This window comes from Equus przewalskii, chromosome 18 (genome assembly GCF_037783145.1).
Source record: "Equus przewalskii isolate Varuska chromosome 18, EquPr2, whole genome shotgun sequence".
Taxonomy (NCBI): Eukaryota; Metazoa; Chordata; class Mammalia; order Perissodactyla; family Equidae; genus Equus; species Equus przewalskii.
The window spans coordinates 1,299,531-1,371,619 of record NC_091848.1 but is presented as its reverse complement, the minus strand read 5'-3'; the positions used below and the strand labels follow the sequence as shown (position 1 = coordinate 1,371,619).

The following is a 72,089-nucleotide window of genomic DNA, read 5'->3' as shown; positions in this document are numbered from 1 at the left end:
CACAGGAACAGCATATCCCACGTACAATCTTCTCCTTCAGCCTGGCTCTCAGAATGAAAAGACATGTAGGCAAAGTCACAACCACATCGTATAACACAGATGCAAAACAGCTGTTGTGATTGTAAGCCTCCTGAGACTTGGGGGTCGTTACTGCAGGACAACCCAGTGAAGGCTGACGGCTGTGTAATCTCCTTTATTCCTTAGACAGTAAGCCACCCGAGGCCAGGAGCCTGTCTATCTAATCCACCTTGTATCGCCAGTTCCAGGAGCGGCTCTCAGCACTGGCCATTCCTCATTAAGTCTGTTCAATGACTGTGCGGGTGGGCACCTTTTGCTTTCCTGAATACTAGATTGCATACCAACTTTTCCAAAGTCCGCATTGGTTATATCGTTAGAAAACATTATGCTTTTCACGCAAAATTCCCCTTTTCTACTTGATTCGATTTTCACACAAGATTCTGTAAAATAACAAGATATCACCATTTTATAAATGAGAAAACTGATGCCAAAGACATTTTTACTTCTAAGATTACAGAGCTATTTAGAAGCAAAGAAGGAATGAAAGCTTTGACTTTCTGGTGCCAGTTCAGTGTTCCTTTCCAACCTGTCCTTGTCTCTAATCCCAGAGAAGACAGAAAGTAACTATTGCTCTTCACCCAAGCCTCCTTGGTGCCAGCTTTCATCTGCTCACCAGGACCACTCTGCCGGGAGAGGCGTTGAATCCATCCTCCCTTTCTTTGGGATTAAGGGGAGCAGTTAGCTAAAATGTCTTCTCTGTTTTAAAAAGGGACCATTTAAAGAAGAGAAAGGAAGAGAGAATCACCCAAATTTAGTTCCTGTCTGGTCTTTGTAGATTCCAGGAACAAATTCTGAGCTCCCACAGAGTGAATGAGGTCTTTTGTTCTCCACAAAGGTTGCGTTCAAGAGAAGTCTCCAGTCTGCCTCACCAATCCAAATTCTCTTGAAATTTCAATAAAAAGTGACTCATTTTTGGTGGTTTATTTAAGTCAAAGCTGATATTTAAGTGTCACATCTTCTTACAGCAACAAATATTTATTGATTGTCTCTATACACAAGGCATTGTGCTGGTGGGAATTGAGTTAATTTTAAGTGCTTCCTAATTGCCCTCTGGCTGGCTGAAGTTAAAATAATTCTTAATCAAAACCTTTGCATCTGTCTTTGCTGAGGACAATGTCAGGGCAATGCTTCTCTACTTGGCTGCACACTGGAATCACCTGGGGAGCTTTTAAAACCAGTGGTGCCTGAGTCCCACCTCCTGCGTTCTCATTTAATTGGTCTGGGATGTCGCCTGGACGTTGGGAGTTTTAAAAGTTCCCTAAGTGGATCATATGCACAGGCAAGTGTACAAAGCACTGTGTTCAGGAGTCCCGCCACAAAAGGACCAGTGATCAGAGCATCATTGGTTCAAATGATGTTGCATTCCCAAGATCCTCTTGACCCAATTCACCAGCTGGATTTGAGACAGAGTGGTGGGGTGCAAAGAGACCCCACAGAGGGTGGTCAAGAGATCTGGGCTCCAGATCCGGCTCTGCTGCTCACTAAAAACGTGACCTACTTGACTTGAGTGCTCTGGATCTCAGCTTTCTGGGATTTGAGAAAGAAAGAATTAGATAAGATCAGTATTTTCCAAACTTTTATCATTAACTACCATCTTTTAAGCCCCCTCTTCCCAAATGGATATAATGTTTTAAAAAACTTCATCTAGAGCCAGCCCTGATGGCCTAGTGGCTCAAGTTTGGCACACTCTGCTTCAGTGGCCTGGGTTTGGTTCCTGAGCACAGAACCACACCACTCGTCAGTCAGTAGCCATGCTGTGGTGGCGGCTCACACAGAAGAACTAGATGGACCTACAACGAGGATATACAACTATGTGCTGGGGCTCTGGGGAGGGGAAAACAAGACAGGAAGATTGGCAACAGACATTAGCTCAGGGCAGATCTTTGTCGGCAGCAAAAAAAAGAGAGAGAGGACTAGTTCTGCCATTGTGCCACACACCTTAACGTATGTCCTCAGCCTGGAAGTCTTAGTTAAAAAAAGAAAAGGGAAAAAAAATTCATCTCTCTAAGTCCATTTATTAAGTGTTAATTTCCTCTCCCCCAATTAAATAAATTGAAGATATTGGCAGAAGTTTAAAGAAGGGGTCTGGTGTTTAAACTCCATTATACACCGCTGTCCTTCTCCACATTTTGGCTGACCCTGGATAAATGCAAAGTACTGAGTTACGTGGGCATCAAATGGTACCCTTTATTCATCTTAGAAAACATGACTGGGATGCTCACCTCTCGCCTGGGAGCTGGGTGTGACTGGGCTGTCTTCCCTTTCCATCCCCCTCCCCACAGAAGCCTCTGCCAGTGACCATCACGGAAGCCTAAGAACAGCGGGACTGCTCTTACCTCTTGGGATAAGCTCAGGCAGCTCTGGGAGGAAGCACTTGACACTAGGTCTTGCGTCCAACAAGACAACATTCAACGCGCTAACCTGGCCAACAGAGAGAAGAAGCCCCGGGGACTGTCAGGTTCTAGCCAACCTCATCAAGCAGATTCCCCTCACTCTTTCTGTGGAGAAGGCTAAGCAAGAGGACAGAGGAGTGATGGAAGATGCCTCCACAGCCTGCCGCAGGAGAGCCGCCCCTAGCAGAAGGGCTTTCTTTGAAGACTGAGCAAGAATCTGGGAAGGAAAGAACAACTGGACTTCTGTGTTTATAACTACCCATCAGATCCTCTGATTAATGTAAACTTGTCAGTGTTATCATTGGGCAAATAATGTTTAAGCCTAAAGCAAAGAAAACTGGTGTGTTAGCCAGCCCCGAGGTCTTAAGAGGGATGACTGCTGATTTTGTTAGGCTTTTTAAAACAATGTAAATAGCTCATAGATCCCGTGACTAGCTTTGAAATGAGAGGATGGGAACTGATGGCTGGGACTGCTGAATTAGTTCTCAGATTCTTCTAACACAAAAAAAGAAAAATTTTATCACTTTAAAATATAAATAGAATGGAGGCATTTTAAAAAATTCATGTTGGTGAAGAAGTGGGATCAATATTAAAGAAAAATTATAGAATTTGTTTTAACCAATAAATATGCTTTAAAATGCTCAAAACCAACTGCGGTCATGGGAGGGAACATTTCAGGAACCAGAAGTGTGTGCTGTTTTAGACAGGGCACTCAGAGAATCCTTCATATGTGGAAAAAGCATTGTGTTTTCAGCTGAAACCCTTTTGTCTACTCATCTTAAGCCACTGGAGTAGATGTCAAACAAACCAAAAATACGCATTATGTAATATTTTTTGGTCCTATGTTAACTTTTGATTACTCAATGGCTAATTATTTCATTTGATGAACACCAGAGACTCCTGCTTCCCTCAAACCTTATCTGGCTGTTGTCTTTTAAGCACTGTGGGGCTTCACTATTTCACTTCTTTCTGAGAAGTGGTGGCATAAACCTGAAAAGAGACTGACTGCATCCACGTTGATACTCGTGGGCATCTCCATAGCAAGTGTGCCTGGCACACATGTGGTGGCGGCATGGGGTAGACTCTTCAATTTTCCAGCCATGCTTGACTTCTCACCCAAACTACCTTGTTCACACATGCAGGGGATCAGCCTTTCATTATCCGTGGCCAGGCCACCGTTGATTAGACCAAGGGTAGGCAGCTGATTAAAGGGGAGCCAAAACATTGGTCGAGTTAAACCAGATTTTTCTTTATAATTTGAACCAAGAGACACAGAGACAGTAATCAAAGAGTGGCATTTTCTAGATCTCAAAAGTCACATAGAATCAGGGCCAAAGTTGACTCCAGTCTAAGTCACAGCATGAGCTGAAGTCATGGGGAAGCAGAAACTATGAGTCCTGCAGAGGAAAGCAGTCATCAAGAGAATGGAGCAGAAATACAGAGAAAAGCAAAGATGAGAGACGATGTAGCCACATGAGTGAACAAATATTTAACAATCTACTATGTGCAAGAATATCAAAATGAATAAGAAAATACCTCATGCCTGGAGGAGGGTATAGTCTGAGGAGACGCATATATACTATTAGATATTATATTCATCAAATTCATTCCTCGAACTTTTGTTTAATTTCATTACGCATCTGTTAAGCGGTTTGTGGAAAGTTCTGTGAGAATGCAGAGCGCCACGTGGGTCATTCTGGCCGGGCACTGAAAGAAGCCTCACAGAGGCGAGAAGAAGCAGTGGAAATGTGTCTAGTGCATCATGCTTGCCGAGGGAGCCCCGTGGAGCACCAGTTCCACGAGGTGGAATCTTTGTGAGTGTAGATGGATGGATAGATGGATGGAAGGGCAGATGGACAAACCAATCCATGGGCAAATAAGTTTTGGAAATGCTGAATTAACAAAGTCCACAAATTTCTTTACTGTAGGCCGTCTCAGTAACATTCAAACATGAATTCTGAATCTTTAGGAGAAATTTATGTTATATTGCACTGCTCAAAATTATTGGTTTGCAAAATTCTATTTTCTTTTGAGCATTTTATGGGGACCAGTGTTTGGCAGGTATAGATGGAAAAAATGCATTTTGCTCATTTCTGGTTGTTTCTTGTCTTTGTTATCCAGATTAGTTAGAATATGATTATCATTATGCAGACATAACAACATTTTAATATCAAGACTACAGAGGGAAGACTTGCTTACAGAGTCCTACAAGGATCTATCCATAGTTCTTCAAAAACTTTGTTTTATTTTGACAAGAAATTGACCCAATCTCACGGAAATAAGATGTTTTCTCCAGATTTTTGGATCGTCTTCTTTCAGTAAGTTGCTGAAACTTTATCAAAATCACATTTCAAGGACAGCAGGCGGGGTGTGAGGTCCCACCCCCTGGGAGGCTCTGGGCCATGTCAGTGTGAGGGGTGTTGCAGCCTGGACTGCACACGCCGTCCCGCCCACCTTGTGGTCAGGTCGCCCTTAGCATTCTAGCGCTTTCCTGCGACCACATAACTGGCTCCAGGGTGCATCCTCAGTGATATTTGTGCAGTTCAGACGGGGGGAAGTTGTTGCCTCGGAGCCAATAGAAATTCAAAGTGCTGACTGTCTTATGTCTCAGCATGTTTAAATCCAGCTGCTTAATCTGAATCTTTAGTTTTTTGCACTGTTTTCCTTCTTGCTAGATTTGAGATGTGAAATGACCTCCTCAAAGGCCTTCTTTTGAGGGCTCATTCAAATTCTAGGAGGTCTTTCATTTTCTTGTTCCTTCATTAATTTGCTTGGTCCATCATAGTAAGAGGTTAAGGAAAACACGGAACTACTTCACACAGCATTTCACTCCTATCCGTTGCTACTGAATAGGTCGGATCAGCTGGGGGGGCCCATGACACCACTGGCACCATGCTTCTGTCTCTTGCCACATTTTGTGTCAGCTATTAAAGAGAACACTGTACACTTAGGAAAATCACTTGTGGCGGTTTTTTTTTTTTTTGCACATTGGACAGAAGGTTAAAAGGCAGCCCTGCAGAAGCCTCATCAGCTATTTGGTTCTGGTGAAATATTATCATTTTGACTTTACAGTTTGCAGATTTTTCATCAGACTAGCTATAGCTACTAGAGCAGTTTTCTTTTCCATTGTAAAATTACAGAACACTACCCCTTAGCACCTAAACAGCTTTTCTTCCCTATAAATTAGGAGTTCCTTCCCTTGCCGAGATCACTGATTTATTCTTCTTCCTCACATCCTGTTCTTGTTTTACAGCCTCCTCTTCTTGTTTCACAGATGCAAGTCTTGCCCTTATCTCGCTGGGGATATTGAATCTAATTAAAAACCTGTTCAGACTGCTTCAATAACTCTGTTTCCTTGCATGTGGGTTCTTTTGTTTATTTATTCTGGCTATTCTCTTTTTTCAAGACATCGACTCTCCTCAAATGCTGATGATTCTTGGTTGTATACTCATTTTTTTGCAATAGATCACTCCAGTGACCACCAGAATGAAAGCTTTGTATTCACAGCCATGTAACCTTGATATTTTTTCTTAGAGACTTTTCTAGTCTCTGGTCGGCCGACAGCCCCCATTTTGTTTGCGTGTCTAGGGGCATATCGTGTAGTGTGTGCCCAGTCTACCATCTTGTCCTTAAACCAAGAGTTAATTTCATGCATGCTCTTACTTCCCTGGGAAATATTACGTAAGGAATTGTAGAAAAAAAATTTTATTTAAGGCTTGCCGTCGAGGTTGTTAAATACTGTGGTCATCTTTCAGGTTCGGTTTCTGCTATGGCGTTCATTCACAGTTTCAAACAACACCCACTTATTGAAGGCCTGCCATGTGTTTTGGAATCATTCTTGGCTGGCTCCCACACTAACTAGGATGTGTGGCTTTGAGCTCATTAAGTCTAACGTTTCTCTTCAGTGAAACTGGCATGGTAATTCCCACCTTGTAGGTTAATGTAAGGATATGAGTTATGATGTATGCAAAACAACTAGCAGGGCCTGCCACACAGTAAATGCTCAGACAAAAAAAAAAAAAAAGAAAAAGGACTTTATTTATTTCTTGTGAGGAGAATTTGACCTGAGCTAACATCCATTGCCAATCCTCCTCTTTTTTCGCTTGAGGAAGATTAGCTCTGAGCCACCATCTGTGCCAGTCTTCCTCTGCTTTGTGTGTGGGACGCCTCCACAGCATGGCTGATCAGTGGAGCAGGTCCACACCTGGGATCCGAACGTGCAAACCCCGGGCCGCCAAAGTGTAGCACGTGGAACTTTAACCGCTCTGTCACAGGGCTGGCACCAGGATGTTACATTTTTTACTCACGTATTTACCAGTTTCAGTGCTGCTCATCCCATTTTGTGCAACTAGGTTTCCATCTGGTATAATTTTCCTTCTGCCTGAAGGACTTCCTTTAACATTTCTTATAGAGCTGGTATGCTGGTAATGAATTCTTTCAGCTTTTGTATGTTTGAAAAAAATCTTTATTTCACCTTCGTTTATGAAAGACATTGGTGGGTATAAGACTCTAGAATGATTTCTTTTTTCCTGTTAGTACTAATAGACGTCAATCCACTGTCTTCTTGCTTGCATTATATCCAATAAGAAGTTTGCTGTCATTCTTATCTTTGTTCCTTTGTACTGAACATGTCTTTTTTTCCTCTGGTTGCTTGTAACATTCTCTTTATCCTTATTTTAAAGCAATTTGATTATTACATGCCTTGGAGTAGTTTTCTTCAGGTTTTTTGGGTTTGAAGTTCAATTGAGCTTCTTGGATCTGCAGGTTAATAGGTTAAAATTTGGAAAATTTTTGACCATTATTTCTTCAAATATTTTTTATCCCTATCCCTCCTTCAGGGACACCAGTTACCTGTGTATCAGCCTCCTTGAAGCTGCTCCACTGCCCACTGAGGCCCTATTTATTTTGTTTAGTATTTCATTTTGAATAGTTTCTATGGCCATTGTCCCAAGTTGATTAATCCTTGCATTAGCAGGGTCTAGACTGCTGTTAATTCTATCCAGTGGCCTGTCCTATCAGACATTGTTTTAATTTCTAGAAGCTGAAATTGCACCTTTTTTACATCTTCCTGTACTTAACATGCTTATGCTTTCATCTATCTTTTTGAACATATGGACTTTAGTTATAATAATTGTTTTAAAATCTTTGTTTGCTAATTCTATCATCTGTGTCACATCTGAGTTTTTTCTATTGATTGTTTTTGTTCTTTTTTTTTTTTTAGGAAGATTAGCCCTGAGCTGACAGCTGCCAATCCTCCTCTTTTTGCTGAGGAAGACTGGCCCTGAGCTAACATCGTGCCCATCTTCCTCTACTTTATATGTGGGACGCTTGCCACAGCGTGGCATGCCAAGCCGCGCCACGTCCACACCCAGGATCCGAACCGGCGAACCCCGGGCCGCCGAAGCGGAACATGCACGCTTAACCCCTGCACCACTGGGCCAACCCCTGTTTTTGTCCTTATTATGAGTCCTATTTTCCTCTTCTTTGCATGCCTGGTAATGGCTAGTTGGATACCAAACATTGTGAAGTTGACCTTGCAGGGGCAAGATAGCTTATATTCCCCTAAACCTTCTTGCGCTTTTCTTTTCTGAGATGCAGTGGAGTTACTTGGAAGCAGTTTGATCCTTTCAAAGCTTGCCTTTAAGGTCTGTTAGGTGGGTTAGAACGGCCTTCAGTCTAGAGCTAATTTCCCCGCTCCTGAGGCAACACCGCTCTGAATGCCCCATGAATGACAATGTCTTTCCACTCGACCAGTGAGAACGTGAAGGTGTTCCCGGTCTCTTCCTTTCCGGTGGCTCTTTGCCTGCCTTGGGTGGGTTCCTCACTGTGTGCGTGATCGGTCCCCAGCTGAAGATTCTAGGGGAATTGTCCACAGCCTCCAGGGCTCCCTTTCAGTGCAGCTTGCTTCTCTTAGTGACCCTGCCCTGAAAGTTAGAGTTGCTTTGGCCTTCCCTAATTCTCACCCTGTCTCCTCAACTCAGAGAGGGACCCCAGGTTCTCCCTCCCTGCCCTGTGGCCTGGAAACTCTGCAGGCAGTGAGCTGGGGCAGTCATATGGCTCCCCTGGCTTGTTCCCCTTCTCTCAGGGATTGTTGGGCTGTGCAGCCTGTGCCCAATCTCTGAAAATCATTGTTTCACATATTTTGTTTGTTTCATTAGTTGTTTAAGGCAGTAGGGTAAACCTGGTCCCTATTATTCCAGCTTGGAAATCCATGTAAATGCTCAATAAATCACAATATTCATTTTTTGTTTTGAATTTTTGTTGTTTAAGATTTTTTTTTCTTTTTGAGGAAGATTAGCTCTGAGCTAACATCTGCTGCCAATCCTCCTCTTTTTGCTGCGGAAGACTGGCCCTGAGCTAACATCCATGCCCATCTTCCTCTACTTTATATGTGGGATGCCTGTCACAGCATGCTTGACAAGCGGTGTGTAAGTCCACACCTGGGATCCAAACCAGTGGACCCCAGGCTGTAGAAGCAGAACGTGCAAACTTAACCACTGCACTGCACCACCAGGCTGGCCCCTGTGTGTTTAAAATTTTTTTCCAGCATCATTAAAGGATAATTGGCAAATGCAAATTGTATATATTTAGTGTGTACAATGTGAGGTTTTGATATATGTATACATTGTGAAATGTTTACCACAATCAAGCTAATTAGTGTATCCATCACCTCACATAGTTACAATTATTTTTTGTAGTGAGAATGCTTGAGATTTACTCTCTTAGCAAATTTCAAGTATATAATAGCTTGTTAACTATGGTCACGATGCTGTATATTAGGTCTCCAGAACTTGTTCACCTTTGACAAATATATCCCCATTTCTTCCACCCCCTCCCCCCCAGCCCCTGGTAACACCATTCTGTTCTCTGTTTCTGTGTTTTACTTTTTTAGATTCCACATATAAGTGAGCTCACACAGCATCTGTCTTCCCGTGACTGACTCATTTCACACAGCGCAATGTCCTCCAGGTTCATCTGTGTTGTTGCAAATGGCAGGATTTCCTTTCTGTTTCAGGCTGAATAATATTCCATTATGTATGGAATATGGAATATAGATACATATATCACATTTCTTTGTCCATTTATCTGTCAATGAACACTTAGGTTGTTTGTATGTTTCGGCTACCGTGAATAATGCTACAGTGAACATGGGAGTGCAGATGCCTCTTAAAGATGCTGATTTCACTTCCTTTGGCTATAGAATCAGGAGTGGAATAGCTGGATCATATGATATTTTCTATTTTTAAATTTTTGAGGAACGTCTGTACTGTTTTTCATAGCGATGCACCAAATCATGGTTATTCTTATTTTTTACTCTATGTCCAAACACTGTGTTAGGCCCTATGGATCCAGAACAGTACATGATAAAACTGGATACTCTCTTATCTGCGTGTGCTCTTCGTCTTTATCCTTCTGCACCTCCCTACATTTTTGTATTCTGCTTGCTTTTTAAACCAGTAATCCTACCCAACATATTTTCCCACATTTCCTCATAGGCTTTGCAGCAATTATTTTTCATATTTGCATATTCTTCCATTGAGTGCATGGACCTAATTTACTTACTCACGCACTAAATTTTGAGTAATTAGGTTGTTTGCAATTTTCTTTGCTGAGATAAAACCAAAAGGTAATACTATATGCATGTGTGTGTTTGTGTGCATGTATGTGAGCGTGCATGTGTGTGTATATGAGCATGTATGTGTGCATGCATGTGAGCTTGTGTGTGTGTGTACTTGTGTGTTTGTGTATCTGAGTGTGTGTGTGTGTGTTGAGATTAGGTTCCTTTGCAGTTTTGCAACAAGGGTAAAAACCTTAATGATGTTATAAAGTCAGAGCTCCACTTGTTTGCTCTATAATTTTCCTCCTTTATTTCCTCCTTTCATTTTCTCCTTCTGTGTCTCTGTTTTTCATTCTCCTTTGTCTTCCTCCCTCCTCCTTCTTTCCTTCTTCCCAGTAAGCATTTATTGAACACCTTCTGTGTTCCAGCCACCGTGCTCGTGCGTAAGGTGTAATTGTGAACAACAGGCAGGATTCTTGCCTCAGTAGACCCTGTGATCAGGCCGGGGGCAGAGAGAAAATCCGATAAATGATAATATAGAATAAGTGCGGTGACAGGGGAAGTACATTTGAAGAACTCAGATAGCCTCAACCCATACAAGCTTCACACACCTCTCACGGGAGGGTAAGAGACGTGAGGAAGGAAGAGGCACTGGCAGCCTCTCAGAGGCAGCACCCGATGTGGGGCAGAAACAGGCAGGCAGTTTCCTGTCCGACAAGCCGGTCCTCAAGGCCAGGCCCCGCTACCTGCCTGCTGTATCAGCACGGGCAAGGTAACTTTTCTCAGCCTGACTTTTAACATCTAAAGAAGAGTCAGAATACATCCTAGGAGTCCTACGAGAGTTAGAGATACCGTAGGGAAAGTGCAAGGCACAGAGCAGGTGCTTAGAGCAGTAGCTATTATTGTTACTAGCTGTTGGATCTTGGGCAAGAAAACCTCCTGGCCTTCAGTTGACTTATCTGTAATATGGTTATTTGTAAGACCCCTTGCTAAAGTTCTACAAAGGCAATAAACTTGCACAAGTGCCTACCATTAGTCTCTCTGCTCCATTCCGGCGACACACGGAGAAGATATTCTAGAACCTCTTCTGAGCGAAGTGGTTCTCCTTCCTTATCCCTGGTCTGCCCTGAGCTGGGGCAGTACTGGGATAAAATGGAGGTCAAGTTCTTCCTTATCTGCAAACCTGGCAGTCACCCGGAAACCACCCTTTGGCCAGCTATCCCCCCAAAACTGCCTAGAAAACTCGGCATAAGCCTGGGAAAGGAAGTCAGGCTCCGATTTAAAGTGAATAAATCAAAGATTTATGACAAAAGAAAAAATTAAAACACCAAATAAATAAACAAAAAACTTCAGACATCAAGCATTTCTACTAATAGAAGATATAAAGGATATTTCAGATCATCTCCAATAAGAATAAAAAACAACTTAGATTTTTTATTTTCTGCATTCTAGAAGTAGCTATCTTTGAAATTTCATGAAATGAGAACTTCCATGCCCTTCTAAGCATAAGGTTCATCTCCTGTGAGATATTCTGGTGGCCAAGAAAGCAGAGAAACAGATAAGAACATTCCAAATCGTGTCAGGGGCACCTTTGACTTGGAGCCCTCCCTGCCTGGCTGATAAACACTGGGGGAAAGTTCTTCTCTATCGTTTATTTCTTGCAAGCATATTTTTTATTTCCCAAATCCTCTGCTCTATGTTTTGCAAATTCCAGGTGCTTTGCCTGAGTTATTAAAACATAGACCCTGGGAGACCTTTCTGAATCACTGAGTCCAGCCCCATTACCTTAAAGACGAGGAAGCTGAAGCCCAGATTTAATAACAACAGCAATAATAATACTCAGTACATGTTGACAGAAAGATGACTGCTATTCTCTGCTCAGGCTTTCCCTATGCTGAGGAACCATTGGTCACACTCAGTGGTCCGATTTGTGAGTTATTGGATTTGCGCTGCAGTTAGGAGCCAAAGAGGTCACTTTCCAGCACTTTGTGTCAATCTCAAGTGCAGGCCCAACACCACATATTGCTAATTGCTCTTTAACCCTTTTAAAAGGTAGGTTTACAAACTCTTTTAAAAACTTGTCTTAGATAACATTGTAAAAATAAGACAAACCCATGGTGTCTCCTGATTGATGCCCTCAGATGGACGTAATTCTATGCTATGCCATAGAATTCCTGCCCCAAATGCATAACCTGAATCTAATCATGAAGAAACATCAGATAAACCCAAATTGAGGAATAATATATGAAACAACTGACCTGTAGTTTTCAAAAATTCCAATGTCATAAAAGACAAAATATTAAAAGGCTGAGGAATTGTTCCAAATTAAAAGACTAAAGAGACATGGTAACTAAGTAATCCATGATTCATGATTAGATCTTGGGCTGAACAATACTATAAAGGACATTATTGGGACAATTGATGAAATTTTAATGTAAGCTAAGATTACATAATAGTATTGTATCAATGTTAAATGTCTTAAATTTATTAATCATACTATGATGATGGAAAAGAATATTCTTCGGAGGTAATACCTGTTGAAGTATTTAGGGACAAAAGGGCTTGGGGTACACAACTTACTCTCAAATGGTGAAGCAAAGCAATTCTGCGTGTGTGTGCGTGTGCGCGCGCATATATGCATATAGAGGGAAGGAGGGTGGATTGTGTGGGGAGATGAAAAGACACGTGTACACCTGGAAACCACTGACTTGCGTCTTGACACATCAGCAAGAGAAGGCATTACGGGGAGGTAGCACAAGAGTGAAGTTGCTCCTCATGCCTTAGATGGATGACTGGGTAGTGGCTGATTTGCAAATGGACCCTCTCCTCTAATTTTATGTCACTAATATTTCAAATTACCTGCTAGAATATCTATGAACCAAACAGACAAAATGGCCTGTTTGTTGAATTCCCCTTTTTTTTAAAGGGTCAGATCAATTGATGCTCTCAGTACCATGTGTCATGTGCCAGGCACATACCCACCCATAAAAGTGTCCTAAGGCACTAATTATCACAGCAAAGGAGAGTAGCGACAGCAGCTCCTGCTAATTGTCAAATTCCCCTCTCTGCACACTTCCACAGACCCAGCCGGTGCTTAAGAAACACGAATTGGCGATGGAAGTTGCTATTCTTCCTTGCAGGCAACAGCAGTGATTAAGTGGGATGACACCCCTCCGCCTGCCCAGGCACGAACACTCTAGAAGCCCTTGGATTCCCAGCCATCGGCGGCTGCCCCGCAATAGCGATCAGCAATTCTGTTTGATTTAGGAAGTGCTAATCAATAATGAGTTCCACTTCGGGAACTGCACCGGCTTGATCATTTTGCATCTGGCACCCAGGACTGACACAGCCCAGCTGGAAGGGAGGAGACAGGCTGGGAGGGAGGGAGGAGAAATGTGGAGGGGAACAGGAGAAACACGTCCATGAAAAACCCAGTAAACCTCTTTCTTGAGTTAAAAATCGTTTCAACTTTCAAAGACAAAATCTCACCCCCCAGGGAAAGACATGACATAGATGCAAAGGCAAGTGCAGATCAACGAAAGGCCAGCTCGACGTTCTGTGGTTATCCGTCATTGTCAAGAATTCTTTACACATCATAACGATTCTAAGCGCCCTGCCGGGTTGTCTCAGACACTATTTCTATATCTTACAGGATTTTTTTTCTTTTCTCCAATAAATAGCAGTTTACAACACAAGGTTTGACTGTAATTTTCATCAAACTGCAACTCGTGCAGGTTTGTGAGAGAGGCATTATTACTTAAATCCAGCTGTAATGCTCTTTTCTTTCAAGGGCCATTCCTCTTATACATTCTGTCAGCTAAGGGTGGCAGGATAGCAATTAGCCTGCAAGTCTATCCACTTAAATTAAAAATAAAATGCAGGGGGAATGCATGCAGGCTGTGTTCAAACTCCCTTCTGGTGGATTGAGGGTGTGTCCGGCCCCCACCCAACCATTCCCAAACACAGGATCCCAGGAGGCTGGACTTTGGGGTTTGGTGGTGGAGGGGAAGAGGCAGAATGCAGACCCAGCCTATGGGCTGCAGCTATGAGCCATCCACATGGAGGCAGATCTGCAGTTGAATGCCAGGCTGACACACCAGGCGGCTGTCCATGAAGAAACTAAGCGCCGGCCGAGACACCTGGACTGGGTGAGGCAAAGGATGGAAAATTGAGAGCTGGAGACCTGAGCAAGAAGGTTCTGAACAAAAGGCCAAAGGTAGAGCCTGGTCTAGTTTCCTGAGCCTCTGAGACCCCCAGGGCCATAGCCTCATATCACCAATGCCTCTGACCACCACTGAGAGGAAAGAGGCAGAAAGTGAGGGAGGGAGAGCTTTGAAGGGCCCTGGGGAAGCTAGGATTCTGAGGCAGGGAAAATACCGAACTGAGCTTTCTTGGCTGCTTCAATGCTGATATTTGGGAGCTAGCTCATTTCTTGTCGTGAAAATGAAAATGGACCCATTTATATAGTGAGGACTCTTGGCAATTTTCTTAGGTTTTGGTCAAAATGGCTTTGTTTTCTTGTTTTTTTGCTCAAAAGTGATCACTTTTCTGAATGAAAAGAAGACACGAACACATAGAAACAACACAGCTCTCACTGAAGACCCATCAGATTGGCAGTGGAGCTCTCACCCCTGCTCAGGGAACAGAATGAGCTCCTCACGGGGAGGGCACGTTGGCAGTTCCCATTACCGCTAGTTCGTGGACTTTCACCAGTTTATTCAGCAGTCTAGTCTCACTGGGTTATAAACATGATGAGACTGCACTCCACCCAACCAACGCCCCCTGTTGAGCCTGCCTGCCAGCTGAGGAACAGACTCCCTTAATAGCCTGTGGCCCAGTTTCTACAGCTTTTGGCCACTTTTACTTATTAAGACAGTCTCATTGATGTGTTAAAAACTCAGTTCTGCTGTTTTAAAGTTTCGATCTCTTATCTGAGCCAAAGCTCTTTTCCTCCTCTGTTTCAGCAGAAGCTCCTGTTAGGGAGGTGGGGTCACGGAGACTCAGACACCACCTTCCCCCTCTCTTCTTCCTCCTCTTGAGGTGGGTGGGAAGAGGAAAAGGAAGACAGTGACGTTCTTTCCCATGTCATTGGGCGAGGGTGCAGTCTTCTCTCTGCAGACTTCTCCCTGTGGTTTCCGCTCCTTCTCTGGCCCGCACTGATGGGCTGTTGATCTCCTCTTTCACAGAGCAAGATCCAAACTCTGGGCTCTCATAGGGCACACGTGTGGATTCCCTGAAGGGCTCCATGGGGCCCCGTGTCCTGAGTAGTTGCCTGAGGTGAGATTTAATCTGCCTGAACTTCTTCCACCCTGCCTCAGTGCCTCCACAGAACATGACCTTCTGCCAGAGGATGGCACTTTTGTGGAAGTACCACCGAGATGGCACAAGCACTACTACCCTCTACGATGTCCCTTCAATCCATGTGACCAACAGTGGTATATTTGTCATGCCACATGCTGGGAATGCCGGATGCCTCTTTCTCTATACCCTGGCAGCATTAGGTACTCTCTGAATCCAAGCTCTCACCCAATTTCTGTAAGAGAAGACCACCAGACTCTGACTTAGTTTATGTATGGAAAGGAAGGAGAACAATTCTGATAGATGCCCAGAAAACCTTTATCATTGATTGTCTTTGTTCTTCTTTCCTTGGCTTTCATGGTGGATATTGCGGAAGTGTGAAGAGAGAGAATATCCTTTTTTTGCGAAGTTGGCATTCTCCAAAAGACCCACCCCCTTGTTCCTATTCCCCCCTTAGGTTGGCTGGGGTGGGGATGGTTGAAGAAAAGACCTGTTCTCAGCATTGGTGCCCCTCAATATGCCTTCCTGGGAGGTCGCTGGTCACAACTGCTATGATATCACGGTGGTTATATGGAATGTGAGCACTTAACATCTTTTGTCCTCAGCTGTAGGCCTTACCCACAATTCTGATACAACAGGAAAAATAAAACAGAACATATGTGTAGCAGACCACCCATCAATTCTACTCCTAAGTTTGTATCCTAGACAAGTTCTCACAGATGTGCGTGAAGAGACAGCTACAAGAATATTTCTAGCAGTATTGTTTATAATAGTGACAAATCGAAAACAATCTAAATTGCACAATAATGGAATGGGTAAATAAAATGTGGAAACTGGTTGGGTGTTCAGCCCGGTGTGCACAGGCACACTTAGGTATGCACAGGTGCCCAGAGGTGCTGCTGTTTATCAAGAGCACCCATGTGTGTTGGTTGGTGACGCAGCCATTCCACTTGTTAAATATTGTGAATATCATTCCCTGATCATTTGATTGAATACAATCATTGCAATGAAAATGAATGAACTAGGTAAGCATGGAGCAGCACGGATAGATCGTAAATGTGGGCTCAAGGGAAAAATACACAAAGAAAAACGATGCCTTTTATATACAATTTTGAAAGCACACAGAAGAATGCTATTTATTGTATATATGGTATAAAACATGGATAGGAAATGGAACACCAAATTCATGATGGTGGTAGTCTCTGGGGAGGGAGGGAAGCTGGACTGGGGAAGAGTAGAGAGGAGGCAGCATCTTTATCAGTTATCTTCTATTTCTTATCTTAAAAAAGATCTGGATGCCAGAAGTAAGAACAACAAAAGAAAAATAGATAAAGTAGACTTCATCAAAATTAAAAACTCTTGTGCTTTAAAGAATATTATCAAGAAAGTGGAAAAAACATCCCTAGAGAATGAGAGAAAATACTTGGAAAGCATGTATCTAATAAAGGTTTGACGTCCATAATATACAAAGAACTTCCACAACTCAACAATAAATAGACAAACAACTCAACTTTAAACAGGCAAAGAACTTGAATAAACATTTCTCCAAAGAAGATATGCAAATGACCAATAGACACAGGAAAAGATGCTCAACATCACCAGTCATTAGAGAAATGCAAACAAAGACCACAATGAGATACTTCACTTCACACTACTGTTTTTTAAAAAAAGGAAAATGACAAGTGTTGGCAACGATGTGGAGAAATTGGCACTCCCATACATTGCTCACGGGAATGTAAAATGGTATATCTACTATGGCAAATGGTTTGGGCAGTTCCTCAAAAAGCTATACATAGACTTCACCGTGTAACCCAACAATTCCATTCCTAGTTATACACTGAAAAGAACTGAAAGCAGGGATTTGAGGAGATAACTATATGTCAATGTTTGTTACAGCATTGCTCACAACAGCAGAAGATAGAAACACCCTAAGAGTCCAGCAACAGATGAATGGATCAAAAAAATAGGGTATATACATAGGTGGAAATATTGTTTAGCCATTAAAAGGAATGAAGTTCCTATACATGCTACAACATGGATGAACCTTGGAAACATTTTCCTAAGTGAAATAAACCAGACACAAAAAGAACAAACATTATATAATTCACTTATATGAAACGTCCAGACTAGGCAAATTCATGGAGACAGGAAGTAGATTAGAAGTGACCAGGGTCTGGGGACCTGGGAAATGAGAGTTCTCGTTCAATGCGTACGGAGTTTCTTTTCAGGGCAATGAAAGAGTTTTGGATATAGATAGCGGTGACAATTGTACAACAGTGTGAATGTCATTAATGCCACTGAATTGTACACTTAAAAATGGTTAAGGGGGGCTGGCCCCATGGCTGAGTGGTTAAGTTCGCACATTCCGCTGCAGGTGGCCCAGGGTTTCACTGGTTTGAATCCTGGGTGAGGACATGGCACCACTCATCAAGCCACGCTGAGGCGGCGTCCCACATGCCACAACTAGAAGGACCCACAACTAAGAATACACAACTATGTACCTGGGGGCTTTGGGGAGAAAAAGGAAAAAAATAAAATCTTAAAAAAAATAGTTAAAATGGCAAATTTTATGTTACATATTTTACCACAATTTAAAAAAATTAATAACATAATGTACCAAGTACAATTGAATTGTACACTTTAAATGAGTGAATTATATGGTATGTGAACTATAGCCCAGTAAAAGTTTTGAAGAAAGACCTGAAGGAAATATGGCAAAATGTTTATTAATCCTTGGAAATGGGTATAAGAAGTGTTTGTTTTTGTGTTCTCTGTACTTGTCTAAATGTTCAAAAACATTTTTCTAAATCAAAAAACAGAGGACAAGAAGCGCATGGGGGGAGAATGATATCAGAAAGAGAATGTAAATAAACATTCAAGATGAGGGAACTCCAACAGCAGTGTTTTCCCCTTGCTGCACTGGAAATGCATGTGCGTCTTTAAGCAAACCGTTTGCTCACGCAATGTTTATCTCGAAACGGTAAGGGAAGAAAATATTGACCAAGAAAGGCTGTATTTCTCCTTGGCTTTTTCCTTGGACTGGAAAGGCGCTAAGCAGCTAGGGTCTGTTTTCTGGAGCTCCTTGTCTGACAAGGTTTGCTATGACGGGAGTGGGAGTCCTTCTCAGCTGGCAGGAGAGGGGAAAGTGGGTCCGAAGCACCTGGAAGGTGCTGCTGCAGTCACACGTTCACTGCCCCCTCCTGCCGGGATTCCGAGGTGCCCCACAAATGCTCTTCCTGGGAACTCTGACATCACCATTCCCACCTCTGCCCCATGGAGTGTCCCTGATCTAGAGCGACACTTCAGTGACCCTCAGCTCAGAATGCCAAAGACTGGTCCACAGACTGCTGGAGAAAAGGACAGTCTGCCTGCCCTCCTGCTGGGGAACATGGGGGAGCACGAGGAAATGGTGCCACAGGGGAAGCTATCTGAAAAGAGAGACCATCTGGTCCAGTGCGCAGTGGCAGGGAGTCATGGGGCACCTAAGGATGAGCTGGGTCTGGGGACTAGAAGATGAAAGCCCCATCCCTCCAGGGTTCTGGGGGGACCTTCAGGAAGCTCCTTTCCTGGAACCTCAGATTCTCCAAGCAAGTGCCATTCTGTTCCAAGACTTTCTCTTTTGGTAACTTGCCTGTCTCCTAAAGTGACTGAAACTTAGGGACCTAAAAGAAGTAACTTGCTGATACAACCTGATTATAATACACTAGTTTGAAGCTAGTTGTCATGCTTGACAAGTTAGTTATCTTTTGAAGGACTGGGATTCATTTTGGCCTAAGAATCCTGGTTCCCTCTGAGCCTCGCTAGCGGGAAAGGAAGGACCTGGTATTCTGGGAGGTCATGAAGCTGCAGGCAGGGCTCCACCTCACCTGCCCTCCTACATCATGCCTGTCCCCCTGCCCAGGTGGAGAGAAAGCACACCTGCAAGAGTGGTTTGGTGCCAGGTCGCCCTCTTCTGTCTCCACTGGCCCTGAAGTCTGCATGTGCTTTCCTCATGCCCTGTGGGTCTGAGCTCGTGGCACTATGTACGGTCCACTCATTTAGAGCAAAAACAGCTGCCTGTAGCAACACCTCCAGAAACCAGAAACTTAGTCCTATTTGTCAAGATCAAATGCTCTGAATTTAATCAAATTTGGAAAAGTGAATGATAATATCAAAAAGGTCCACACTAAGTTTATTATTTTATGTATAGCTGCTTCTAAATAAACTAATATCATGCACAAGTTCAGAGGCCTTAATTGCACATTAACTGTCTACCATATGCCGTAGGAACAAGAACTAAATCTTTTGGGAGAGGCAGTATACACTGAAAACAAAAAATCTGACATCTATATAGGAGTAGTTTTCCCCAGGTCTGCTATTTGTTGTAGGAACTCAATGGGTATCTGGATTAATGACAGTAACAAACATCTTTATAGACCTTATCAAAGATGGAATTCAATTAGGCTGGCTGGCATGTTTCAAATATTTAACCGATTCATGCATAATTTCACTTCACTGTGCTGACATCAGGGACAATCTATGATATGCCAGGAATCGCCTGCACTACGTGGGGTCTGTTATTTCAAGAACTGAAACCAGCTCAGTGTGTTACAGCATGGTCTCCCACCCATGGACATGAGGCTACAACATTTATCCCCGCAGAGTTTCGACTAAAGGAGAAGAAATCAAGTTTGCGAAGTCACGTGTGCTGTGATCTGGCAAGTGTGGGAAAAGCATGAGGGCCCTGGCATCGGGCCTGGGTTTGAACCCACCCCCATCTCATCGTTACTAATGAGATGATCACGGGCAAGTGTCTTGTATGAAGTAGAGGTACTCTCATGGCACCCACGTGCATTCGCTTCCTAGGGCTGCTGTAACAAAGCACCACAAACTGGGGGGCGTAAAACAGCAGAAGCGTAGTCTCCCACCGTTCAGGAAGCCAAGTGTCCAAAATCAAGGTGTAGGCAGAGCTGGCGCCTTCCCGAGGCTCTGAGGTAGACAGTTCCATGCCTCTGTCCCAGCTTTTCGCGGTTGCTGGTAATCTCTGGCGTTCCTGGGCTTGTAGCCACGGCTTCCGCTCTCTGCCTCTGTCATCCCAGGACCTTCTTCCCTGTGTGTGTCTTTGGTGTCTCTGTATCCAATCTCCCTCTCTTTGTTCTTATAAGGACACCGGTCATTGGATTTAGGGCCCACCCTAATCCGGTATGGCCCCATCTTTACTTGATTACATCTGCAAAGAGCCTATTGCCAAATTAGGTCATATTCACAGGGACAGGGGGGTTAGGACTTGAACATATCTTTTGGGCGGGGGTTGGGGGGTGGGGATGCAATTTAACCCACTACACCATGCTATAGACTTGTAATTAGCATTTTATTTGATGATTTAGGGAAGCATTTAACACAGTGCCTGGCTTATAATAAGTATTCAATAAATGCTACTTCCCTTCCCCTAATAATACGATGTTTTTTAAAAAGTGCTTCTTTGATCTGTTCAGTAATCAGCATAGCCAGCAGATTGTGTTTCCAAATCACAGCCATAAAACCATTATTTGAGTGGAAATCTATGGATTTCCAAAGTATTTTTTCATCTTATTTAAGGACGTAATGGGACCACTACACTAAGATTTAAAGAAATATCTCAGACTCAGCTATTCCTTCTAGTGGAAGTGAAATTGCTTTCAACCTGAAAACACAATGTGCTACAAGTGTTTATCACACAACCATCTGTGTGGTGGAACAAATCTGGCCTTTCATGTCTGCCTACTTATTGGTAAATATTGAATGGCAGTTAGTCAATGAGACCAATGGTGCCTTAATAATAGTCACAAAAACCTACTGAGGAGAAACCACAGAAAAAGTAGACTTTTAGATGTTCAGAAAGGGTTAAGAGATATAGCAGAAGTTTAAAAATGTAATAATCACACTTGATATTGGAAAAATATAGGCATCTTTTCTTAAAATTTCAATTGGATTAATTCAAAACCTTACCCAGAATGAGAATAGAGCAATATGCCAGATTCTTTTGCTAAATCCTTCATTGTCAAAGTCTTGAATTATTGCAAAGACCTCAAGATTTCAGAATAATTATGATATAGAGCAGTAACTTTCTATCACCGCACAAAATGTACAGAGCTATAAATCTTATTATAATATAACAGAGACTTCCAGAAATGCTTAAAATTCTTTTAAATACCAACTCAGCTAGTTGGTAAAATGTAGCATCTGCAATTTACTGACAGAAAAACTAAGGTGAATGACCTCACTCTAATCACGCAGAGGGCAGTGGATTTGCTTAGCTAATTACACTACAACAACTGAGCCGGTCTACAATCGTGTCAGTAATATTTATTTTTAATGAAATACACCAAAAGTTTGCAAACATCTTGTCTGCCTTATAAGTGTTTCCCCCAGGACTATTTAAAGATCAAAGAAGAAAATTTCAAACATGCGATCTGGAAAAAAAAAAAAAAAGGAAGCAAATAAACAACAAAAAGACTGCTCTCTCTTACAGTAGGCAAACTAGCAGCAAATACACTCTTATTCCACACTCTCCAACTCCTTCCTTCCTCCATCAGTCCAGTTATTCAAGGCACACCTTGAAATTATGGGCCTGGGAGAGTCCACCTGCCCCTTCCACCATTCTCCAGGCTCACGAGCTACCTCCATTTAACACAACCATTTATAAAGTTTCCAAACTAACCAATCCCTTTGCATTCTGATCTTCACCCTGTTCCTTCGCTGTCCAGCACCAGGTAGACACACAATCAATACCACTTATCAATCCTGGTGACTCCTGACTCTTCCTGTTTGTCCTTTTCTCTTGCTGGGGACACCGCTCCAGGATACAGTCCATCCAGGGGAAATTTATTCGGCCTCTCTCCTTGCCCCGCTCTTGACAAAGACCAGCTAAAATCAATTTAAGAATAGTGGTGAGTTTACCAGGCATTCTAAGACAAGGACTTCCTGAGAGCCGACCTGTTGAAAAATTTTGGAGTATAGGAAATATAGCCAACACGAGAAGTTGGTCCGCGTCATGGTTTACCCTGATGCTCCCGTCCTTGTCTTTAAGGGTTGAATGCAATGGCAGAAAGGAAATTCTGCAGAAAAAAGGCCCATGTGGGCTTTTTGAAGGCACTGGTCCGTGACTCTGCCTGGTACACACTGCTCTGGGATTTCAGTTCATAAGGACAACATCAACAACGACAGAACAGAAGGAGAAAAGAACAGACCAAATCCACCACCACAAAAAAAATGTGGCATGCACAGAGGCATCACCTGACTTTGTACAGGCAGGAAAAATGAGTCTCTTCTAGACAAGAGTAGAAATCCCAAACAGCAGGACAGCTCATCTGAGGCCAGCTGTTCGGCAACTCGTTGGGAAGGGACTGGCCTTGATCAGCTGCCCCAGCTGTGACTGGAAACTTCTCTCCCTTGAATGTACGGCGTAGAACAATTCCAGCAGATACAGCCTTTCGGGTACCATACCCTCAAATCGGAGCTGACAACAAGGTCCTGACAAAGCTGAACCCCAAGACATCAGAAAACCTATGAGGATTTAAAGAACAGTATCAGGGGCCAGCCTGGTGGCACAGCAGTTAAGTTCGCATGTTCTGCTTTGGTGGCCCAGGGTTCGCCAGTTTGGATCACAGGTGTGGACCTATGCACCACTTGTCAAGTCACGCTGTGGCAGGCATCCCACATAGAAAGTAGGGGAAGATGGGCATGAATGTTAGCTCAGAACCAGTCTTCCTCAGCAAAAAGAAGAGGATTGGCAGCAGATGTTAGCTCAGAACTAATCTTCCTCAAAAAATAAATCAAAAAAAAAAAAAACAACCCAGTATCAGAAGATGTTGCAGTCAAACTCCTGGTCAGAGAGAGTTGGTGTGAAGAGTCAGTCTTAGGACCCTGGCCATGGGCTTGTGGACACCCCAGATGGAAGGACACTTCCTAACCCCCTTGGTGGGAGCGCACTCTTGCCCTTTCCCACTCCATCCCAAACTTACTTGACTGAGTTGAAAGGGAATGAAGTGATATATGAAAATGGAGGAGACACGGGAATGAGAATGAGGTTGAGGAGGGAACCCCATCCCCGTCTCCATCTGCACAGTAAGGAGGGTGCACACAACATCTAAGATTCTGTTCCCCGTTGAGAATGGTGGCAGAGAAAGACAAGTGCTAGGAAATTAAAGATTCCTCTCAGTATATTCCTTCACAAAAGCCCTACTCGTCAGGAATCCAGCAGCCCAGTGGGTGGGATTGTGCTCTTGTGTATTTCACACCCAAATGCTTGACAGATGAAGAAGATGCTACCCATCCACTGCCTACAGACCATGTGTGTTGAGTTTTTGCTACAGATGGGGCAAGAAACCCCCATTATCCATTTATACTCTCAATTCCAGCTCCTCTTGATTCTGGGGCCTTCATTTTAAAAAAAATGTCTGGTTGGCATAGATGCTTATGAAATAGGTTGAAACAAATTGGTTAAATATTTACATTCAAACTATTCCTTTGAACTAGTTAACATATTCCAGCTAACTAAACTTATCAACCATGCAGTTTATAAATGCCTATGTGTTTTTGACATTTTCTAACACCAACCAGCTAATATCTGCATTGAATTAATATAGTTTACTAATGTCTAGCCCTCCTTTCCCAAAGTTAACTGTCCATTACTCCAAGGCAATTATTTACGGCTTGAAAGTGGGTTTGCCGAACCTGAGTGCTCAGTGTTATGTGTTAAGATTTGTACAAGGCAAATACACTTGCATAAAGGCAAGTTGATTATTTAGGGAGGAAAGGTTTAATCGAGGTAGCGAGCCACTACAGTAACCAAACTTCAGAAGAGACAGCCAACACAATCCATGATTCTTTGTCCTTCTTCCTCTTCAAATCCCAGAAGTAGATTTCTAGCCCTGAAAATACACACAGAAATGCATAATGCTCCGCATACAGTTGAGAGGCCCTGCTCCTCGCCCTCTGCCCTGTCCCTTTCCATTTTGAGAGCCGAAGGGCTCAGAGAAACAGATCACTCACAGCATTTTAGAGCAAATAATCCACTTGGTCATTCCTCAAGGCTCCAGAAAATAGACCTTTGAACAATGACAGCTGGAAAATCCTGTAGCATCAGACACAGCTAATAGCGGATTCTCTGCCTGTTTTCAGGAGTCTTTGAAAACCAACAGACATAGTCCGCAGCACAACATGTGACAAGACATTTATTTTCATCTATTTGCTGTAAGCTGCTGAAAACTAGAAATATCAAATTAGATCAAATGTTTTAAAATAGGTTAAAATCGATCCTTTCCTCGCATTTTGGGTTCTGCCCAACCAGTCCTCAGACTGGGGCCTCTGCAGCGTGAATGCATATTTCATCATAAGAGGGAAGGAGAGGCCCCTAATGGTGATAATTACTGTCACCAAACCAGAAGGCTAATTGTCAGAGGAGTTCTGTCCTCTCTGGGCGGCAAGATGGTCCCCTCTGACCAAGGGCTGGGTGGGAGGGCCGGCATCTTCTGGCAGAACCATTTTTTCCTTTCAGTTCTTTCAGGATGTTTAAAATCCTCTCATGTATAGACACAGACTAATCAGATACAAATCCAGCGAGAATTTTCTCAAACAAAGGCTGTGTTCGGTATTTTTGTTTTGTTCTGTTCCTGCCAACCCTCTTTGAGGAATGGAAAATGTGGAAACCCACAGGACACAGAGGCCTCAGGACTCTGGCCTGGATTGCCGGTGTGGATTTATTCGATTTATTTTTATGACTCCACTCCAAGGGTAAGCAGCACCCTTCTTAAAGAAACTCCAGGCCTTGACTGCCTTTCTCTCGTTGTTAATGCACACAGCTTCCCAGAGAAGAGAGGAGACAGCTCTGGGCACCCTCCTCCTGCGCCGGCAGCGGCCGAGCTTTGAGACGGCGAAGCGACTGGGTCTTGCCGAGGTTACTGAGCGCGAGGGGAGGATGCCCGGACCGAGCTCGGGGCCTCAGGTCGGGGGCTGCAGCCAGGAAACCCCGGCCGCAAGGACGCCCTTGGGGCTTGATTTTGTTGACATACCTATTTGTGTAGAGAATAAGTAAACGTTTCAGCTCTTCTGCTCTTTGTGCCACACCACACACACACACACACACACACACACACGCAGGCAGGCACGCACAACGCTATTAGCCTGGGGGGAAAGGAGAGCCTGGATGAGAACTTGCAAATACACTCCCTGATTTGCTGAATGGCCTCAATGTGTTGCACTGTTAAAACAATTCTATTGTTTAGACGCTGTGGCTGGGAGGTGTCCCTCGTCCTGGTCCTCACTCGGAGCCCTGGGCTCCTAGACCTCATTGTGGCCGTATTTAAAGAGTTGGTGCAGGAACAACGCTCCATTGATATGAGCTTTCTTAAAAAAAAAAAAAAAAAACTTTAAAGAAAATTTATTGCTGTCATCATGGGGAGAATAAAGGTGGAGTGTAGTTTGTGGAGAAGAATGAAGGTCCTAGAAACCACGGTGCTTTGCTGGCTGCCTCGGATTAGCGCCCAGGCCCGGGACTTGAGGAGGCGGTGCCTCGGGGCTCAGGAGTGAGTAGTGTCAAAGGAGGAGAAAGAAAGAAACCACATCTTAAGGAACACATTTTTCTACTCAGTCACAGCGCTAGGAATAGAATAATGACATGCCGGAAGTTTTAAAAGGTGAACTCTTTAGAGAGACAGCCTGTAGGGAGAAGTGACCCGTCCGGAGGAAAGAGGGAGAGGCACACCACAGTCTGGGAGGGAAGAAGCGAAGGCCATCTTCAGGGCCAGCCGTGTTCTCGCCGGCGTCGCTGCAGGTTCCTAAGTACAATAGGTCTTCTCGTGAAGTGCCTGGACCTCAGGGGCTGAGACTTTTACTTTTGAATCGCAAGTGCTCCATCTAGTGGTCACTTTCTGAAACGACAAGCTCCTGGTGTTACTGATGTCATCCTTTGGATGCAAATTATTTAGTTCAAGATTTTTTTTAAAAGGCTAATGCCTGCATCAATCATAGCAAGCTATTGAGAATTTAACTTCCAGCAGGAACAGTTGGCAGTGGCTTCCAAGAACTAAAAGTATCTGTATATTGGCAATTAAAATCACAGCATTCTTCCACTGCTGAGATCAACTTCCCTGATTCATTAGTATCTAACATTTAATTATCTTGACATTGTTTCTGGGGTGAACGAGATAGTCCCTCAGAAAATTTACTAAAATTAATGCTTAAATTCAACATGTATTCTAATGTGAAAATGAAGGCGAGTCGGGCACTCATCTGGCGTCTGGTGACCAAATCAAATGTGTGTGAAGCTCTTTCAGTGTCATGTCTTTGGAAGGTCTTGCTGTACAGGAGGAGGAGTCTGTTGGCCTCCAAGGACACACAGGGACCTGGTGTGGTAGCGTGGTGGACTGCGGTGGTCTCACAGTGTGAGAATGCCCTACTGATCATATTTGAGGAAAATTCTTCTCAATGATACAAAGATGCCTTGGGTAACTTTGGAATCAGGTCCAGAATCCATCTTCACTTAGTCCTACCAGGTCTGTAATACATCTGAAACTTGCCAATTGTCCTTTATAATCAAAGAGAACAGGCTTCCAGCTTGTTTTCTGTGTCCAGGCAATAACATCTAGTTAGAATTGCATGTAATTATATTCCACATTGACTTTAGTTATAAATTTCTATCAATGGCAAGTGATACTGCTGTTTCATTAGGTAATGATATAAAGTTTTCCTTCAAAATAAATGTATTTAAATAAAAATGTGAGTCAATTTAAAGAAAATGCATTGGATAAACAATAGTATAGGAGGCATATGGATATAGGAAAAATCCTGAAGATGGACATGGATGCAGGAAGACTGGAACACAGCATGAGGACAGACGGTGTTCTGGGAACCCTGGGCCTGTTGTCTCATCTGGATCTGCCACCTGCCCTTTCTAGTTACCTAGGTGTGTCACTTGATCTCTTTGACCTCCATTTTCCTCCCCTGGAGAGTGAAGCTTTGGGTTTAGATGAGCTCAAAGACGCCAATCAAACTAGAGCTTTTGAGAGCAATTTTTAAAGTGGGATTCTTCCTTGCCCGACTTCAGAAGATGGGTAGGGAGATAAGGAAGGAAACAACATCCTAAGAAAACCTTCATGAAGGAACGAGGCGGGCACAGGGAGGAGCCGAGAGGACAGAGTGGTGGTGAATCACATCCAACATCTGAGCCACGAGCCCCAAATCACAGTCATGTTCTCCAGATTCTAGCTCATGCACACTAAAGACCCATCAGATCAAAGAACTATCAAAATATATTATTTCTTATTATAGGGTATCAGGAAAGGAGCAATATCCTGCCCCTTACAGGCATGCGAGAGACTGTCCAGTGGGAATGGCATGCACCATCCCGCCCCTTCAGGCGGCCTTTCTTGGTGCAGAGCGAGACCGTGCTGGGGAGAGCTGGGTCTGAGGGGACCAGCTGGGTCTGAGCCCAGGAGCTTGAGGCCTTCACGGCAGAGAAGCATGTGTGAGCAGGGAAGTGCCCAGGGGCGTTCACAAGGGCTTCTGGGGTCTGAGACGGGGCTCCTTCTCCCTTCACTGAGCTGCCAGCAGGCCGGGGTCGACCGAGCACTGGGGGCCGGGTCCTAGGTTCCTGGTCTACGTCCACCATCTTGTCCAGGGCTGACACCAGCCCTGCAATGCAAGTATGTTACCTTGTGTTAACAAAGGTGGAAACTGGGACTCAGAACCAGTAAGTTCTTTGCCGGAGGTCACCTGGATTATGAGTGGCAACACCAAGTCTGAGTGCAGGTCTGTCTGTGATCCTGGGAACATTGAGTCCACCGCCAGCTGGCACAGGAGGCCTGGGCTCCACAGGGGAGCTGTGCCTCCCTGTCTTCTCCATGACAGACAGAGACACTGGGGTCCCGAGAGGATGTCTTTTCACTTCTCTGGGGGATGACTGCTGAAGCTACTTGGTCCTGATTCTGCCTGATGGTCTTTTCATCAGCCCGCGGTCTCTAGTATTCCTGCTGTGATGCCCAGATGTGTAAACTACCACCTTTCGTTTTCCTCCTCCTGACCCACCTCTGCCCGCTCACTCCCATCAGAAAGGTGGCCAGTCCTGCCTAGGCTCAAGGAGCTGGGGCCACTCAATTACATGCTGTCCTAGGTCACAGATGGACACATGGGGGACTGCCCCACATCCCATAAGGAGAAGAATGGGTCTCGCCCCTTCTGCCCTGTCTCCCTTAGGACCCTCCATGACGCTTCCTTTTGCAAGGGCAGCTGGGTGTCCTCCCTTGACTTCAGACCTGAGCTATGAAATATAAAAATAAGCCACCAGGTGAGAATAGCCAAGTGCAAGACAGCATGACGATCAGCTGGATTCTCGTGACCCCTGAAATGATGCCCTCCATACTAAGTGGGTACTGTGCATGAGGCACTGCGCTGGCAGGGTGGGCAGAAAAAGATGAATAGGACCCTCTTGCTGCTCTCAAGACCCACTAGGGAAATGGATCCGACTTCCTACAATACAAGGTGGAGCAAGGCGTCATGTCACCGCTTTGCATCTTCATCTTTTTCTTCTCTGTAAAATGGCGATAATAATGCCATCCGCCTCGTCGGGTGGTTTTGAAGGTCCAGCAGAAACACTCACACACCTGACACACAACCCGGCCGTAAGAACAAACGCTACACACCAACATCCTCCTCACTGTCACTTGGAAAATGAAAGTGTTGGACTCTGGGTGACATTTGGGGTGAGCTTTGATGGCTGGATTTGGCAAGTAGAGATTCAGGGGAGAGCGGAGTGGCATTCCAGGTGAGGAAGCTCATCTGGAAAAAAAATGCAGGGAGCTGAGAAAGCTCAAAAGAGGAAGGGGAAGTTCAGAGAACTCTAAGAATATGGCAGGAGGGCAGGTCTGTGGAGGGGTGCGAGCCCGCGGGTGGGCAAGGAGTTTGAAGGAACTGGTAAGCAGCGGAGACCCACACTGAAGCCTTTCGATGGGGTCAAATGAAGTTGGCCCTTGTGCAAGGAGGACAGGGAGGAGAAAATCCAGGGAATTCAGTGTGGCTTCCACTGAAATGGAGCAACGGGAGTCCTCATCATCAGAAGCTGGATTCATGTGCCCATCGCCCAAGGTTCCACAAAGGAGAAATTGAATGAAAACCCAAGTCCATTCCCTCTCAGATGGTGGCTCTTAGTCTTTCCTAGAGGCAAGTTTGGATGAAAGTTTGTAGAGCACCGTTGACCTTTCCAAATGCAATGAGGATTGCAGTATAAACCAGGACCTGGTCTGTGGGCAGCCTGTCTTAGGAGACCCCCCTTCTCTCCTTTCACCAGGCTTGTGATGGGTGGGTGCAGGCTGAGACATGGCTGGTTGGACAAGCAACCTTCCAACCCCATCATGAGGGGCTGGAGAGGGACTTCAGGAGAGGCCAGCCCCAGAGCTGTCTCCCCTCTCAGTTGCCCGACCATCTTCTCCTCTGGAAAGTCTACAGGTCTCCCCCTAACCCTAATATGGCTACGACATAGGGGATGAGTCTCTTGACAGGATCTGTTACAATGCTTGGGTAGATGCTCAATGATTCTAATGTGGCTCAGGAATGGAGTAGGGTAGGAAACACCTAAAGCCCAAATATCCACCTTCACGTTATTTTCACTTGGAAGAGCATCAGTTCCTCCTTTTAGAGTCTTGGGATCCTAGATATGAAAAATGACGGTCAGTGACTACCTTAATTCCCTCCTCCCCTGGTTTCTGTCCAGTAGAATCAAATAAGAGAAATGCACCACCACCTGGTGTAGCCACGGAGGGGCCACTGGACACAGAGCTGGGAGTAAGGTGATGCGTGCCCCTCGTCAAGCCATTTTACCTCCCTAGTTCTCATTTCCTCATTTGCATGATGACGGGGTCAGGAGCCCCTTACAGTCTAAAATTCAATTCCAGTCTTAGACAAAGCAAATGTCAGAATAGTCATATAGTCAGTTTTAGTTTCATTAACCAATTCTTTTCCCTCACTGATAGGAGAACAAATTTGGGGCTAGGAGAAAGAAAATCACGAGGCAAGAGACCAGGCTGGCTTGGAGCCAGGAGCTGCCCCTCAGCCCGTCTGGGGCTGACACCCCATGGGGGCAGCTCTTGGTCAGATGTGATTTCTCTCTGCTTGGTCCCCAAACCACAGAAAAAATAAACCTTAAGACTCTTTGGAAAATTGTTTTCAAGGACAATTATCATCATCATCAACATCTTTATTAAATAAAGAGACCATTTTTTCAAATCTCTGTCTCATTAGACTTACGTGAATATGTGGACGGTGGTGCCAGGAGCTCTTTATGGGGGCTGAGAACAGAGGCGTCTGTGCCTCGACACCCTTAGCTGGCCGCCTCTGAAGTGGTGGGAACCAGGCCTCGGTCTTAGAATCCTTAGGGAATTGCAGTGGGCGCTTGGCCTGAGGGATGCTTTCCCAGAACACGGCACATTCCTGGACATACATTTCCATACCGCCCGCCCTGCACCTCAGCAGAGAAAACCACCCATTGGGACACAATGCTGGGCAGCCAGCTAGGCCCACTCATTAGCAAAGGCACTCACTCCTGCCCTTCAACAAGGAGGATTCAAATCCACACTCGTCAAAATAGCCACGGTCCTTCCACAGCCCACACAGCACCCACTGAGCACCTGCCACCCTGCCTGAGCCCATGGGGGAGCTGGCCGGGTGAATGTCCCGCAGGCCCTCCCACTGACTCTGCAGCAGCCCCTCAGCTTTTGGGCCCGTCCTGGCCTGGAACCGTGGCCCATGCTCCGAGCCCTCAGCAGGCCTAAGTGAGAGATGGGGGAAAGGCTCCCTGGGGCACTGTTGCTCCTTGCAGCACAGAGCAGACGCAGCCAAGTCCATGGGCTGTGACAGGCAGAGAGGAGGCTGTGTCAGCCGTCCACACGCAGCCTGGGCCCGGATGAGCAGAAGGCCCCTGCTACTCATGCTCCTTTCGGGTATTGATCCGCTTCTGCAAATAAGCCTGTTTTCCAAGTATCAGACCTGAGAGGGTGCCAGGAAGATTAGGAGAGCTTCCTTTCGTTTTTCTTTCTCCTTCAAGGATGGCTCATTGAACAAGAAGCTGTCACCAGCCTTACCTGGATTGCCCTCAAGAAGAAAGACATCTGGTGCTATTTCTTCCTTCAGGATAAATATTCTACCTGATTTGCCAAATCAAAATCTTGACCCCTTAATCACATGACTTTGAGCCAGTGTCTGTCCTTCATGCAAGCCTGATACTGGATTTAAAGTTCAGCATAGCTTCTTTTGGGGTGAGTTCATAGAGGCCTCAGTCAGGACAGTGAGACAGGCATAGGGAGTGTCACTCCAATCCCCTGGAAGAAGGCACTGTCTCTGCTCTCCAGAGAGTGATCACTATCGTTTTTACATTTGGGGGCTTAATCAGCTGCTCCGGCATCTTTCTTTTATTGCTCACCCCTTGTCATCTTTTATTGAGACTGCCATTGCATTAGATAATTACATTCGCCCTCCCAGGCTCCCCCTTCACAAACCTTCTTGGAAGGCTGAGCTCATGACTCATCCTTCTCTGATACAAAGTGACTCTCTGAATTCATCAGTACCTGACACAGGGCTGCCCTTGTCCCCATTAGGCACCACATCATTGACTGGTTGGTTAATTTCAGGTTTTGGTTTAGGGTCATAGGAATGGTTGCAAAATTTTTTTTGACATCAGGCTCTTTCAGCCCATCAGTTTATCCAGGATCCAGGAACGACCCTCAACATTAGGTATAGTCAGTCCTTGCAAATTCCTGGGGGAACAGCAGTGGCCTGGGAATGAGCCATGAACATGGCCACTGCGCCTCCAAACCAGCACTCCCACCTCCCCTTCACAGGGTCAGGCTGCTGTGTGTCTGGGGGCTGTCGCAAGGCTGTTGCTCCCTTTCCTTTCTGGAAATGTCCATCCCTCTACTCTTAGCAGGAACAGCCATTGCCAGAGGGGCCTTCATCTGTCTCAGCTCTCTCTCCTTGCCCCTTCCCACAGAAAGCCACAGAATTCTGAAGGTTCCAGGTGAGAACCCGCAGGCCCACAGCAATGATGACTTCCTTGTCATTGGCAGAGCCTGGACGCCAGGTCTGTGCTTTCCCCAGCCCTTGTCATCCCACAGACGCTGAGTCTAGAGTCACCAACATTCTTGCCCATGTCCCTGCCTCCCGAAACTTCACACCCTGGGGCCTCCAGCCCACACACCTCCAGCCCTACTGCAGGAGCCTTTATCAGGCAAGGGCCCAGTTCCTTACCTCTTGCCTGCAGGAATCCCTGGATGAGCCTGCCTTGTGAGATGAGATAGTCTTATCTTACAGGAGGAGGTAAGGAGCCAGTGGGCCTGCACTCCCAGGTCTCTCAGAGAGGCAATGTTTTCAAAAGAATGTGTGGTGTTTATTAATATGAGGAATATAGTTCAGCTATATAGTAGGATATCTGTGGAATGGTCTAAATGGCAATCCATTAGTGGGCTGAAAGCTGTCTGCAATCCAGTTTTGTACGTGGGCCCAAACTTCCTACTGGCTGAGCCAAGCCTCTGCCTTATGCTTGGTATAAACAACTGCTGGCTGTGTAGGGCTGTGGGTCAGATACGCCCTTGTCACCTGCAGCCATGCCACGGCAGAGAGGATGCTGGGTCTTGGGACCAGAAGTCTGGGTTCCACTGTTGGAGGGTCCACCTTGGACACTGCCGTCCTCTGGGAGACTCCATTTTCATCAAGTGTAGAAAGAGAATGGCTGGGAAGATGAAGTGACACAGTCATTGGAAAGAACCTCATTGTAGCAGGTATTCAAGAACTGTTAGTTGAATATGAATTCCAGAAGGAATAGGAAGTGATGCTGGGAGCTCCAAAGGTTATCTATTGGGAGTGCAGCTCTGCAATTACTCTCTTCCTCTTTCCAAAGACCGTTATCTTTCCCCATTCAAAGCCTCTCTCTCACCTTTAGACATCCCCTGCTCCTCCTCACATAACTGAGGAATGTTCCTGCTGCCTTAAGTCTTACACGCTTTGCTTTGTGCCAGAGACACTAGTGCACTGGAGCCCAGAGTGGCCTCTCCCCACACCCACCCCAACTCACAGAGGACGCATAGGGAGTGTTGTCACATTTAGCAAATACAAATACAGGACACCCAGTTCAATCTGAATTTCAGATGAATAATAAATAATTGCCTGGGACATTCTTATAATTAAAAATGACTCATTGCTCATCTGAAAATCAGTCTTAACTGGGCGTCGTCTATTCCATGTCGCCCCTAGGCACACAGTGTGTCCGCATCATGTAGGTGATGGGTCAGACGTCCTCAGGACAAGGACAGTGCCATGGGAGCCAATGAATGGTAAAACTCTCCCCAACCCTGAGCAGGTTCAGGGTTTGTCACAGATGTTGGGAGGCCTTGCTTAGACCTCCTCTATTATTCGTCCCATGGTTAGGACATGCCAACAGCTGAGGGATGCCTCTCATCCCGTGGGCTCCTATCATGCAGTGAGTTGGCTCCCCGCCCCCCAAGAACAGCCCTCAGCCAGTGATGAGTGGGAGTTAGAGGATCAATACCTCAGCTCTCTCACCCCTGGGGGAGGAGGTGAGAAATCAGAGGTGCGTGTTCTCTTCTGCACTGTCCCGGGTTCCACAGTGAGACTGAGCCCCCAGCGCCCCTGGTGGTAATGGGTAACAATGCACCTGTACTGGCTTCTCTTCCCTTCTCTGTCTCACTTTCCCACTCTCCTACCAGTGCTTCCTGGGCCTCCTCCCAAATAAACTCTCTGTACCCAGATCCCTGAGCCGTGGTCGGCTTCCATGGCGTCCCCACCTAAGACAGAGCTCAATGTCCTTTCTCTCACTACAGTCTCTCCAGCCACCTCAGCCCCCACAAATCATCCAGGTTAAACTTGGAGGGCACCTCCCAGAAGATATAGAACAAGGAACCCAGAGGTGAGGTCAGGAGTCCTAACACGCTGGCTGCTGAGATCTGTGAAGACCCAGCAGCAGAAAGAGAAAGCCCTTTGAAGCCAAGGAGACCCTCCTGGGAGAAGTGCTCAGCACTGCTGTCCTCTTTTACCAGTTTACCAGGCCAGGAGCCCTGACTGGACGAGCCAGTGCTCTGAGTTCATAGAGGAGAATGGAATTCCACTTCCTGTCCCGTCCTTCTGGAAGGCAACCCTGCATCCACTCACAGGTTATCACTGCCAATGCGTCAGCACTGACCTTACTGGCTCTCTGGGAGCTGACCTCTGAGGAGCTGCATCTCAGGGCCTGTGGGGTTTCACCTGGCCTAAGATATTGGGAAGGTAAGGGCTTTGAAGCCAGAGTAATCTGGTCTTAAGCCTGCTCTGCCTCCGCCTACCTATGTGATCCTGGACAGACTGAGCCTTGGTTTCCTCACCTGGAAAACAGAGCAATGCTGCCCCACGGGGCCATTGAGTGAATGACATGCAGTAATATTAGGCCTAGCCCTGTGTGTGGCAGTAGGTAGACCACTCCACGAATGCTAATTCCCCTTCCCGCTTGTAATGTACCAGCCAAACCAAGGGGACAAGGACGTGCACCTGGCATAGTGCCGTCTGTGTACTAGTAGCTTTCACGGCCCGTCTCTCACAGGCTGTAAGTTGGCGGAGATCTTAATTGATCCGGCAGCCTTGACCTGCTTAAGCTCTTCCTCCGGCTTTGTCTTTCCCTTGGTTATCAAGAAGGTTTTGCAAAGATTGCCATCAGCAAGGCCGTCCAGCCTTATTCTTGAGTGGATCACACCAGTAATTTGCTGTGATGGATAGTGTGCCTCCAACTGCCTGTGTAATTGTTGTGAGCAGGCGGCACGGCGGAGCCACTGTGCTGAGCAAACTCAGACTTGCAGGGAACACGGCGCTGCCTCAGCCACAGTCATTCCAAAATTAGACCTTTCCTCCACTCCATCATTACACGGGTAAGCAGTCAGAACGCTTCCTGAGTACGAACCACATAGCAGCAGTGATTTATAGAAACATCCACATGTGTGGATGGTGGCAGACGGAGGGAGGGAGCCTCGGGTTGGCCCCAGACCTCGCCACGACTCTGCACATCTCTGCTCTGACCAGTCACTGGCTGCCTCAGCCACAGCTCATAGCAGAACGACGGCTGTCCCTCTACCGCAGGGACAGGCAAGGGCCACAGACTACTGGGAAAAAGAAAGGGGCGGTCCTTCCAGTTTGCAGACTTGCCAGGCCATATGGCCTCCTGGTCGTGTGTTAGCACTTCGGACGGCCTAGCTCCTGCCCTAAAGGCTCCAGCTTGGAGCCTGGGTGTCTGTGCTTTCACAGCTTCCTTTGGTCAATGGTTCTCACGTCACGCTGTGCATTAGAGTCAGCCAGGAGCTTGCAAGTACCCTGAAGTCCAGGCCCCAGCCCAGAACAAAGAAATCAGTCACCGGGTTTGGGAGCCAGGCACTGGGCTTTCCCAAAGAGCGCAGGTGATGCCAACGTGCAGTCAAGTTTGAGACCCAATGCCTAGGTAATTTGTAAATCAGGCAAGTCTGGGGAATACAGGTTCAGGGAGAAAAGCCTAATTAGGAGAACCAAGTGCTTTATTTATTTATCATCAGCAAAATGGAACTCAGGGCCCTGTGGTTTAGGCAGATACAATCGTGCTGTGGGGGCTGTTTTCAAGCAGCTCCTCTGAAACCTGGCTGATCATTAGAATCACCTCATTTATCTATCTTTCTCACAGTTTCCCAGACCTCAACTTCCACTCACTTAGCTATATCTACATATTTTTTTAAGGTCCCATCGGTCACTTGGATGCGCCTCAGGATCTGGGAACCAGCGATTTCAGAGAATTTATGAAAGGTTGAATCTTTTGATTTATAACTATGTAGGGGGCGTGAGGGTTTGTGCTCTGCTACAAGGAAATTTAATGATGACAGCATTTCTAGAGATATTTTGATGTTTTTAAGTTGTTGTTAAAAAAAAAAAGATTCTTGGTTGATGAGTGGAAATTATGAAACAGACGTCATGCTCTAAATTCCCAATCTGGTGTTCTCTTAACTCTTGAGCCCTCAAACAGAAGATGCGGTAAGGGAACTCAGTGGTGCAAGCTGATTTCCCCTCCTTGATACCACTTCCAGCCCAAACAAGAAAACGTTCACATCTCCCTTCCCTTTCCAATCACAACAGCAAAACAAATCACTGAACCAGAAGTTCTGGGAGGTCCTGGAACCATCTCTGGGGACTGTTGCAGGCCAGCTGTTTCCTGTGAGAGCTCCCCCTGGTGACGGCACATGGGATAATTTCTGATTAGAGAAGGAAGCACGTGCCAGGTGGGCTTTGTGCTGCTTACTGCACTGGTCCCAGCGTGCTAGGCCTGAATTTATCTCAGTCAGGGTTTCCCTGGGCCATGCATTTCTCAGTGAGTCACCCCAATTTTATTTTCAATCCAGCCACGGGCAGATTTAATGGCTACATGAATGGGAAAATGCAGGAGGCTTTGAAACAGACGCTTGGCTGTGCTGGCTCAGTAACTTGCCCCGCCCTGGATCCTGTTGGCATAGGAATGCAAATCCCACCCCGGCTGGGTTTTTATTTCTCCACTCATGGAAGGCAGCGGCTCCCTGGTCCCCCTGGCTGTCGGGCCTGGCGCAGGTACCTGCTATGTTTCACCAGCCACCAGGGCTCAGTTTCTTGCCTCTGGCTTTTCCTGGTTCCTTTCTCTGAAAGGGAGTGTCCTTCTAGACTAATTTCCTGATGGTGTAAATGATTTAGCAGGGCTGATGAATATCAATGGAGCTGTGGATGGGTTTAAGGCTCCTAATGAAGGCAACAGTCACCAGTGCCAAATATTTTTGCAACTTGCATTTAGGATGAAAACAAGAAGAGTACCTACAAAGTTTACTTCCCTAATTATGCACTATAAATTTTAAAGTCAGTAGTCAGGTGTCAGCAAATTATGGCACAGAAAGGAAGCTGGGCTGTGTACATGGTGGTGTGCTGAATGCACAGGAGCCAGAGAGCCCTGGGTTCGAATCCGAGCTCAGCCACTAACAAGCTGCATGAACTTGAACTGGTTGTATAATTCCTCAAAGCCTGATTGTAAAAGGGAGATAATAAAACTTGCTCCTGGGCATTTTTAAAATAACGAGCACTCATAATTCAACAAATAATTATTATGCACCTACTATGTGGAAAGGCGGCACTGGGTGCCAGGGATGCAGAGGGTTCTGGAAACTCATAGGTGAAGGAAGCAAACGGATCAATAGTCTGCCAGGGTGAGACAGGGAGCGCCCACCCAGCTCAGGCAGTAGGGGGCGTTGTCTGTAGAGGATTTAAAAACAATAAAACTGACTAAAAGTTGACTTGCTTTTTATCATCAATATATGCAACAATTCTGAACAATGTCAGTGTTAAAATACTCTTCCCCCAAAAATCTCTTATTGGTTTAAGTTCTACACTTACACTGAAGACTTCTCTGCTATACAACGGGCCTGCCGCCCCCTCCTCCAGCTGGCGGAGAGGCAGCCACAGGAGTTTGTTGGAGAGCAAGTTTGCAGGCAGTGGAAATCTTCAGAGCAGTTGGTTCTGGTGCGGGTTTTGCCTCTAGCCCTGGTGGGACCACTTCTTCCTGCGTTTAAACAGTAGATTCAAAATAAACAAGAGTGGCTCAGCGATTGTAAAAACAAAGACACAACGATCTTGAATGATCTTGAAATTACATCTTGGATTCTGTCATTTCTGGGTAACAGCTTGGAGGTTTTGTGTTTCAAATTTAAAACAAGTTTGAAACCGAACTGCAGGGTATAATTTTTGTTTGGCAAGTGCACATTTTAGTTCATATGTGAAATGTTTTACTGAATTTGAATATCTTTAAAGTTGCAATTTGCACTGCTTTTTAAATTGTTAATTATTTGTTTTAAAACTAAAGGATGGATCCAGAAAATAATGACTATTACCGATTATTATGTGATAGTTAGTGAAAATAGTTTTATCATATAGCAGAGGAAATGTTAAAAAATGATGTCAAAAATTTGAGATAGGTCACTGCAATGGATGACACGATATGTTTTTGAAAAACTGTGATTGACATAAATGTGATTGACATACACGGCACTCCTCTGACTAAGCAGAAGTTAATATAGAACTGTCTGTAGTCTTTCTGAAGATCTGATTCTGCGGCTTTAAAAAATAATAGTAGCTGCTCTTATTGGGCCCTTCATGTTGTTGAAACAACTTTCTAGGCCCAAGATGGAGAGGCTCCTGCTGGGGCTGCCACGTCAGCAAACTGAAGCTTAGGCAGCTTCCGAGTCTCTGTCAACGCTCCGTTTAACCAGAACTGCAGAACATCCGCTCAGCCAATCCCCAAAAGCCAAGCCAAGCCTGGGCTCTCTGCTTATTGCCTTGTGCCTTCTCACTCCAAACAAGGTTGACATGTGGCCCAGCCAATCAAATATTTTCTGTTCTTTGCTTCCTCGTTCCTTATTCTCTATCCTATAAAAGCTTCCTGGCTTCTGCCTCATTTTGTAGTTCTCCGAAGGGAGACCTCTTCAAGAAGTGTTAGTTTCTTTTCTCACCTAAATTGTCTTCCTTAATCATTTTTTAACAGTATGTATCAGGCATGGAGCTTGCATCTTACAAACATTATTTAGTAGCCTCAACAATACAATGAGATGGGTATTACCCTGATTTAAAGGATGAAGAAGCCAAGGCTGGAGAAGTTTGCTCCAGGTCACACAGCTAGTGCGTGGCAGAGCTGGGGCTAACGCTGGATTCCTGGTCCTAAAGCTTGTCTCTTAACTGCGGCGCCATCAAAAAAGGGGACGCTGATGCTGACATTTCAATTCCTGAGTAGGTCACAGGGGAGGCTTAAGGCCAGCGAGATTCTAGATTTTGCTTGTCTAAACAACTGTGCAATTAGATAAGACACTGACGCTCACAAATCCAATCAGTCTCAGAGCTGAAATGCAGCAGAGGAATCACGGAGAACTTTTGCCTCCACAGGGGAGGGAGCAGAGGCCCCGAGAAGCTGCTGCACCAACGAGCACACAGCTACTGCTGGACCCAGAAACCAGGTCTCCATCCGCCTGCACCATGGTACAGGTCACACGCAGATAACACGTATATCACATGTGCCTAAATTATCCCCAATGATCCGCTTTTCCCTTTCCCATTCTCCACCCTCTTACTGCCACGGGTCTGGACTGGGAAGGGGAGATTCTGGTGGTGTGAAGCCTCAGCCTGGAAGCAGTGGGCTGCCAGTGTCACTGATAGAAAGGAGAATTGTGTGGCTCAGAGTTCATGTAGGTACCCCGGCCGGATGATTTTGGAGATCTACCATCCTCCTGGGTCTACAATACTCACTTCCAGATACAGCTTAACATTGACTGTGATAACCTACCTCCACCTGGATAAAGCCTCACCTTTCAGTTCTCCGAGAGCGGTTTATGTGGAACCATGCTCTCTCTTCTCTTGAGTTGTTCTGTCCTAAAGAGTTCTGTAACTTCATTATTCCTCAGTTCATCTGCCTGCCTTTAGAGAATCTGCATTATTTGACCACAAGTCTGTTTCCCCATGTAGAAAACGTGAACCCTCGCTTACTCATTCTAAAATTTTAATGCATGCGACTATTGCTAAATGCAGGTTCCTGGGCTTCACCCTAGATGTTCTGAGTCAATAGGTCTGGGTAGGGACCTTGATTTTCAATGAAGCCTTGTTGAACGTGTTCTGCAGACCCCACTTTGAGATGCTCAGAAGCAATGATGTATGTTCTTCAACCCTTCCCAGTTTCTTGTGAATGACAGCACTTGGTAAGTGTCTGCTGAGGGAAAATTAAGGCCACCTCTATCGTTCTACTGCAAACATACAGTATTTGGAAATTTTCATGACTCCTTCAGGTTAGGCTTATTTTAATGATTGGTATCATTCTTAATGATACTGGTATCGAATCTTAATGCCATCTTTCTCAGACATTGATCTTAGTTTTTTTTGAGGATTGAAAAGTTGTGTGTTAAAGGAGAGGTTGTTTAATCAGCAATCTGGTTTAGAAAAGCATCAGCAACGTTTCATAAACATTTTACGTTAACTGTTAAGAAATAGATTGAAAGGTAGACTAAGATAATAATCCACTTGTAGGTACTTCTAACAACAACAACAAAAAACAGCTTAAAAGGAAACATTGGATTTCCCTTTCTGGATAATATAGAGGCCTTTAGTATTTGCAACGTCAAAAAAGAATTGATTAGAAAGATTCATAGAATCCAAATTCAAAAGAAACCCAACAGTCATTTTTGCAATAATGAGACCTCCCAAGCAGAATATAGGTGACAGAAATTGGAATCTGATAGTCTGGGAAATCTAGGATAGCCTTTTAAAATATAAAATAAAGTAGGGTTCTTCTGCTGGTTTTTGTGACAGTCATTATTTTTACACTTACACCAAAATTTTTAAAGACGAGGAAAACCATAGGAAGCATATGTTTCTCCAACATCTGTCAACAGTTTGTGAGCAAAAAAAAAAAGCATAACAGAGGACTTGGTGATTTGCTCTACAAGTCATTATAGGGCATCAGACAAGGTCTTCACCAATTATTATAACTTCTCCTGGCATTAGTGGCCTGCTGAAGGTTTTTACCCATTGTTTTCCAGAAATTCCTCCTGGAAATCCATTTGTCATATGTGACCTCATAATCAAATTATTGTACGGCCCAAAACTGAGCCACTTAGAAGTTTGGTGAGCAAAAGTAAATTTGATTACTTTTTTATAAAAATCTCATCTAAAAGCCAAGGCAAACCATTCTAAACCAAACACCTACGTAGTTCTAATTTCAAAACAAAAATAATTAAAAAATCAAAACATTCCAGAGCCGTCCTGACCGTGCTCTTCCGACAAGGCCCTGTCTAAAGCCTGGACGTGTTGCTGTCCCCTGAAATGGCAGAGACATGTTCGCTGGTCATCTGCTGGGTTCTGTCTCAATTTATTCTGCCCAAGTGAGGAGTCAGATTAGGACCAACCACATATTCTGAAAAGAAAAGCTCCCAGCCAAACTCCAAATCCCAGGGTAAGGAGCAAAGGCAACATACATTTTCATTTCCCTCGATGTGAAAGGATATTCTGAAGAGATGCTGGTTTAAAAATAGAGCACCTGATGAGTATCAAAACTTAAACAGATTTACAGTTTTCAGCGTGAACCACAGCAGGAACAAAAGTGGAAGAAAAATCAACCTCAGGACATAATCTCCCTGGCCCTCGATTTCCCTAGATCAGATCGACAGAGTGGGAGAAATAGGTCTCTTCACAAGAAACGCTGGCTAATTTAATTTTTTTTCCAAAAGTAACGCTGGATGTAAAGATCTCTGTCACCTACGTTTTCAGGAAAAAAGAAAATACAACAGGGGACATTATTTTGTGTTTACATTTCACAATGACTTGTTATTCAATTTACTTGAAGTTACAGACAAAACAGACCTTTGGCAATTCATCCATCTAAATCAATGAATTGTTCCTATCTGACACCACCCCAAACTAAGTGACTCACAAAGACTGTACTTTCATTCAGGCTTTAAAATTGAGCTCCAAATGAATGTGGAGCTTTCTCTGGGTCTCATGGGATGAGATGCTTCCCTCTTCGTTTAAGCTGTTTCACCCAATCTTGCTCTTCCCTGGTGTCTGGAGATGATAGAGCAGTGCTAGAGGCTCCGCTCAGACACACCTGGAGGCTCTACCTGTCTGAAAAGTTCTCGACCTTGGCTGGCAGGAATCACAGCAAGGCTGAGGGCCTGGGGGTTCCTCTCAGACCCTCCACTTTACCCGTATAACTTTGTCTAAGTCATCTAACTCCCTGGGGCCTCAGCGTCCTCGTCTATAAAATGTGGGAGATTGGTTCATTCCTTTCAGCTCTAGCTTTCTAGATTGTGTGATGTAGCACCGGCAGAGTGCTTCCACTAGTCAGGAGAAAGACACAAACCTCCAAACAGCAGGAGCTTCTGTGGTTTATAACGATAACAGCAAACTTTCATTGAGGATACACAATGTGCCAAGCAAAACGCTAAGTACTTTATACTCACCACACTACTGGAAAACAGGAAGTTCTTTTTCATATCTGCACACTTCAGTGTAGAATGCCCCAGAAGCTGCAATTTCTTTCATATACACTGCTTGACTCTGCCAATATAGAAATCACAGTTGTGTTATGGTCATAGAGAATTGATACATCAAGTTAGCAAGATTGCAAGTGTCAAGGATCAAAACAAATCTTTGAAGTGACTTATAAGGAAAATATCCTTTTAGACATATTCATTGTAACAGGGTATAAACACAGGTAATACCCAGATATGCTAATTTCAGTTACCTGAAGGAATATGAGACATACAAAGGGCACAGGGCCCCCAGGAGTGGCAGTCCAACCTTCTTCCTAGTGCTGGGATCTTTGTATAAATAAGGTTAGAACATCCTGAGAAAGGGAACATTGATAATAAAATATTACCCAATGTCTACATTTCAATTTCAGTGAATGCTGGTTTCCATCCCAGAACAGAATACCATCTTGCAAATATTCCATGGAAAATTTGATGAACTAAATTTGCTGAAGTCCAAAAGATCTCACCCTTTTGTGACCTTTTTGGCATCTGCACTCTATCCACTTATAATGTGTGCTTGAGGCAACCAGCACACAGCTAGACAAGACCAGATAACTGTGCACATTTGAGGTATTTATGGTAGCCAACATGTTGTAATGGAAACTTTTTGATCCTTAAAAGGTAAATTGAATAACAAGTTATAAAGAATTATAAACTCATATGATGATTTCAACCCAAATTTTCACCATGAATTAAAAAAATGTGTTGTAGATACAGTACGTTAAAAAATTTGAAAGTTCCACTCCAAATTGTAACTACTTTTTACACTAAAGAAACAGAACAAAACAAAAACTAAAGATTGTGGAGCTCAACTTCTTAGTCATGGAAAGATGCGAAGTTCCATACTTAGAGAAGGCATTTTAGATCATCAGTGTTAATTTAATTTCAAAATTTTATTAAGCCAAAAGCAATGCCCACATAATGCAGGAGTGCTCAGGTGCCTCCCCCAGCAAACATTAAGCTTAACTACCTAGGTTCAAAGTTGTGGTATAATGAAAAGGAAAAAGGCTAGAGTTACTGTTATTCTTTCCATTACTTTTAAACATTTGAAAATCTAAAGAATAAATTTTAAACTTGTCAATTCATATTGAGGCCTGAAAGTCTCAGGGCAATGATGGAGTAAGGAAGGAAAGATATTAAGGTAGAAGTGGGTCATTTTATCATGACCCGATACAGCTGTGTCCTCATCTTCTTCAGCCCCTGGCCGACAGGTGACCTTGCAGAGATACACTACAAAAGGAATACAAGTGGATAGGGTGTTTTCTCGCTCCTTTCCTTGAGGACCCACCCACATCATTCATTGCCCATCCACACACTAAAACTACATCAACTGTTCATGGAAAATAGCTATTTGCAAATATGCAAGTGTGTCCTATCAGACAGAGGGATTGTGCCCATCTACTCAAAGATGGGCAGACGCAGAGCACGCTTTCCATAGAATTATCATTTCAGACCAGTCAGGGGTTGAGTTTGAGGGATCTGAGAAGCACTCTTGCTCTGAGGGTGGCCATGGCTAATGTGGGCACGCCAACCATATTAACGCCTATGGACTAAAATGACATTTTTCTAACAGTACCTTCAAAAATAGAGGATGAAAGTCTGCCCAGAATCCTGGGAGAATCCATTCACTCATTCACTTTTTATTTCAACAAATATTTACTGACTGCCTACCATTCTCCTAGTAGAATGTCCTGGGGATACCATAAATAGACAGTGTTTCTGCCCTCATGAAACTTATATGACAATGGGGGAGACAAAGGTAGTATGGGACATAACCAATGCATTCACGTGAGTGAGTTTTACCAAGTTAATTTCTTCTTGGTATCAGCACCTTGGGTACCAAGACAGAACTGGGCACTTGACCTGGGAGACTGAATCTATCTGTGTCCTAACTTCTAGACTTCGCTCCGATCTCTCTATTTCCTCTTCAATAGTATCACTCTAAAGCTGTGTATCTGCCACTAAGACATGCTAGAAAGATGTTTAAACTTTTGTGGCAGAATAATAGTGCCAAGTATTAATCAATGTTTTCCTCCCTTGCTATTTCCTTCTTATACTAGTAGAGAAAAAGCTAAATTCATATTATTCGTTAAAATTACCTCTGTTAGAGTCTTGGAGTTTCTCAAACAGGCTTATAGGGAGAAAGCTAAGTAAAGGGCTTGATGCTTCTTAACTAAATGCAGGCAAGGCCCTTACCTAAGAGTGAAGCACAGAATGAAGTTAGAGAGGCCACAGAGCTGGTGTGTGCACCACAACTTCAGGTGAGTGAACTTGATTTCCAGCAATAAACATTCCATCAAATTCAGTTTACTTTCAGAAACTTATAGTGAGTAAATGCAATTTCCCATTCCAAGCGAGCATGTCTCTAAGATTAAGGATATAGTCCATAGGACACAACAATAAAGTTTAGAGTCAGTATTTCTCCAAGGAAATTCCTGCAAACTAGTCAGAGTATGATTTAATGACAACAAGATACAGAATAAATATAAACACGGGGGAAAAAAGACCTTCACCTCAAACTTTCTGTTTATATTCTTAGTGTGTTTAAAGTGAACATCTTATATTTTCCAGCTCTTATACATTAAGATGTTCGGGCGAACTCAGTGCTTTGTACTCACCAAGCTCCATGCCAACATTCCTCAAAGTTCTTCATTAAACTGATCACTGAAGCTTTGTTCACAGCGTCAGCCAAGGCTGAACCAAACACGATTCCAAGAAGGTCTAACTCTCTGTTTCCATGAGTCCTTAGTACCACCTGATGCTGGGTGCTTCCCGCCTCGGGGAACAGTGATGGGGCCTAAAGAGGAAACAAGGCATTTCCTCTCATTTGTTCAAAAGTCCAATCCTCTAAGGAAAACTGAAAGGATGCTTGTGCAGAAACAGCATAACAGATTTGTGAGCAAGCTTGATCACGGGAGTGCACGGCTTGCGGCCCCGGAGATTAGAGAGGATTCCCCAGGGCAGAGGGAGGGGCAGTGAGGAGCAGGTGCTGGGGGGCTCGAGGGCCAGGGCCTGCAACTGCAAACACAGTGGACTGGGAGAACTCACCCTTCTTTCCTGGGCAGGCTGTGGGGAGAGGCAAGATGCCAGGGTAGAAACGGCTAGCTCTTGTAGCAAGATAAATTTGCCAGAGGCAACCATACAGTTTCCCTCTGCCAGGGTGGGGCAGAAACCGCAGACTCATCTTCTTGCCCCCAGGAGATTCCTGAGAATTAGAGGAGACCTAAAGGCTTGACAGATAGTAGGGACCAGAGAGAATGGAGGACATTTCAGGGATGCCAGCAGGAACAGGTGCCGGCTCAGATCAGAAGGACCACCTCTCCACTACCCCTGCACCCTTGTGCCTCGCTATCACTTAAATTCCCAGTAACTTAGTGCAGCCCCTGGGAAGGAGGCAGGAGATACTCTTTATTGACCAAAACTAAGATTTTTGCCTCCTATGGGGTAGGAAGGAGCTTGAAGTAGAAATTAAGCTGAGTTATAGAAAAATAAATTTCCATTTCTTGCACACCTAAGTTTATGGACAATATTCCCACCTGCTTTGTTTGTGTGAAGAGTCTGGTTTTGCAGCGTAACCGAGGTTAGTTGGGGTGGTCCTGGGCAGGAGCTTGTTCAGGTACACAGAGATTCTGTCTTTCGTTCAGGTGGTTTGGTTTTGTTCTTTGGTTTGAGGGAGTCAGGAGGAAGAGAAGGCGATCCCCTCAAATTAGAGTGGAAAGCAGAAGTGGTTGATTTGAAGTCACTAGTTTGAGTCTTGGACCGGCAAAGACTTTTTCTAGATAAGTTAATAAAGTGTGATAAACTTAGAAGCATCAGGATTAAAATTCCTTGGTATCAAATTTAACCTTGCTCTCAAAGCTGGTATAAAAGTTTGAAAAGCTGGGCCGGCCCCGTGGCGCAGCGATTAAGTTCACATGTTCCGCTTCTCAGTGGCCACGGGTTCGCCGGTTCAGATCCTGGGTAAGGACACGGCACTGCTTGGCAAAAGCCATGCTGTGGTAGGCGTCCCACATATAAAGTAGAGGAAGATGGGCATGGATGTTAGCTCAGGGCCAGTCTTCCTCAGCAAAAAGAGAAGGATTGGCAGTAGTTAGCTCAGGACTAATCTTCCTCAAAAAAAGAACATAAAAAAAAAAATGTTTGAAAAGCTGAATGTAATCAGTGATTTTTCAGCCCTGGCTATATGTCAAATCATCTGCAGAACTTTTTGTGGATAGATATACCCAGGCTTATGCCCAACCTACCCAATCGAATCTCTCCTGGTGGGGCCTTGTTCTGAACAGCCATTTCTGGGCAATCATTTTTTTCTTTTTTTTTTTTTTTTGTGAGGAAGATTAGCCCTGAGCTAACATCTGTGCCAATCTTCCTCTGCTTTGTATCTGGGACACCACCACAACATGGCTGATGAGTGGAGCAGGTCTGCACCCAGGATCCGAACCTGTGGAACTGGAACTTAGAAAGAAAGCACGTGGAACTTTAACCACTCAGCCATGCGGCCGGCCCCCGGCAATCATTTTTTTAAATGTTACAAGGCCCTGGAACAGCTAGTGTTGACAGAGGTCTGAGAAACCTCTTCTAATGCAACAGGCTACGGGCATTATTAAAAGCCATGGAAATGGTTGTTACTGCATTTATTCAAAAATACTAAGCACCAATGATTTGATGGGCTCTCTAGGAGTTACTATATACAGATAAATAGCCTTTTAAGACTTGCATGAGAGATAAAATGCTGTTTCAGCTTCAACACCTCAATGTGAGAGGCGTCACATAAACCCAAAGACGACCTACAGCCTAGTTCCTCCCCCTTGAGCTGAGCTGGGGCTTTGATCAGAAGCCCAGAGCTAAGCACGCGCCCCGAATCCTGCCACTCACATCGTCCACTCCCTGCTCAACTAGAAGCAGCACACCACATCAAGAAGCCCGACAAGTCTCCTGTTTCTCGTGAGGAGGGTGTGCTCGTAAGGGATGGAAGCTTAGTAAGGTGGTGACGCTTCCTTACCCTTACTTAGCAGTGAGTCCTGACTCTCCCAATTCTGTTCACCCGACTCGCGAGCAGTGTTGTCAGCCTCCTGGGACCCAGTCACGCTCACGGTGGGGACAGCCACGAGGGACTTCAGCAAGCAGCCTTCTCTGACAACTCCACACACGATAACACTTCTAGAATGCTGCTTTGACCATGTCACTGTTCCAAAGCCTTCAGTGGTCCCCTACCCACAGACGGCCCGCTGGCCTCTTCTAGCCTTTTCTACTACTCCTGCCCCACAGCAACTCTCCTCCAGCCAGACAGTCCTCTTCCATCTCAAGCCCTTACCCACCTCTAAGCCTTGCTCTTCCATCTGCCTGGAATTTCCTTCGTCTCTCTTGGCCTACTGATAACCTACCCATCCTTTCAAGCCCACATCAAATGCTCCCTCCTTCATACGGCCTTCTGTTTTAATCTGCTAGCGCAGCCGTAACAAAGTACCATGGACTGTGGGGCTTAAACAACAGATAACTATTTTCTCACAGTTCTGGAGGTTGTAAGTCCAAGAGCAAGGTGTCAGCAGAGTTGGTTCCTTCTAAGGGCTGTGAGGAGAGGTTCTACGCCAGGCCGCTCTCCTTGGCTTGCAGATGGCTATTTTCTCCCTGTGTCTTCACATCATCCTCCCTCTGCTGTATCTGTGTCCAGATCTCCTCTTCTTATAAGAAGACCAGCCATATTGGATTAGAGCCCACCCTAATGACCTTGTTTTCATTTAATTACCTCCTTACTCACCCTATCTCCAAATACGGTTACATTCAAAGGTACTAGGGGTTAGGACTTCAACACACGAACTTTTGGGGGATACAATTCAGCCCATAGCAGCTGCCTTCCGGTTGCTCATCTCAGCCACAAGTGATCTCTTCTCTGTGCTGGTGCCTCCGCCGCACAGAGCACAGCTGCAACTGGCCTTCTGTCTTTGTTCCCCAGTAGGACTGCCACATTGCACTCTATGTGGGAACAATGTATTAGAGGAGAAACTGCTTAATGACTCCCACCCACAAATTCTGCAGGAGTGGTCCCTCGGGCCCTCAGTAAGCCTCCCTTCTCCTCGCCCCTAAAGCTGGGGGCAAACAGAGAGCAGGCCCCTCCCTGCTCTGACCAGCGGAGTTGTAAGTTCACCAAGAATCGGTTGTTCTTGATCCCACACTTGTCTATAATTTGTTGGACTTTATGTACTTACACAATTTAACTATTATATGAAGCAATGAAATATGAGTGCAAAAGGAAGGACCATTTACATGGAAGTGAAGATGGAAAGTCTTGCCAAAAGGGAGCTCCCAAAGTATTGCTAGATTATGTGCAAATGAGACAACGGGAAAAGTCAGGGAAAAAACCACAATTATGACTTGGAGGCCTCTGCTCTCAGATTACTCTACAGGTGTCTTTAAGTTCTTGCTCTCCTCTAATTAAGCCATAACTTTAAAGAAACCAAAAACTGGGATTTGTAGATGATGCATTATAAATGTGGTTTGTGAAAGGCGACAGGAAAATCAAACCCAGATTCAAAGAAAAGACTTTTGCCCTCCTACATCAGATGATTCTTGCATGGATACACAATTTTATGTTTTAAGTTAAAAGAAAGTGTTTATGGTATGTATGTATTAGTTTTTTTAAAAACGACTCTTCATTTTATTTACCTTTTCCACTTGATGATCCAACTGCCCAGCGCTCTTGCATAAGCTCAGAGGAACCCCGAATCAGCTGCCACGTCAAGGAAGGATTGCCCTGAGGGGTGGTTTTCATAAACAAAGAAGGCACAAGAGCCGCCTGTAGGATTTGCTAAGCTCTGGGCAGCAGCTGCCAGACCTAAGGCTTGAGGAAATGGTTTCTTTCCAAACAAAGAGCTCAGGGCAACTGGCTCAGAAGCCGGGCTCTAAACAGGGAAACACTGTCTGGAGAGTGGCTGCAATTGTCGTCACAGCCCCATCACCTCATTGGCCTGGAGAGGGACTTCTGCACAGGGGTCCTCTGCCAGCCCCACCCACACGCACAGGTCAGTCCACTCTGCAGCATCTGATCCAATGTTTATGGACACCTGCTCACAAGAGGCAACTGCACCTGGAGGATGCTTTGCGATCTTTTCCAGAACCAGTGACTCCACAGTTTGTCAACGTCACTAACAGCTCTCTAGGAAATGAAACATTTTACATTTACCCACAGGAGAAGGGACGCCTAATCCCCACTCAACCCCTGTCTGCTTTAGGACCCCAGGGTGCCACACAGCACACACCTCGGTGTTTTTGTTATTCTGTACATAAGAAAATAAGAACCCCTGCTGAACAACTGAATAAAGTTGGAAACAGAGATGGTAGTTCCTGCAGGTTTTCAGTTCAGCTACAATGTAGCCAGTTGCACAAGACCTTGATGGGAAACACATTATTTACTTTGTGTTGGATGCTCCATGGACCTGGCTGGGGCAGAATGTGATGGGATGGACATACTGCAGGGAGCACAAGGCAGCAGCTCCTCCCTGCACCCAAAGAGCATCAGCAGAACGAAGGTCCTCCCCACTCTGTGGGCAGAGGCTCCAGCACTCCTCTTCAGTAACCAGTAACGGCTCCCCTTCTAGCACCGCCGAACTGGGCTGCCATGCTCTCTGCCTGCAGTACAGAATGAACTGCGCAGTCACCCGGTATAACTTTTTTTTTCTTATGGAAAAAGTTAAAGGATTATTAACTCTGACACTACTTACAGAATTATACTGCAAATCATCAGCTATTTCCCCCGCATATTAAATCTGAGATACAGGAAATTATCCTGCCTCCCACAGATCTCTCGCCCCATTACTTATCTATAAGCCTATTTCCTTTCATTCTTCTCCAAGTTCTTTCTCACTCCTGTTTCCCTTTCCTGATCTTTGCCTCCCTCGTCTCCTTCTCTGGCTTGGCTGCTTTCCTTTATGTCGTACACCCAGAGGAATTAAAATGAACCAACGAGTAAAACTCTGGAGTTCACTATAGAGAAGAGACAAAGAACTCCAAAGCTGGAAAGGCCATTAAGGATGTAATTTGATCCCTTCCATTTTTGACAAGCAGACTGAGGTGCAAAGAGACAAAAGCTGGCTAGGGCAGAATTCTCTGGCTCTAGGCGGTCATGGCTGCAGCCCTCCAGTTGGTACTAGTACAGGGACTTGGTAAAGCGAAGACCACATTGTGCTCTTTGACTTTGCTGAGAGCCCTCCCTCCAAAGAACGGCAAGTCTGAGACGCCATGTGTGAGATGGCTCCGTCAACTGGAAAACATTCCACAAACACTGTTTATCATTGGTATACTGCACTTACACCTCCTGCAATTTACATCTCCTCAAAGCTGAAGTCACACCTAGGCACAGCGAGGGCTTGTGTGAAGACTTCATTTAGTAAGCTCTCTGTTGCGTTTCCTCACTGGGAGGGGTTAGAGGAACACCTCCATAGGATGCATACTTCTTAAATTCTCACATTCAGAATAGCCCCACAACTCTCAGGAGAGCAACAATAAAAAGATGGAGAGTACCCCCAGGACTATGTGTTACTCTTGTCAGCACACTGAATCGTGCGCAAACCCATTCTCTTTTGAGAATTATTGTTTAAACAAGAATAAAATTCATCTTTTGAATACTCTGAACATTTCTCCTCCTCTATTTATTCATTCGTTTTTGCTTCCTATGTGGCCAAATCATCTCCTGCCTTTGTCTCTGAATTTCTCATCTAAGAGATATTCTTCCTTTGGCCTAGGAATTTCTAGAATTAATTTCACGGTTGTGAAGTGTTTCCTAAACATAAAATTCTATATTATGGTACAAACAACGAAAAATACTACAGAGAGCGCCTCAATCTTTTTTAACTGGTAATCACTCTTAAGGGATACTATATTTATTGCTTTTATTTCTTTTAAGTAAAGGATAAATTTTGCTATTAAGAAATGGAGTGAAATTGTACTAACTTTTTCTCTCTCATCTAGGGTCAAATAGACAATGAGGAGATTCTATGCCACTGGCATCCAACGTTAGTTCCGATGGATGAAGACGACTCATTGAGAGGAAGAAGTGAGGGTAGAGACACTCCCAGTCACTCCTTCAAGCTGGCTGAACTCAACTTAGCCCCTCCAGGGCCTGAAATCGCTCTGCCATTCCTTAGCAGAGCCACAGCATCCTGCTATGACACGGGCACAACATGGGCTACATAGATTCCACCGCTGGGAGGGCACACTGCCACAGAATGGATGGAGGCCAAGAGAGGCGCTCAATGCAGAGATCTGACCTGAAGATGAGAGAGGAATGGGGTGAGCATCCTTAATCCCAGCCACTGAATCTGGAATCAAAGCAGAAAGCTGGGGGAAAAATGGATCCAAATCTCATTCCCTCTCAATTTAAAAGAATTTTAAAAGAGTTTTCTAAGAGTAGAAACTGCTGCCAAGGGTGTAGGAGTTGGGCTAGCTACAGGCTGTGACTGGTCTAACAAAGGCTGACTCTTACCCAGATGTCCAATAAAAACACTTAGCGAGTATCATTTCCATAAGGCTTTGTCTACTCGAAACACAAGCCAATTGTTTGGGTCCAATTTATGAAGCAAGGTCTTACGAAGGTTATGGGGTGAGGAGGCCTGATGACAACTAAATTGCCTTAAATGGAGCTCAAAACACCACCTTAAACGTTCGCTTCTCCCAAGAAATGCTTCGTCATAAATCACGTGGCTCCAAACGTATTAAAAATGACAAATAGAGCAAGCACTTACATCTCATTTTTTTCTTTTAATTCACCAATGCATCAAAGATTTCTGAAGGATATTATTCCACACAAAAAAGATGAAATGCATCAGGAATGCAAAATTCCAGGGATAAAAGAAGAGATTAAAAATCAAATGGTGGACCAGACTCCATGCTGAAAGTTATTCTGAAAATAGACATACTCGCTTTGAGACAAGGAGATGAGGCCTGTCTGCTCTGAACTTGTAGGGAGTGGAGAATCTCACAGTAATTGGACACATGTTTCTCATCTTACAGGAACTTATGAATCCATTTTAATGCATTCGAGTTCATGGGTACTATTTGTCCACAAGTAAGCTTTCTCCTCCCCTCCCCACCATGCACAATTTAATGGGGTTTTGATTCAACGGGGAACAAAACCTTCCAAAACTCACTAACGTTTCTTGAATTCCCACTATGCTAGCTTTAGGAGTTTGAAAGCATGTGCTAAATGAAACTTTCTGTGTAAGAGTCTTTAATATCCTAGTACTTTGGAGAACAAGTTATTTTTCATGTGTTCTTTCCTTTATTGGTAGCAATTAAGTCTCAGCAATAAGAATTATTAGGGGCCTAACCCAAGATGCATATTTGTCCTGACCGGGAAGAGATTAGAAAGTGGATCAGGCAGAACAGCCCAGCCTGGCAAATCCTAACACACCTCCTTGAGAGGCACTGACTCTGAGCGCTCACAGGGTTCAGCGTGGAGGAAGGAAAGGAGAGAAAACCCTCTGGGAACAACTCTTGTTTCTTCTCCCTTCTGTTGATCACAGAGACCTGGAAAATGCAACCAATTCTAAAGGCAGTGACCCTGATTTTTTTTTTCACAGTCTTTTTCAGTCTACATAGAAACATCTGTTTTTAATTGCATTTGGATTTGAAAACTAATTTTGGGTCAGATTTGGTTCAGGCTCCAATCAAGTTGGAACTAAGAGATTATTGCTTCCCCAAGCATCCCAAAATTCCAAGAGGCTTGAGGCCAAGGATACCAGACTTTCTGAATGCATGCACGGGGCACATACATTTAGCAATGAAAAAGGAATGGCCTAATTCTCTCAGGGAAATTTCCTTAAGGCCAGTGATTTTGGGTTTTAGGTTACAGCTTTTAGACTCAGGATTCGATTTGGGGAAAGGTCAGTTGGAGGACAATACCCTCCCGTGCATTCCAACACATGGAACAGGAGATTAAGCATTCATATGATCAAATCAAAATAAAAACAGTACTTTTCATTGTTCATTGGAGATCATAAATTCACCCTACCCTCCTAATTTGAAAGAAATTGAAACAAATACACTGTCACTTAACCACTATTTCCCTGCAACAGTCTCGCAGTGGCACGGAGCTCTTCTCTGCCATCTGCCTTCTAGGAGGGCGACAAAGGAGGGCAGTGCAGGAACCCCCTTCGTATGGGGCCTGGGACTGCCATCCACACTCTGGGACTGCTGAGGACACGGGCTCGGGAGATGGTCCCAACCTTGCCACCCACTCATGGTATCTTCCTAGGCTCTCTGCCTCAAAGCATCCAATTTTAAATGAAGCTCTTATTTTTCTGCTTCACAAAAACGTTTTGGGAATACTCACTGATCGATGGCAAAGTATGATTTTTAAATCATAAAAGAGCTGCTAAAGTGCAAGAAGTTGTTTGGATTTTCCTTAATGGCTGAGTCCAAAGAATAAAAGTAAAATTCCTGCCGAGAACTCTTAAGTGATTATCTGATACCGTGACAATCCAGAACATGAGCCTGAGACCTGTCACTGTGCAATTCTGAACGACAGCCGGTAACAATTTTATCAAGCTCATCAACAAGAAGCACCACTGTGTTTTTGGAAACTCAAAGTACCAATGAGTAAAAGAACAAAGAAAGATAATATTTCACTTGCCTGCATAACGATTATAAATTTAATAAGCTAAGATGCTGAGAACAGAGCGCCCTCCTGTGTTCCCCATATCCAAGGGTTGTAGGTTTAAACACTGCTGTTAATTTTCATTAAATTCATTAGCCAGTTATTCCATATGGTTTATTCACCATAAACTATTAATTCGTAAGATTCACTTTTATTGACGCAAGGCAGAGTCCAGTTACCGTTTTAGCAAATGTTTCAAGTGTTCCCTGCAGAGATTTTCAGAGATGGTGCAGCTCTTCTTCTTAAAACGTGCCTTTATAATCTAACTAGAACTTAACATCTAAGATACATCCATTTGAGTATTTAATTTTGGCTCAAAATTTTTTATCTGGTGAACCAAAGATGACCGAGGAAGCTGTGTTTGAATTTGATCCCCTGCTGAATGCTCACAACCTAGGAGATTTTGGAAAAGAGAGAGCTTTCCTTATAAATGTGTCTCAATACAATAAGGAAATGGCTATACCATTAGCTATTTACACTTATTGGAAGAGGCAATATGAAGCACATGTTTATCCCCAAAATGGCATTCTGATGGCGAAGGAGACAACAGAGTCAAGAAGTAAGATGCCACAACTTCCCATAAGCCGAGGAAGACAATGCACAGAGTAGCTGCTCCAGGGCCGCGCGGCCGCTGGTGCCTTGAAAACCACACCAGGTGCACACGTGCAGCTCCCGTCATGACCAGTGCAGATAGCAAAATTGAGGCCCTCCAGGAGACCTTCTGTGGGACTAACAAGAGAAGCAGGGACGATCCTTTCTTTTCATTACACAATACATATCTTCACAGATCACCAAAGTTTCAAATTGTATTTCTTTAGCATTTATGACATCTTCTGATTATAAAAATAATACATGGTCATCATGGAAATGTTGGGAGGTGTAGAAACCATGAAGCCTAAAATATCACCCATAATCTCAATACTTAGGGATAACGTTCTGGTTTATTCCTTTCTGTCTTTTAATGCAAGGTACATGACTATATATACAGCAGATATAATATTTTATCCTGCTCTTTTCTCCATTATTATATATTGTAAGAATTTCTTCATGTCATTAAAGATTCTTCATCCACATTTTTAAATTGTTTCAGAATATTTCATTGTATTGGGCATTCAGGTTGTCCCCAATCTTACAGACAGCGTTGTGTCAAATGTCTGAGTACATACATCTTTTTTATGTTTTCCTGGTAGTATCCTTGGCATAGATATCTAGACATGAGATTCCTACTTTCAAGTCTCTTGATGCAAGCTGCCAGAACGTCTTCCAGAAAGGCTGTAGCAGCTCACACATCTCCTCGGCGCCCATCGTACGCCTGTGCAAACGAGCCCTGCTCTCATCTGCTCTGACTCCCACAATTTCCTTATATTTGCTAATTTGATGGACTAAAAAGGTCAATTTTGTTTTAGTCTGTTCATTTTGCATTTATTCAGTTTCTAGAGAGGTTAAATTATTTTTCATGTATTTTCTAATTATTTCTATTTCTTCTTTAATTATCTGTTTTTAGTCCTAGTACATTTTTCTATTTGACTTTTTCCCTCTCAGTTTATGGAGATTCTTATTAACAGCCTTCTTATTCACCACATGTAATTCCTAACGTGTCCTTTACGTTTTGGTTGTATTGTCTGTATTTGCATGTTTTATATGTATCTCATGTCCAGACATGTCAAATATTTACATTAATTCTATAAATCTTTTCCCTTCTCATCCATTTCTTTCGAGATTAGAAAGTGCTAAGATTTCAACATTTAAAATGCCTTCTATGTTTGATACTGGTGTCAGTTAATGCCCATTTAAGCATCATTTAGCACCTGTCGCTTAGCTTCAATATGGGCCTGTGGTCAGTCAACGCTTACCGGCTGGGAACGCTCACCTACGGCTGCCTCCTGGGCTCATTCGCTAGGCAATTCTGAGGGAGGGACCATCATAATCGCCCCTGAAGAAAGCGCTGTTTCCATGAAGCTTCTTTGTTCAGAGCCTGCCATGTGCTTCCTTGTTGCAGATTACTGGTTTATTTATTCCTCTTGATGTATATGTATATATATATATACATATATATACACACAGACACACATTCAACCTTTTGCAATACTTCGTTTCAAGATACTGGCAAATATCTAAGAAATGTGGACGATGTGGACATCAAACGCATTACTTAGAGAAAAATATTATTTTACTCCCATTAAGCATTCAGAAACTTAGCAGTTTCAATTTCCAGGACCTGACAGAATGAGAGAATGCACAACTGGAAATTCAAATAAACCATGGATGGTTAAAAAATCAACAAGATAAAGTGCACATCTCCAAATTGGGTCCTTTCTAAGTGGCCACAGTGAAGTATACTAGGGGCAAAGTGCAAGGGAGTGGTGACTTTTTCACTAGGTGAAACAACCACGATGTCCATATCCATACACAAATGCTTCGTACAATTTATTGTGACTTCATTACCTCGGTGTTAATACGCAAGCCCAGCAAAACAGAGTTAGGCTACAATTCTGGCTGATCTATATTCTGCTGCGCAAGTTGAAAGGAGCTTAATAAACAACAACAAAAATCCGAGCAAGAATCAATTCAGCACTGTGACTCCCACGTTGTCGGTCCCAAAAGCACGCCTCAGAATTCCAAGGCAACTTCCAAAGGTGGAAAAAAGAGAGAAGCAGCATGTTTGACTGATCAGAGCACACTGAGCAAACGATGTACTTACATTTCCTGTAGTTGAGGATGGAGATCCCCAGTAGAATGTACAAGACATATGGCCACAAATAAAGCCTGACACTTGGGTCATGCCAAGAGGATCCTAAAAGCAGTAACGCAGAAAGAACAGTAGCATGAAGAGGCAATCTACACATACATTAGGATCTCAATATTTTATGGGAAACTGGGAGCCATTAGAGAAAACTGAGATGGGAGCTTTTTTCTCTGTGTCCTTATTATTTTGGACCAAAGAATATTAAGTATCTCTTTCTAGGATGAGTAGTATTTCCTAATCCGGTAGCAAAATCACTTATCTATCCACTTGGATGTGCTAAGTTGTTTTGAATAACGGCAACTTAAGATTTTTTAAAAAATAACTTCAACATAAATGTATTTACCTGATTTCCATCTGGATTTGTGGTTCAGCCCCACAGAACCCCTTCTCTGATCAATATAAAGTCCTCTGCCAGTAGGAGGGGCCACGTGGGCAGTTCCCCAGCAGGATGGGTCTCCTCGTGTTGTGTCAGGCCCTCATACATGCCAGCCTCTGTCCGGTTGGGGGAGAAGTTGTTCTCTGGATTTTCACATATCTGCATCATACCAAGCCCTGATCAATTGTGGGATACCAACATTCACTATCTATGCAATCCCAAAGGCTTGAAGTTTCTTGGGGGTATTTCAAAACGTTAGTAAAAATTCTTTCTGAAATTTTTTTATTGGGAGACCATGGAGGGGTGGGAATCGTTCCCAGCACATTCTCATTTCTTTTTTGAAATAAAATATTTCCCACACTAGCTCTGTACATCAATAATACCTTTGTGGAGGTTATGAGATTAACAACAATGAAAAGCTCTGCAAAAATATTTCTCAAGTAACCCAAAAAATGGGTCTAAAAGAAAGAGCTTATGGCTTTCAAATGAAATTACCTTTTTCACTTCTGTTGAAGTCACGTTGATTCTTCATCAATAAGAGACTGGGTGTTGCCACTGACGCCACAGTGAGCACCAGTTGTCCCTGCCCCCGTCACACACACCTGCTGCAGGCTTCGCTCCCTGGTGCTTAAAAACAGACAAGGCAACAGAGAACTAGCGCCACAGACTGCCGAAAGGAGGTACTGCAGCGGAAGAGCACTTAGCAGGTATTTAATCTCCAGATTACTTGTGTTTCTGGAACGGCTCGACAAGAAAAGGTATCCAGAAAAAAAATATGTCCTTTCCTCAGAAGTCAGTATCTCTAAGTGCATCTGAGGAGAGGACAGCCACAGGGAGCGATGGATGGACTGTGGTGATTGCCTGGATCAATCAGAGGAAAAGAAAGTGCTGTTTCAATTGCCTAGCTACACATTTTTTAAGCTCAGTGCCTCCACACTAGCGCTGACAGCCCTTGGGAGGAGATAGCAGACAAGAAAGACGAACACTACAGAGAGGAAGTAGAAAGACAGTGCAGAATAGGACAGAGGAGATGACAAGTGGTGTTAGTGGCAGCAGTAGCCAACAGAAATTAAAAGCAGTACCAGGGAGGGTGATCCAGGCCTCTGAGAGAAGCAGAGAGGCAGCAAAGAGCCCTGCACTTGAGACAGATAAAGAGCAACGTGACGAAGAGAAACCCAGGCCCCAGTGGAACATGTCGAACGGCAGTCCTTCAATGGGGAAAGAGAAGTCGCCAAACAACAAATTTTAATAAAACCTACATTTCTAGGGGACAGGAATGTAAAACTGAATAATTCATGCTAGTGCTCCAAGATGCCATAAATTAAGTCATTGCATCCTAAGGACCACGTCTCCTATATCTGCATCTGCATCTGCATCGCTCAAACTGTCAGCAGTGCCAGTCAAAGTATACTTTGGAAAGCTCTCCAAGGCAAAAACAAAAAGCAGCTGTCCATAAACCATTAAATACACAGGACAGAAGGACTCCTTCTCCACGGGCACTGGCTGGCTACGTTCTTACTCCATCAGGTGACAATAAAAGCACGAGAACTTCCATGAGTGATGATCAAATTGAACACTCTGATTTACGGGCCCAGGAAATGCTGGGATGTGGACTCAGCAAATGTGAAAGGCAAAGCCAAAAAGCAAACACAAACATACAGAAACTTACGTTTAAGTAGAAAACTCGGTCCCTTGTAAGTCAGACCACTGTCCACCGTGAGTAAGTCCATGCGGTTTTAACCTCTGCATTCCATTTTTAACTTAGGGTCAGCATCCAGAGACACCAGACACACAGACATCTGATTGCAAGATTCTGAGTAAATCATTCCCACTTGTTTAACATCAAACTGATGAAACATTTAAAAACGTTTGTGGAGTTATAACTGCAAAGGTAGAATGCACGTTTTTTTCCATATTACAGCCACATGTTAAGACAACAGACATCAATAAAAAATTACCTTGAAAACGCATTGCGTACTTGGAGGATTGGCTCCATCCCATAACACTCCAGTGAGGGAGACTATCGAGCACATGTTCCTCTGCAAAACTTAATTTTCTTTTGAACCCTGCACTGACCCTATGTTTAACATCACTCCAAATTCAGTCTATTTTGCCCACACAAGATATTGCAGCTAAGCAAAACTCTGTTCCGGAAACCTCATAAATTGTATGAGCTGCTCAATTTAGGCCTGAGGGAGTAAACTGAAGAGAGCTAGCCTGACATAGCATTTTAGACTGCTGGCTGCAGAAACTCAAGATTAGTTCTAGAATGACTAAACTAGTTCTCGTGGTGACTATGCATATACATATATACACATCCACACACACATATCTCACTATTTTAGTGATTTTTTAACCCAGTAGTCCCTTTAACTTAGTTCTGGATGCCATGCTTCATTTAATATATCTAAAGTGGATTTGGTGTCGGGGGGACGGGAGTACAGGGGAGGAAACCGATTGAGTGCCCTCTAAGCACCACGGGCATTCCTGGGGACATAAAACATATTTTATGATTCACCCCATCCACCACTGTTCACCAAAGCCTGCTAGAGGCTGGGTGCTCAGGACTCAATACTGAACAGAGGCAGGTTATAACCTCTTATGACGGTTATGATGCACGTGACACCATTTAAACTGTGAATCCATCAGATAAAGTCCTGACATCACCAGATGTGGATTTTGAAATCTAATGCCTCCACTTACTAGCAGTGTGAGCTTGGTCCAATGCATTGACGCCTCAGTTTCCTCATCTGTAAAATGGAGGTTGCTATGAGGAATAAATGAGAGCGAAGAGCACATGTGACAGGCCCAGCACAGTGCCTGGCACACAGCGAGGAGGCGTCCCCACCTTCCTCACCACATCCGTAGTGGGCTCTGCGGTCGATTCTGCGGATCTAAGAGCTGGACTCGCCCTGTACTCGTGACAGCAGCCAGGGGGCAGCAGGGAACGTGCCCGATTGGTCTGGAGGGGGAAATGGGGCCACTTTCATCCATATAGAGCTGAAACCAATTCCCATTTTTGTGCTGGCTCCTGGAGAAACAAATTAAACAGTCATTTAAAAAAACAGTAATCAAAGAAAAGTAAAACTGGTATTCAGTCATCAATCGTATGCCGAGCGCCTATTCTGTGCCAGCCTCTCAAGACAAAAATAGCGGGTGCCCTCTGGGGTGGGGTGGAGGTGTGAGTCATGGCAGCGCTGACGACAGTCGGCACTTAGAGCTACTGGCAGTTATGACTTTGGGGAGGACCTGTTTTCAGAGCGGCCAAGAGAGAAAAAGTGGTGCTGTTTACCATCTACAGAAATCTCTTAAGGGTATTTGACTTTTCTTGCCAATCTCTCTTATCTAGAGAGACAAAAGTTTCTCTGATTTATGATTTCTGTTTATTTTTCAATCACACAGACCAACTAAAATAAAAAGTAGTAACATGGAATCTAAATGTGCCCCATCCAAAAATTCTCAAAGGACTCGTTGGGATGATCAAGGAAATGTTATGACTTACAATGATAAGGCTTATCTCATTGACAATAACTCTAAAGTGTTCTATTGGTCGTTAAATGAGAAAATGTCAATTACAAGTAGAAATATTAGACTGAACTGTCCCTGATCTTACATTTTTCTTCTGATTTTTTAACTTGTGGTACGTGAATTGTGAGAGTTGGTGATATCCATGTTCCTGTAGAAGACAGCTGTAAAAATTGGAGAGGTACCTAGAGATGGACATCCGCGAATGTAAATCCAAAGCCACCTTCATATTATATAGCTATATGATATTAGATATATCTATAATATGTTGGATGAAGGTGACGAAGTCATTTACATGATTAAATACAACAAAACATCTTAAAAGCTTGCAAATCTTCACTTTATTTTTTTTCCATTTGAATACTGACCCAGAGATGTTTGTCTATAGCCACTGTTCTATTTTTAATGATTACTCTCATTGTGACCGTCCGTCAGTATTGCTGGGTCATTCTTCAGCCTCGGTGCAGAAGAGGCTAAGCCAGCCCCTCATGGCTACACATCATGTTCATGCCTATACTAAGAAGTTAGTCACTGCTTATCTGAAAGTCACATTTAACTGGGTATCCTGTGTTTTCATTTGCTGAATCTGGCAAGCCTACCCGTGAAGCCCTCCATGCATACCTATCACAGAACCTTCACTCTTTGAAGATAAATCCCGAGAAGTTTCACCCGAATAGGCAGTTGCCTAGTCAAGTAGCAGCCTATGAAATCTGTCAGGTCCCCACCGACACAGCACAGCAGAAAGCCCAGAGAAAGTGCTTCCTCCACTTGTCCATTTCTGTAGGCCACGTAGAAACAGCTGCAAAGCTATGTAACAAATAAACACGCAGAGTACAGAACTTAATGAGGCAACTCAGTACCAACTACAAACAAAGCGGATGCCGGACAGCAGCGAACATCCCGTTCACCCCAGCCGAGGCTCTAGGACTGTTCTTTGACCTTCATTTACGGCAAGCAGCTAACAGATTTAAGAGCTAAAGGAAGCACCGTGGCAATCCTAAAACATTAATTTGCCTATTCTCTCTGCTTTTCTTTAACCATTTGAATGGAAATTCATATACGTGTCCTCAGTATGTGCTATGTTTTCTTGGCCTCATAGTGGGGGAAGATGTTAAGCCAGGTAATTAGACAAACTAGACATATCACTGAAACATAAATAAGATCACGGGTTCAAATTTTTACCAGTGGTTAGATTGTAAACCAGCATCTTTTCTAAACAAAATCACTTCTAATCAAATTGCCCGTGTGCACTGGCATAATTAGGGAAATAAATGAGAAAATCCGTTTGACCCAGAATAGTAAAACAAAAGCTTGGGCTCTGGGGTCTGAAAGACCAAAAACCATGACTTTCACCTATGGGAAATCAGACACTTCACCTCTCGGAACCTCAGCATCTAAAAAGTCAGATTAAATGATGACAATCACAAGCTAGTGGTAGAGCTGGCCGTCGGCCCCGGTCTCCCGCCTCCCGCTGTCTTTCAGTACCACGTGAACTGCCCGAGAGTGGATGTCCCCGGCACCCAGGTCTGAGACCGTGAACCCCAGAGCTGAGGCGTTCCTCCAGGAGGCGGTGGTGAATGGTAGAATAACGTGATCTTCAAAATGCATTTTCTTGTGTTTCAGATTTCCAATGCATCTGAGGACTGACTATGTTCTGTACCTTTCTACAATACTTTATAAACAGATGACTTTTCTAGACAGGTATAACACTTTATAGGTTCCCTTGCAGCAGCTCTCTGTTGCTTGAGATTATTTCTATAGTAGATATGGTTGGTTCCCGACTTCTAATTATAAATAAACTCAGCAAGATGGACAACTTTGCTCTGCAGAACTGAACTTGTTAGACTCTTTTGCAAAGGATTCCCTTGTCCACTGAGAGAGAACAGCATAATACAACATCTGACCACAGATGATTTAAATTTTCCTCTATTCAAAGAACACATTCAAAAGAAATTCAAGATAGAATAGTGAAGAGTTAAAGTACATACGATTTGTTGTCAGGTTTTTTTTACTGAATACTAATTAAAAAAGAGCAGTCAGTGCAATATATCAACAACCTTGCTGTAATATTCCAAAATGTTTTATAATGATCTCTAGTGCATTCAAAATATACAAGTAGAACCTTTGTTCAATAGGAAGCCCAATATAAATAGCTTAAAATATTTAACATATTCAAAACAAGAATATTTAAATATTTAAAAATACATAGGAATATATGGACAAGAGTATTAAATTATGGACTTGAAACCCAAGATTCTTAACTTATGGTAGAGTAGAAAACAGAACAGACGATGGAAACCAGCCCTACCCACACACTCCAGTACTCCCAGGAGCTGGACTCACATTCCTGCAGAAGATGCCAAATCTATCATGTTCCATTCATTCGAGCCTTCTTATCTCTACTGACGAGATGCTGGTAGCAAGCAAATGCACCTGCAATTCCATCACTGAAGCATCATGGATAATTGATGGTGCTATTTTCCAAGAAAATACAATTTAATTTCAGAATAGTCTTTCCTCTTCAAGAATGTCTTGATTCAGACTGAAGTTTGCCTAAAAATTGTTTCCAAATCTTTAAAACTCAAATATAAAAATTGAATACTGTGTAAAAAAAAGTGTTTCCTTACAAAATATTGTTGAAAGAAATTAAAGATTTAAATAAATGGAAAGACATCCCATTTTCATAGATTGGAAGACCTAATATTGCTGAGATGGCAATACCACCCAAAGAAATCTACAGATTCAATGCAATCCCCACCAAAATTCCAACTGCCTTTTTCTCGGAAATGGAAAAGTTGATCCTAAAATTCATATGGAATGTAAAGGACCCCAAATAGTCAAAACAATCCTGAAAAATAAGAACAATGTTGGAGGACTCACACTTCCTTATTTCAAAACTTATGACAAAGCTACAGTAATCAAAACAGTGTGGTACTGGCAAAATAATAGATATATAGATTAATGGAATAGAATTGAAGGTCATAAATAAGCCCATACATTTATAGGCAACTGATTTTTGACAAGGGTGTTAAGATCATTCAATGGTGAAATAATAGTCTTTTCAACAAATGGTGCTGGGACAAGTGGAAATCCACATGCAAAAGATGAAGTTTATGTCACACCACATACAAAATTTAACTCCAAATGGATCAATGACCTACATAGAAGAGCTAAAACTGTAAAACTCTTACAAGACAACATAAGGGTAAATCTTCATGACCTTGGATTTGGCAATGGATTTGTAGATATGACACCAAAAGCATGAGAAACAACAACAAAAATAGATAAATTGGACTTCATCAAAATTAAAAACCTTTGTGCATCAAAAAACACTATAAAGAAAGTGAAAAGACAACCCACAGAATGAGAGAAAATATTTGCAAATCATATACTACCTGATAAGGGTCTAGTATTCAGGAGATATTAAGAAATCTTACAACTCAACAAGAAGACAACCCAATTTTAAAAATGAGCAAATGACTTGAATAAACATTTATCCAAAGAAGATATAGATATAGTCAACAAGCACATGAAAAGACACTAAACATCATTAGTCATTAGGGAACTGCAAATTAAAACCACAATGAGATACCATTTCACATCCACTAGGATGGCTGTATTTTAAAAAAAAGGAAAACAAGCGTTGGCGAGGATACAGAAGAATGAGAACACTTGCATATTGCTGGGGAGAATGTAAAATGGTCCAGCTGTTTCTAAAACAGCTTGGCATTTCCTCAAAAAGTTAAACAAGGAATTATCACACTACCTAGAAATTCCACTTCTGGGGTATAGACCTAAAATAACTGAAAACATGTTGAAACAAATATATGCACAAGCATATCCACAGTAGCACTATTCACAATAGCCAAAAGGTGGAAACATCCCAAATGTCCATCAAGAGATGAATGGATAAAGGAACTGTGGTATTTGCATACAATGGAATATTATTCTGCCATAAAAAGCTACACAAGCTGACACAAGCTACAGCATGGATGAAACTCGAAAACATTATGCTAAGTGAAAGAAGCCAGACACTAAAGGTCACATATTGTATGATTTCATTTATATGAAGTATCCAGAATAAGTAAATCCATAGAGATAGAAAGCAGATTGGTGGTTGTCAGGGGCCAGGAAGAGGGGGAAATGGGGAGTACCACTTAATGGGTATGAGGATTTCTTTTGGATGAAAATGTTTTGGAACTAGGCAGAGGCTATGGTTTCCCAACATTGTGAATGTACTGGAAGGAAGCCACTGGGTTTTACATTTTAAAATGGTTGATTTTATGTTATGTGAATTTCACCTCAATAAACAAATTGTTTTATTGAGGTGTAATATTCATGCAATAAAATGCACCCAGTTTAAGTGGATGTCTCCATGAATTCTCGCACATATACACCCATATAACTACCACCTCGGTCAAGATATAGAACACTTCCATCACCCAGAAAGTTCCCCTGTGCCCCATTCCACTCATACCACCGGCCTGCACGCCCAGCCCAGCAACTATTTCCTCACACCATAGATTAGTACTCCTATTTTAGATCTTCCTGCAGTGCAGTGTGTCTTCACTCTTTTGAAGCCAGCTTCTTTTCCTCAGTATATTTCTGAGATTTGCCCAATTTGTTAATTTATCGATAATTCACTCTATTTCAATCCTGAGGAGATTCCACTGTGTGACCAAGCCACAGATTTTCATCTGGTCATCCATTGATAGACATTGGGGTTGTTTGCAATTTTTGGCAATTATGAATACAGCTCCTACAAACCTTCGTGTACAACTCTTTATGTGGGAATATTTTCATTTCTCTTGGGTAAATACCTACCAGTGGGATTGCTGTGTCATAAGGTAAATGTAGGCTTAATCTTATTTAAAAACAAAAAAAGCCAAACCTCTTCCTGAGTGCTTGAAATGTCTGACACGCCCACCAGCAACGTATGAGAATCAGTTGCTCCACATCCTCACCAAGACTTGGTATGGTCAGTCTTTTTCATTTTAGACATTCTCTAAGGCTAGTTTGCTCCTAGCCCCAAGGCACAGGCTTTTTGGGATCTCTGCTGAGTGCTCCCGGTATTCAGCAAGATCTCTCTGCCCTGCCCAGTCAGAACTCGCATGTCTTCTAGGCCCATGTGAGCTCCAGCAGTTTTTCAGGTAATGGCTCCCAGGTACTTTTTCTTTCCCTGGTGGTAATTCTTTGCCTGGCCTCACAGAGACTTGCCCTACTTTGGATTAATATTCTAACCAAGACTAAAGGTGACCCATATGCAGATTTCCAGAGCTGTTTCTCTGCATAGCTTCCTCCTTTCTGGAACTCTAAACTATGATCATTGTTCCTCACTCCCATAGTTTTTATTTCTGTCTCTTTAGTAGGCTTAACCATAGTCTATTCTGTATTAAATTTAGTTTATAATTCATTTACGTATACAGTTTATCTTTGTATCCCTCCCTGGGCTTAGCACAGTTTCACGCACAGTAGAAGCTTAGATAATGTTTCTGCAGTTACACTCAACTTATCAAAGTTGTGTGGTTTGGAGGCAGAACCTGAGGAGGCTTTTCTAAGCACCATATCGTCTTGCACACCCCTGGGCCCTCCTCCCTCCCTAGGCCCAGAGTAGGTAAAGTACTCATACTGGGTGCTCCCACAGCATCCTGCTTCCCAGCCAGACTGCCAGTTCCGTGGAGGCAGGACTATGTCACTCTTGCCCCCCACTCTTCACCTGGCACCATGCACCCCACCTAGAACTTGACAGGCACCCAGTACGTGTTGATTTTACAATGAATTGTTCCTTTGGCACTTGCCTCTTTTGTTTTTGGATATTAGTAAAGAGTCACTGGCTGTCCCATTTGTAGGGACTCATTTCAAGACAAGATAGTGATTGGTTTTTCCGAATCATCCTGAATCATTCTGTAATACAAACTTCCATGGATGACATATTGCTGGAAGTGGCTACATACGCAAACTAGAGATTGCTGTATTCGTTAGAACAAAGGCTTGTCTGCTGCATCAAAGACCTAATAATTGCTGAAACAAAGTGAAAGTTTATTTCTTTCTCCTGTCACATTCTGAGCATAAACAGATATGTTAAAATCAGTGCGAGGACCCTGGCTTCTCTAACATTTTACAGAGTTAAGTGCACATAACTTTTACTTCCTTGGTTAAAATTATTCCTAGGTATTTTGTTCTTTGGATGCTACTGTAAATGGAACTGTTTTCTTAAATTTTCTTTTTGGATAGTACATTGCTGGTGTATAAGAAACAAACTGATTTTTGCATTAATCTTGTGCCCTGCAACTTTGCTGAAGTCATTTATTAGCTCTAGTAGTTGTTTTGTGTGGATTCTGTGGAATTTTCTATATATAGGACCATGTCATCTGCAAATAGACATAGTTTTATTTCTTACTTTCCAATTTGGATGTTTCTTATTTCTTTTTCTTGTCTAATTGCACTGGCTGGAGCTTCCAGTTCAATGTTGAATAGCAGTTTTGAAAGCAGCTATTTACCATGGAGTATGATGTTAGCTGTGGGTTTTTCACAAATGCCCTTTATCATATTGAGGAAGTTCTCTTCTATTCCTCATTTTCTGAGTGCTTTTATCATGAAATGGTATTAGATTTTGTCATACACATTTTCTGTGTCAGTTGAGACGATAGTGTGGTTTCCCCTTCATTCTGTCAATGTGGTGTAGCACATTGATTGACTTTCTTACGTGACCCGCTCTTGCAGTTCTGGGTTAAACCTCACTTGGCTATGGTGTATAATCCTTTTAATATGCTGCTGGATTCTGTTTGCTAGTGTTTTGTTGATTTGTGCGTCTATATTCATAAGGGCTACTGTCTGTAGTTTTCTTTTCTTGTGGAGTGTTGATCTGGTCTTGGTTTCAAGGCCACATTGGCTTCACAGAATGAATTTGGAAGAGTTCCCTCTTCTTCAGATTTTTGGCAGAGTTTGAATAGGATTGATGCTAATTCTTTTTGAAATATTTGGTAGAATATACCAGTGAAGCCATTTGGTCCTAGACTTTTCTTTGTTTGGAATTTTGATTACTGAGTCAATCTCTTGTTACAGATCTGTTCAGATTTTTATTTCTTCTGAGTCAGTTTTGGTTATTTGTGTGTTTCTAGGAATTTCTCTATTTCATCTAAGCTGTCTAATTTGTTGGCCTTCAATTGTTCATAGTATTATCTTTTAATCTATCTTATTTTCTCTACGGTTTGTAGCAACAACCTACTTTCATTTCTGATTTAGCTATTTGTGTCTTTTTTCTTGGTCAGTCTAGCTAAAGGTTGTCAATTTTGTTGATCTTTTCAAAGAACCAACTTTTGTTTCATTGATTCCCTCCATTGTTTTTCTATTCTCTAATGGAATAGACCTTTTTTTAATGGTATGAAGGACATAAAGGACAGAGAAATCAATTCTAACTAAGGACTCTTGAGAAGGTTTCTTTGAAGGGTTAGGGTAGAATTTGGCCATTAATTTCCTGAAAAGCAAAGTTTTATTTCACAACTCTCTCCCAAATTGAGAAAAAGTCCTGGAAATAATGTGCCACTTTTGAAGATCTGCTAGTTTAGGGAAGACGGTGCATTTGGAGAAACGTGTGCTTTTTTGACCTCTTATTTAGTGACTTTTGGGTAGTGGTTAGCTTCTAAAACGCTAATACTGAGGGAAAAAAATCATACAAGCAAATCAGCTCACCTCTCTGTTCACTCCTCCTTCCAACTTCCAGACCCTCCACAGCAGGGAGCATGATTGCTGGCTTGGAATCTGAAAGGATGCAGAGGCCTATCTTATTTATCTAAGTGCTGCATGCTTAGGTCCTACGGAACGTGTTCTCAAAGTGAGTGTGAGCCAAAGAAATGGTACTCAGAAAAGAGCTTAAAGGTAGAGCCTACCCCATTTCAGACTCAGGGAGGAAAATCAATTCATGCATAAGTGTCTTGGAAACTTGTCTTAGAGTTTGAAGATTGAGGGACCAGCCCCGTGGCCAAGTGGTTACGTGTGCACACTCACTTCAGCGACCCAGGTTTTCGCTGGTTCCGATCCTGGGCGGGGACATGGCACCGCTCACCAAGCCATGCTGAGGCAGCGTCCCACATACCACAACCAGAGGCACTCACAACTAGAATACACAACTATGTACTGGGGGGCTTTGGGAGAAGAAGAAGAAAAAAAAGACTGGCAACAGGTGTTAGCTCAGGTGCCAATCTTAAAAGAAAAAAAAAAGAAATTGAAGATTGAAACCTCTTCTTTTTGACCATTCCCAAACATGCCACTTTTAACACATATATTAAAGGAAAGAATAGAGTAGAGCAAGGAAGAAAAACAGGTTTTCTAAAAGTTTCAGACAATGTTTCATGATTGCATCTCTCACGAAATGTACACTCCCACACAGAAAATGCAGCAATAAGCTATTAATCACCTTAAGAGATGCTATCAACTTTATTGGTATGAAAATTTACATCCTATCTATAAAATCCCATAGGATTTTGTTTGAAGCTAATAATCAAAAGTTATATTTTTCTTTTTGAAATAACACTTAGCTTTGAGATACACACACACATACACACATTTCACTCCCCATTTTTAACTTCTCAGAAATCTTTTATTGTAAAAACAAAAGTATTAGAAAATGGGAGTCTTCAGTTTAATTTTCTGTAAACTCTCCTGAATTATTCTCTAAATAACATAAAGGGAGAAAGCTCACACATCTCATACATCATTCTCAGTCCATCACAGCCAGCAAATGTTAGTCAAATGAGGAAAACACCACCTAATATGTCATTAGTAGGCTCTTACTAATATTTCAAATGTGTGGATCTAACACCATTCTGTTGTGCTCAGAAATAAATCTGAGATGTAAACTATGCATCAAAGAATATTCTTGTGTTTAGGTCAGTCCAGCTTTCTGAGTGACCAGCACCCCCTACAAAATAAGCAGCTGCCAGGTTGGGTGGCCTAACAGATTTTGTTGTTGTTGTTGATACTTTATGTAATATTTTAAAAACTGCTGGCAGTTGAAGTGTAAACACATTTCTGTAAAGATCTCACAGCACTCCTTCCACAGCGATGCGGAGCCACATGAGTATTGCCCAGAGATTCTAAATAACGCCCAATCTTGGTAGATTGCAATCATTATACAAATGTTCAAAGTTATCCAAACATCAAAAAAGTAAATATTACACACTGGAAATTCTGGACTGATCCTCTCACTGGCTTGAAGAACACACTCTCACAATGTCCCCAGACCACGTAAATGAACTGTGTGTGTTGAATGGAAGACACCAATTAAGACAAGTTAGAAGTATCAGATAAAGAATTTTCGTAGCAAAAAACATTTCACACCTTATTCTTCACCTGAGCTATCCTGGTCGAATACTTTATAGTACGCTATGTCCTCCTTCTCTCACAGAGTCAGAAATTCATAATACAGTATAGGTTGGAGACCTGGTAGTGTCTGACTGCCACGTACAAACTGCCAAGAACACAGCTGTCGATGCCAGACAGTGCAGGACAGGCATCACAAACGTTTCTCTCCAGCAGTCAGTGATGCCAAGTCTAGGGCCACAGTCCAGCATAAGGCCTCATCCAGACAGACTTCCACTTCTCCTTATTCCGAGGTGTCCCGGTACCGGACTCAGCACTGCCACACGAGGCTCTGGCCAGCGATTCCAGTTCTTGAAAAGGACGTAAAGACACAACGTGTGTCTAAGAGGGTCAGCAGCTAGCTTGATGCTACAGGGCCTTCTCTAAAGTCATACAAGTTGGGTGGCTGCCCTCCAGCCCACCTGGGGTAGCAGAGGTGCTCAGGGACCAGGATTGGGGGCAAAGTGCCCCTGACAACCTAAAAGACCTACTTTGAGGGCACAGTAACAGAGAGGTGGGTCAAATGTGATCTGGAGCTGGGGAAGTTTTTAGCCTCTAGATATAAATATTTTTTAATTTGTTGCCAACATTTAAAAACAAAGAGATTTCACATAAAATGAGAATTTGGATGTCTTTTGGAAACGAGAAAATTTGGCAACTGGAGCAGCTTTCTTCATGACAGTGGGGTGGAGCTGAGGAGCAGCTTCACCTAGGACAGGGCAAGCACGCCACGGACCTGCTGGCATCTGAGTTTGCAACGTGGTCACAGATTCAACAGCATGCACACAGAGGAATCTATAAGGAAGGCATTGATTTTCACGTGGAGGCACGATTTCTGTGTGTCTTAGCAAAGCTGGTCCATTATGACTCTCTGATCTCCTATTCATCCTGTTTGCTGAAACTTTTTTAAAAAACCCTGTCTCTGCTACTTGGTTGAGGAGGATTGAACTTTTATGAACTTTTTGTTCCTCACTTCATTAAAGCCATTTGTTAAATGACTGCAGGGGCCTTTTCTGCTTTGCTAATTCCTCTCTTTTCCCCAGAAGCTTTTGGACTACTACCGTGTAGACATCCACGGCGGGTTAGCCACCTAAGGTACACAACAATTTCTTTTTCAGAGTGAGAATAAGGGAAATGGCAAGTTCAGAGTCTTCAAAGTCAGACACTGCCCCTTCCCCCAGCTCCGCTCTGCCCGGCCTCTGCCATCTGCCACGCAAAATCGACAGGGCTCAACAGACCTAACTTACTAATTAGTAAGTCACCAAATGATACTCAGCTGCTTAAATGTCATGTCCTTATCCTTGTCATTTCTGCAAAAAAGGCACATGGTAAAGCAATAAGGTTTAGAGGGCAGAGCATGGATTGGGGATAGGAAATGGCTTAAATTCTGGCTCAGACATTTTATATCTGTACGATTTTATTGTTTAATTCCTGAGCAATGATTTCCACATTTATAATGTGAAGAGTAACATGAAAACATACGTAAAGGAGTGAGCACTGTGCCTGCCACACAGCGGGACTCAATCAGCTTGGTTCCCTCCCTAGTTCCATGTCCTATAGACAACGAGTCAAGTCTCAGAAGTCCCACCATTCTTGGTGACATGGAGAGAGTATCTCGGACACTGTAAAGCAAAATGCTGAGAATTACCTTAACTTTAATATGAACCCAAGTCAACAGAAGGAAAAGAAAACTGTCAGCCTGGAGAAGTCAAGAGTGAAATTCAATTTAAAAGATAGAAACACTCCCAAATGAAAGATTCATCCTCATTCCTTGATCTCCCCTCTAATCAATTCTCTATCCTCTGTATAGAATGTCTCCCAAGGGATTGCTCGGCCAAGCCCATCTCTCAAGCTCCGCCACCTGTGCCTTGCTACGCCTGTTTGGTGCTGTAGTCTGGCCCCTTGTCACTGACTTGTGGTCTGCAGATAAGCAGCATCAGCATCAGCTGAGAGCTGGTTAGAAATGCAGACTCTGGGGCTCCAGCCCAGAACCACAGAATCAGAAAACTGCACTGTAAC

The 72,089-nt window shown here is 43.6% G+C and overlaps 1 long non-coding RNA gene across 1 annotated transcript; it reads right to left on the bottom strand.

Annotated features, from left to right (window-relative positions):
• Positions 1–32,697: 32,697 nt before the first annotated feature.
• On the bottom strand, positions 32,698–57,825 carry LOC139076973 (uncharacterized). Its single transcript, XR_011529057.1, has 6 exons — positions 57,681–57,825; positions 57,153–57,344; positions 56,765–56,857; positions 42,345–42,441; positions 37,744–37,909; positions 32,698–33,061 (listed from the first exon to the last, which is right to left on the bottom strand). It is a non-coding gene; the product is annotated as an uncharacterized lncRNA (long non-coding RNA).
• Between the last annotated feature and the right edge of the window lie 14,264 nt (positions 57,826–72,089).